The sequence below is a fragment of the Amblyraja radiata genome, chromosome 15 (assembly GCF_010909765.2).
Source record: "Amblyraja radiata isolate CabotCenter1 chromosome 15, sAmbRad1.1.pri, whole genome shotgun sequence".
NCBI lineage: Eukaryota > Metazoa > Chordata > Chondrichthyes > Rajiformes > Rajidae > Amblyraja > Amblyraja radiata.
Window position 1 is genome coordinate 3,491,149 of NC_045970.1, and position 72,089 is coordinate 3,563,237.

Below are 72,089 nucleotides of genomic sequence, written 5' to 3' on the forward strand. Positions count from 1 at the left end.
ACCAATGTCTATTTTTGGCAATTACAGCGAGGTTGTTGACATGAATAATGATCATAGGATCGCAGTGTTTATTCGACAACTACAGTAAAGAAAGTATGTTTAGACTAATTCCATCTAAGGCAAATCTTATTCCATATCTATATAACTAAATCTCTGATCTTGACCGCTTTTGGCCGACTGTGCTGCGATTTCCGAGAGAATGCCGCCACCTACGGCCATCATTTTTGGCCACCTCGCTCAGAGCCCAGATCTGCCTTCCTGGACCAGAGGATTTTTCCCATCGATGAAAAACTGAGACATATTAATGTTTTATAAAAAAATCACCATTCTCTCTGCTGCCCCTGCTGGAGGGAGGGGGTGGGACTATAAAACCAGGAAGTGGTGTACCTCACTCAGTCTCTGCAAGATGGAGGTCACATCTCTCTGAGCTCTGAATAACACTGAACACATGTCTACTCAACTGTGCGTGCCCTTAATGTGGTTTGAAAATGGAAATATGGTTGGGTTGAAGTAAAAAGGCACTGCCTGCAAATGGTTGTTTGGGGGGTTTGGGTTGAAGTAAAAAGGCACTCTCTCTCTCTCCCCTCCTCTCTCTCCCCCACCACTCCCCCCCCCCCTCTCTCCCCCCCCCTCTCCTCCCCCCCACTCCCCCCCTCTCCCCCCCTCTCTTCCCCTCATCTCCCCCCTCTTTCTCTCTCTCCCTCTTTTTCTCCCCCACCTCCCGTCCATCCCCTCCCTCCCTCCCCCAAAACCCCCTCCCCTCCACACCCACCTACCACCTTCCCTCCACCCTCCCCCCTCACTGCTCCCCACCTCACCCCCCTCCCCTCACCTATCCCCCCCTCTCAGCACCCCCTCTCTCTCCCCCTCACTCAGCACCCCCTCTCTCCCCCCTCCCTTCCCCTCCCCCTCTCCTCCCCTTCTGCTCCCCCTCTCCTCCCCCTCTCCCTTCCCCTCTCCTCCCCCTCTCCCCCCTCCCCCCTCTCCCCCCCTCTCCCCTCTCCCCCCACTCTCACCCCCCTCTCTCTTTATCCCCTCTTTTTCTCCCCCACTGCCCATCCACCCCCTCCATCCCCTCCCCCACCCTCCCTCCCCTAACCCCCCCCCCTCCACACACCCTACCCCCTTCCCTCCACCCTCCCTGCTCCCCACCTCGCCCCCTCCCCTCACCTCACCCCCCTCTCAGCACTCCCTCTCTTTCCCCCTCACTCAGCACCCCCCTCCCCCCCCCCCAAGGGGGGAGAGGGGGGGGGGGGGGCGAGGGGGGGGGGAGGGGGATGAGAGGGGGGGGAGGGATAGGGAAGGGAGGGGGGGAGAGAGGGACTGCTGAGTGAGGGGGAGAGAGAGGGGGTGCTGAGAGGGGGGATAGGTGAGAGGAGGGGGGAGAGGTGGGGAGCAGGGAGGGGGAGGGTGGAGGGAAGGTGGTAGGTTGGTGTGGAGTGGAGGGGGGTTTAGGGGAGGGAGGGAGGGAGGGGATGGAGGGGAGGTGGAGGAGAAAAAGAGGGGAGAGTGAGAGAGAGGGGGGAGATGAGGGGGAGAGAGGGGGGAAGGGGGGAGGGGAGGGGGGGGGGGAGAGAGAGAGAGGGGGAGAGAGAGATGGAAGGGGGAAGAGGTGGGGAGAGAGAGGAGGGGAGAGAGAGAGAGTTCCTTTTTACTTCAACCCAAACCCCCCAAACAACCATTTGCAGGCAGTGTCTTTTTACTTCAAACCAACCACATTTCCATTTTCAGACCACATTAAGGGCACTCGCAGTTGAGTAGACATGTGTTCAGTGTTATTCAGAGCTCAGAGAGATGTGACCTCCATCTTGCAGAGACTGAGTGAGGTACACCACTTCCTGGTTTTATAGTCCCACCCCCTCCTCCCCCACCTTCCCCCCCCCCTCACCCACCCTCCCTCTTCTCCTCCCCTCAACCCCCTTCTCCCTCTTGCCCCTCTCTCTCTGTCTCTGCCTCTCTCTCTGTCTCTGCCCCTTCTCTCTCTGCCCTCACTCTCTACCCCCGCCCCCCCTCTCTAGATGTGACTGCAAGTTGGGGGCTATGTGTCAGTAGATATGGTGGTTATGGGGTAAAATGGTGTATAATATCAAAGGGGGTAATTAGCGTGTGTGTGGGGGGGATAGCTAGTGTGTGTGACGCTGCATGCCGCCTCCCCCCTACCCCCCCCCCCACCCACAACCGCACGTTGGGGAAGAGACCCAAAGGGTCTGCACTTGGTCTGGTTCATAATAGAGTTATCAGATGCATCGTGGGAAAACTCTGGTTGTAGTAGGTGCACGGCTTCGCGCGGTAACGGCAGTATCTGAAGAAATAATTTTTACGCTTGAATCCGTGGCAAATTTTACCGAAAGCCGGGCACTCTCACGGATGGCAATGTGCGAGCCACCACAGTTAGCACATTGGAACCAAACCTGCCAGGGGCGTCAGTTGCTTGGCGTTGTATCCTGAAATATGTATCCGAAGCGTCCCCATCATTAGTAGCATGAGGTACCGAGCTCAAGACTTAGAGTGTGTATCCATGGTCTCGTAGATAGGCCATTCTTTGCCTCCTTTGTAAGTGTGCCTAATATAATCTGTAGTTCATTGACAAAATTAATTTTCTTTATAACCAGATGCCCATTGCCATGATACGGAGCATGGAGAATGTCGGGAGACGTGCCTTAGCGGAGAGGACACGGTCGCCGAATGCGCCAGTCGTAGAAAGTGTTGCAAACCAAAGGAAAATATCAGGCATAAAGTCTGTTGCTTTTAATTATATGGCTGACCTGGCCAGTGAAATTCCTCGTATGTTCTAATTTGGCGAATAAAATCTGATTCTGATTCTGATTCTGATTCTGATTCTAATTCTGATTCTGACATCAATAAATAAACGAGATGATTAGAAACATAGAAAATAGGTGCAGGAGGAGGCCATTCGGCTCTGTGAGCCAGCACTGCCATTCATTGTGGTCATGGCTGATCGTACCTTATCAATAACCTGTGCCTGCCTTCTCCCCATATCTCTTGATTCCACGCTCCTAGAGCTATATCTAACTCTCTCTTAAATCCATCCAGTGATTTGACCTCCACTGCCCTCTGTGGCAGGGAATTGCATAAATTTACAACTCTGGGTGAAAAAGTTTTTAATCACCTCAGTTTTAAATGGCATACCCTTTATTCTTTATTCATACCATTTACCCTTTACCCTTTATAAGACTGTGGCCCCTGGCTCTGGGCTTATCCAACATTGGGAACATTTTTCCTGCATCTAGCTTGTCCAGTCCTTTTATAATTTTATATGTTTCTATAAGAACCCCCTCATCCTTCTAAACTCCAGTGAATACAAGCCTAGTCTTTTCAATGTTTCCTCATATGACAGTCCCATCATCCCAGGGATCAATCTCGTGAACCTAAGCTGCACTGCCTCAATCACAAGGATGTCCTTCCTCAAATTAGGAGACCAAAACTGTACACAATACTCCGGATGTGGTTTTACCAGAGCCCTATACAACTGCAGAAGAACCTCATTACTCCTATATGGAAACTCTCTTGCTATGAAGGCCAACATTCCTTCACTGGCTTTCATCACTGCCTGCATTACCTGCACGCCATCTTTCAGTGACCGGTGTACAAGGGCACCCAGGTCTCGCTGTAACTCCTCCTTACCTAACCTAACCCCATTGAGATTATAATCTGCCCCCTTGTTTTTTCCAACAAAGTGGATAACCTCACATTTATCTATATTATACTGCATCTGCCACGCATCTGCCCACTCACTCAACCTGTCCAGGTCACCCTGCAACTTCCTAACATCCTCTTCACTGTTCACACTGCTACCCAGCTTTGTCATCCGCAAACTTGCTAGTGTTGCTCCTAATTCCCTCTTCCAAATCATTAATATATATGGTACACAGTTGCGGCCCCAACACCGAGCCTTGCGGCACTCCACTCGCCACTGCCTGTCATTCTAAAAAGGACCCGTTCACTCCTACTCTTTGCTTCCTGCTGCCAACCAATTTTCTATCCACGTCAACACCCTACCCCCAATATCATGTGCTCTAATTTTAGTCACCAGTCTCCCATGCGGGACCTTATCAAAGGCTTTCTGAAAGTCGACATCCACTGGCTCACCTTCATCCATTTTACTTGTCACATCCTCAAAAAATTCCAGAAGATTAGTGAAGCATGATTTTCCTTTCACAAATCCATGCTGACTTGGAATAATCATTTTACTGCTATGCAAATGCCCCATTATTACCTCTTTAAGGATTGACTCCAGCATCTTTCCCACCACCAAAGTCAGGCTAACTGGTCTGTAATTCCATGTTTTCTCTCTCGCTCCTTTCTTGAAAAGTGATATAACATTAGCTTCTGCTACTTCTTTATGCACTTTCCTATGAGGCAGCTTACAGAACATTTGTTCTTTTTAAAAAAAAATAATATTTTATTTTATTAGAAGTAAAGTACAATCATATGGCACCAAAGTGCCTAATATATATTTTCATAATACATTTTATGTACAGCTTCTTATTTTTTTTTTGATATAATAAAGAAAGATAAGAATAAGAAAAATAAATTAGATAGTAAAGGATAGAAAGACGTGAGATATATAGAGTGTGAAGAAAAAGAAAAAAAAAATGAGTGAAGAAAGTTGAGGAAAAGAAAATAGGAAAAAGAGAATAAGACATAAAGGAAAAAAAGTAAGGAGATCATTGTTTATAATCTTGACCATCCCTCGTCCAGTCCTGAAACAGTTAGTTTTTACAATTGTGTTGCACTATATGATTCCAAAAAGACGACAAATGGAGACCAACTCGTTATGAATTGGTCTGATTTATCCATTAGGAGGAATCGCATTTCCTCAAGATGTGCGGTGTCCAACATGCTTGCAATCCACATTTTAAGCGTTGGTATTGATGTATTTTTCAAAAATTTAAGTATTAATTTTTTTGCTATTATTAAACAATAATTAAAAAATAAAATTTGAGATGCGTTCAATTTATTTCCATCGTCCATTACTCCAAATATAATCATTTCAGTATTAGGTTCCATTCTTATCTTAAATAATTTTGTAAATATTTCAAAAATATCACTCCAAAATCTATAAAGTTTTATACAGGAAACAAAAGAGTGTTATAGTTGCATTTTGGGATAAACATTTATCACAAATGGGGGATATATTTGTATAAAATTTGTTCTATCTTGTTTTTGAATAATATAATCTATGTAAAATTTAAAATTGAATTAGATTATGTCTTACATTAATCGAACATTTGTGAATATATATCAAGTACTTTTCCCATGTAACCTTCGTAATTTTTATCATTAGTTCCCGTTCCCACTCTTCTCTAAGTACCTCTGTCGATGGTAGGTCTATATTTAAAATATGATTATATAAATATGATATAAATTTTTGTGAGTCAGCTTTAATATTCATTGCTTCTTCCAACAAATCAGGAGTAATATTTTGATATCCTTGTATATATTTTTTCATTAAATCGCAAATCTGAAGATTTAAATTTTAATTGTAATTGTTGGAATGATAGTAGGTTTCCCATTTCGTACATATCCCCGATCCTTCTAATTCCGAGACTTTCCCATTGGTTATATGTCTTATCAATAAGAGATGGTTTAAATAAAGGGTTATTCGCTATTGGCATTATCAATGATAAATTTCTCAATTTTAAAGATCATTTTATTTGTTTCCAAATTCCTATTGTACCATTGTGGGGGGATGATTTTTGTGTGTAAGTGATTCTTTTAGTTTGTGGCCAAGATGGCTGTCGGAAGGGAGAGTGTCCGCAAGCGCGCTTTAGCTGCCGCTGCTCTCTCTTCACATTGTGTTTTTGATTTTTTTTGTCTTTGGATCGAATTCTCTTTAATTTGTTTATTGGTGATGTCTTTATTATTTATTTTACTCCGATTATATGTTTTTTACTCTTGTTAAATTCTGTAAGGTGTCCTTGAGACTTTTGAAAGGCGCCCATAAATAAAATTTATTATTATTATTATTATTATTATTATTATTATATATAATTGGGTTCTTCTTATATATTGTGTTGTTCAGTTTTTTCGGGGAGAAGAGGATCATTCCTATATTACAAGGAAAACAATCCTCTTTCTCCATTTTTATCCATTCTGTCTGTTGGGTAGAACTATCCAGCCAATAAATGATATTCTTAATATGCACTGCCCAGCAATCTATTATTATATAAAACTCTCGTCCCATCCGTCCGACATCCGTCCGGCTGCCTTTCTGCCTTTCGATTTGTTCCTGCCGTGCGATGTCACAATGCCCGATGCTCGCAGACGTCCAATCGCAATGCCCGACGCTCGCAGTCGTCCAATCGGAATGGATCCATTTACATGTACAGCTTCTGGCCGCATTTCTTCCTTTGATTCCCTGCAATTCCGAAACCAGACGCAGATTCGCCGACGTCTTTTCCATTTCGGTAGAGATTTCACTTTTCTTTCTAAGTATCCACACCTCATTACATTTTGTCGAGTTTAAGTACACGTTTTTAATCAAATCCTTTCCCCCCTCCCCCCCCCAATATTTCAAAACTAAACTGGCTTCTCACCCATAGAATCAGCACCAGCCCCTGCTGATCGTTCCATCGTGTGATGTCACAATGCCCAATGCTCACAGATGTCCAATCGGAATGGATTCATTTACATATGCCTATGCAGGAGCCCCAGCCAATGGTGAACGTTCCATCGTGTGATGTCACAATGCCCAATGCTCAAAGACATCGTTGCCATAGAGAGGGAGTACAGAGAAGGTTCACCAGACTGATTCCTGGAATGTCAGGATTTTCATATGAAGAAAGACTGGATAGAGTCGGCTTGTACTCGCTAGATTTTAGAAGATTGAGGGGGTATCTTATAGAAACGTATAGCATTCTTAAGGGGTTGGACAGGCTAGATGCAGGAAGATTGTTCCAGATGTTGGGGAAGACCAGAACAAGGGGTCACAGTTTAAGGATAAGGGGGAAAGCAGAATCGCCGGCATCTTTTCCATTTCGGTAGAGATTTCACTATTCTTTCTAAATATCCGCTCCTCATTAAATTTCGTCGTGTTTAAGTGCACGTTTTTAATCAAATCCTTCACCCCCCCCCCCCCCCCCCATATTTCAAAAATAAACTGGCTTCTCACCCATAGAAGCAGCCCCAGCCCCAGCCCCTGGTGAACGTTCCATTGTGTGATGTCACAATGCCCGATGCTCACAGATGTCCAATCGGAATGGATTCATTTACATATGCCTTTGCAGTAGCCCCAGCCCCTGGTGAACGTTCCATCGTGTGATGTCACAATGCCCAATGTTCAAATACATTGTTGCCATAGAGGGAGTACAGAGAAGGTTCACCAGACTGATTCCTGGGTTGTCAGGACTTTCATATGACGAAAGACTGGATAGACTCGGCTTGTACATGCTAGGATTTGGAAGATTAAGGGGGTATCTTATAGAAACGTGCAAAATTCTTAAGGGGTTGGACAGGCTAGATGCAGGAAGATTGTTCCAGATGTTGGGGAAGTCCAGAACAAGGGGTCACAGTTTAAGGATAAGGGGTAAATCTTTTAGGACCGAGATGAGAAAAAAAATTTTCACACAGAGAGTGGTGAATCTCTGGAATTCACTGGCACAGAAGGTAGTTGAAGGCCTGTTCATTGGATGTATTTAAGAGGGAGTTAGATGTGGCCCTTGTGGATAAAGGGATCAGGGGGTATGGGGAGAAGGCAGGTACAGGATACTAAGTTGGATGCTCAGCCACGATCATATTGAATGGTGGTGCAGGCTCGAAGGGCCGAATGGCCTACTCCTGCACTTAATTTCAATGGTTCTATGTTTCCCTCTCCTCACCCCCTCCCTCTCCCACCCATCCCTCTCTCCCCCACCCCCCTTCCCTCTCTACGCCACCCCCTTCCCTCTCTCCACCCGCCCCCTTCCTCCTACCCCTCTGTCCCTCTTCCATCACTCCCCCTACCCCTCTCCGCCTCCCTCCCCACACTTCCACCTCTCCCCCTTCCCCCTCCACTCTCCCTCCCCACTCTTTCCCCTCTCTCTCCCACCCCTCTCCCCCTCCTCCCCTACCGCCCCATCCTCCCCCTCCCCCACATCTCTCTCCCCATCTCCCTCTCTCACCCCCTACCCCGCTCTCCTTTCCCTCCCAAATCTGTCCCGTTTCCTCCACCTCCTCTCCCCTCCCTCCCCTCTTCACACCCCCCCCTCCCCCCACCTGTGCATTTGGGGGGTGGTTAATGTGAGTTTGATGCCGCAGACCCCCCTCCCCCCCCCCGCAAACGCCGTTGGGGAAACAGACCCAACGGGTCTGCACTTGTTCTAGTTAATATATAAAACTCTCGTCCCATCCGTCCGACATCCGTCCGGCTGCCTTTCTGCCTTTCGACTCGTTCCCGCCGTGCGATGTCACAATGCCCAATGCTCGCAGATGTCCAATCGCAATGCCCGATGCTCGCAGATGTCCAATCGGAATGGATCCATTTACATGTACGGCTTCCGGCCGCATTTCTTCCTTTGATTCCCTGGAACTCCGAAACCAGACGCTGAATCGCCGACATCTTTTCCATTTCGGTAGAGATTTCACTTTTCTTTCTAAGTATCCACACCTCATTAAATTTCGTTGTGTTTAAGTACACATTTTTAATCAAATCCTTCCCCCCCCCCCCCCCAATATTTCAAAATTAAACTGGCTTCTCACCCACAGAAGCTTCACCATCCCCAGCCCCTGCTGAACGTTCCATCGTGTGATGTCACAATGCCCAATGTTCACATATGTCCAATCGGAATGGATTCATTTACATATGCCTATGCTGGAGCCCAAGCCAATGGTGAACGTTCCATCGTGTGATGTCACAATGCCCAATGCTCAAAGACATCGTTGCCATAGAGGGAGTACAGAGACGGTTCACCAGACTGATTCCTGGGATGTCGGGACTTTCATATGAAGAAAGACTGGATAAACTCGCCTTGTACTCGCTAGATTTTAGAAGATTAAGGGGGTATCTTATAGAAATGTATAAAATTCTTAAGGGGTTGGACGGGCTAGATGCAAAAAAAATTGTTCCGAATGTTGGGAAAGACCAGAACAAGGGGTCAAAGTTTAAGGATAAGGGGGAAAGCAGAATCGCCGACATCTTTTCCATTTCGGTAGAGATTTCACTATTCTTTCTAAGTATCCGCTCCTCATTACATTTCGTCATGTTTAAGTGCACGTTTTTAATCAAATCCTTCTCCCCCCCCCCCCCCCCAATATTTCAAAAATAAATTGGCTTCTCACCCATAGAAGCAGCCCCAGCCCCAGCCCCTGGTGAACGTTCCATCGTGTGATGTCACAATGCCCGATGCTCACAGATGTCCAATCGGAATGGATGCATTTACATATGCCTTTGCAGGAGCCCCAGCTCCTGATGAACGTTCCATCGTGTGATGTCACAATGCCCAATGCTCAAATACATTGTTGCCATAGAGGGAGTACAGAGATGGTTCACCAGACTGATTCCTGGGATGTCAGGACTTTCATATGACGAAAGACTGGATAGACTCGGCTTGTACATGCTAGAATTTAGAAGATTGAGGGGGTATCTTATAGAAACGTACAAAATTCTTAATGGGTTGGACAGGCTAGATGCAGGAAGATTGTTCCAGATGTTGGGGAAGTCCAGAACAAGGGGTCACAGTTTAAGGATAAGGGGTAAATCTTTTAGGACCGAGATGAGAAAAACATTTTTCACACAGAGAGTGGTGAATCTCTGGAATTCTCTGCCACAGAAGGTAGTTGAGGCCAGTTCATTGGCTATATTTAAGAGGGAGTTAGATGTGGCCCTTGTGGCTAAAGGGATCAGGGGGTATGGAGAGAAGGCAGGTACAGGATACTGAGTTGGATGATCAGCCACGATCATATTGAATGGTGGTGCAGGCTCGAAGGGCCGAATGGCCTACTCCTGCACTTAATTTCAATGGTTCTATGTTTCCCTCTCCTCACCCCTCTCCCCCACCCCCTTCCTTCTCTACACCACCCCCTTCCCTCTCTCCACCCGCCCCTTCCTCCTACCCCTCTGTCCCTCTTCCATCACTCCCCCTACCCCCCTCCACCTCCCTCCCCACTCTTCCACCTCTCCCCCTTCCCCCTCCACTCTCCCTCCCCCCTCTATCCCCTCTCTCCCTCACCCCTCTCCCCCTCCCTCCCACCTCCCCTACCTCCCCATCCTCCCCCTCCCCCACATATCTCTCCCCATCCCCCTCTCTCACCCCCTACCCCGCTCTTCTTTCCCTCCCAAATCTGTCCCGTTTCCTCCACCTCCTCTCCCCTCCCTCCCCTCTTCACATCCCCCCACCTGTGTGTTTGGGGGGTGGTTAATGTGAGTTTGATGCCGCAGCCCCCCCTCCCCCCCCCGCAAAACGCCGTTGGGGAAACAGACCCAACGGGTCTGCACTTGGTCTAGTAATACATAAAATTCGGGAGTGAGAGTCCCCCGACATCTTTTGGTTTACATAAGTGTTTTTTTTGAATTTTTATGTGATCTATAGTCCCAAATGAAATTTGTAATATTAGAGTCTTATTTAAACAAAAAGGATTTTGGTATATATACCGGTATAGACTGAAATAGGTATAGTAATTGTGGTAAGAAGATCTTTTTTATTGCATTTATTTTACCTAATAATGATAAAGGAAGTGTTTTCCAAAATTTTATCAGCATATTAAGTTTATTTAATAAAGGTATCAAATTAGCGTTGAATAATGCTTTATATTTTCTAGTAATCTGAATACCCAAGTATTTAATCATCAAATGCAATCATCAAAAAAGCACATCAGCACCTCTACTTCCTGAGAAGATTACGGAGAGTCGGATTGTCAAGGAAGACTCTCTCTAACTTCTACAGGTGCACAGTCGAGAGCATGCTGACCGGTTGCATCGTGGCTTGGTTCGGCAATTTGAGCGCCCTGGAAAGGAAAACACTACAAAAAGTAGTAAACACTGCCCAGTCCATCATCGGCTCTGACCTTCCTTCCATCGAGGGGATTTATCGCAGTCGCTGCCTCAAAAAGGCTGGCAGTATCATCAAAGACCCACACCATCCTGGCCACACACTCATCTCCCTGCTACCTTCAGGTAGAAGGTACAGGAGCCTGAAGACTGCAACAACCAGGTTCAGGAATAGTTACTTCCCCTCAGCCATCAGGCTATTAAACCTGGCTCGGACAAAACTCTGATTATTACCAACCACTTTCTGTTATTTGCACTATCAGTTTATTTATTCATGTGTGTATATATTTATATCATGGTATATGGACACATTTATCTGTTTTGTAGTAAATGCCTACTATTTTCTGTGTGCTTAAGCAAAGCAAGAATTTCATTGTCCTATACAGGGACACATGACAATAAACTCACTTGAACTTGAACTGAAGGACTGAAGGACTGCGCTGACCAGCTGGCTGGAGTCTGTACGAGGATTTTCAACCAGTCTCTGGCCCAGTCCACTGTTCCACCCTGTCTGAAGTCCGCAACCATAGTCCCCTTGCCCAAAAAAACCCACATTTCCAGCCTCAACGACTACCGGCCAGTCGCACTCACACCAGTGGTGATGAAGTGTTTTGAAAAACTGGTCCGGGGTCACATCACATCACTCCTGCCCCGAAGCTTTGACCCCCACCAGTTTGCGTACAGAGCGAATAGATCTACAGAGGACACTGTAGCCACAGCTCTCCATGCTGCACTGTCCCACCTGGAGCAGCGGGGGAGCTACGTGCGGATGCTCTTTGTGGACTACAGCTCTGCCTTTAATACCATCCTTCCCCACAAACTGGTGGACAAACTGGGGGACTTGGGATTTCCACACTCCACCTGCATGTGGATAAATAGCTTCCTGTCGGGTCGCAGCCAGAGAGTCAGAGTGGGCCATCACACATCCACGGCCCTCAGCCTCAGTACCGGCTCTCCACAGGGCTGCGTGCTGAGCCCCCTGCTCTACACCATCTACACACATGACTGCATCCCCGCCCACCACAGAAACACCATTGTCAAATTTGCGGATGACACTACGGTGGTGGGACTCATCTCCGGGGGGGACGAGTACGCCTACCGGGATGAGGTGGAGCAGCTGACAGTGTGGTGTGGAGAAAATAACCTGCTCCTTAACACCTTAAAGACCAAGGAGATAATAATAGACTTCAGGAAGAATAAAACGGACATGGTACCATTAATTATCAGAGGGGACTGTGTGGAGAGGGTGTCGGATTTCCGCTTCCTGGGAATCCATATTGAGGAGGACCTGACGTGGAGCGTGAACACCTCTGCGCTGCTGAAAAAGGTCCAGCAGAGACTGCACTTCCTGAGAGTGCTCAGGAAGAATAACATCACTCAGAGACTGCTGCTGTCCTTTTATCGGTGCTCCATTGAGAGCCTCCTAACATACTGTGTATGCGTATGGTACACCAGCTGCACAGCGGCTCAGAGGAAAGCGCTCCAGAGGGCCATTGACAACGCCCAGAGGATTGTCGGATGCCCTCTCCTTACCTTGGAGGACTTACACAGTTCCCGCTGCATCAAAAAATCCCAGAGTATTATAAAGGACATTTCCCACCCCAGACACTCCCTGTTTGAACTGTTACCGTCAGGCAGACGGTACAGATCTACAAGGACAAGGACAAACAGACTTAAAAACAGTTTTTACCCCACTGCTATAAAGGCACTAAATGTAGCCGCCAAGGAACGCAGGGGCGATACATACATACATGAAATCGACAGAAGGATGTAGGGCTGGGTGTTTATGCGTGCTATTTTTATGATATTTATTTTAGTTGTTTATCTTTTTAAATATTTTACTTTGTATGTATCGTTAGCTTTTAGAAATGTTTGAATGGTGCACTGACTGGCTGACATTTTACAATTTCGTTGTACATGGTTCATGTTACAATGACAATAAAGAAACTATTCTATTCTATTCTATTCTAACTTGAACTTTACATTTTTCTTTTGCGATTTTAAAGGGGAACTTCAGTAAGTGTGTAGGTTCTTGAGGTTTTAATGTCATGATTTCACTTTTATTCCAGTTTATTCTATATCCAGAAAAAGACCCGAATTCCTCTATTAAATTTAATAAATTTGGTATGCTCGTTTGTGACATTGTAATATATAAAATATATCGTCTGCATATAATGAAATTTTATTCTTTGTCCCTAGTATTATAGCCCAATATTCGGATGAATTCTTATACTTTCAGCCAGAGGTTCTATCATAAGGGCAAATAGCAGGGGTGATAACGCACATCCCTGCCTATTACCCCTTGATAATTGAAATTTTTGAGATACCATGGTGTTAGTTAAAATTCTTGCCATCGGTTTATCATACAATAATTTTACCCATGTAATAAAATTCTCTCCCATATTAAATTTTTGCAGTACTTTATATAAGTACTGCCACTCTACCTGATCAAATGCTTTCTCTGCATCCAAAGAAATAATTGATATATTTTCTTCCTCTACTTTATGTGAGTACATTATATTAAACAGGCGTCTCAAATTATTAAATGAGTATCTTTTGGGTATAAACCCCGTTTGATCAGTGTTTATCAATTCAGGGTTACACCTATCTGTTTGAGTTAATGCAGCAGTCGGATCAAATTTTACTTCGGAGTCACGTGAGTGACTACGTGAAGAAGACCCCGCTTGTGCGCATGTGCGTCATATCGTCATTTGCATGGTGAAGCACCGGACTGGCAGGCACATTCGCTGCCTGCCAGCGGTAAGTTTAAACAAAAAGGTAAGGTTAATTTTCTTATCTGTGTGTTGATTCCGTGCAGGAACCTCTTTTTACAGAGGTTTTTTCCCGTCGGTGTTTTTCACGAAGGCCGACGAGGGAACCAGCTACGGGCTGTGGGGAGGGGTAGCTGGAGAAGGTCGGGTTCGTGATATTTGTCACTGACATCACGGTCAGTGACTTCCAGACGCTGGGGAAATATCCCAGTTGGGTGGCACTGCAGCACAGCGTTAGAGTTGCTGCCTTGCAGTGCCAGAGACCCGGGTTCAATCCTAGCTACGGGTACTGTTTGAATAGAATTTTTAAGTTCTCAGAGGCCAACGTGGGTTTCCTCTGGATGCTCCGTTTCAGAATGGCTAGCCCTATTGCCGGGAGGGTTCCCCTCCGGTAATATATATAGATGCTGGGGTTCCCCACAGTGGTGGGGTAAAACCGATTAGGCGGTCAGCCCTAGTGCCAGGAGGGTTTCCCCTCCGGTAATATATATAGCTGCTGGGGTTCCCCACAGTGGTGGGGTAAAACCGATTAGACAGTCAGCCCTAGTGCCAGGAGGGTTTCCCCTCCGGTAATATATACAGATGCTGGGGTTCCCAGGGAAGGGAAATCCAGCAGCAATGCGGCTCCCAGACCACAGTGGTCCCCAGGATATGGGATAGAACTAACCAGAACAGTCAGCATTAGTGCTGGGTGGGCTCCCCTCCGGTAAGGTATAAAAATTTGGAGGTTGGCCAGGATTGAGGTCCTAATGGAGAGGATGCTCCATCTAGACACACTAGGGAGTTGTCTCAGCACGGGCCTATGGGAGAGCCCACGCCAGCAGCACCTAGAACATGGCTGCTTAATTTGGATGCATAGTCTATGGCAGCATCGGCCTATGGGAGAGCCCGTGCCAGTAGCGCCTTGGGACAGGGCTGCTTAATGTGGATGCCTTGTCTATGGCAGCGCCGGCCTATGGGAGAGCCCGCGCCAGCAGCGCCTTGTAACAGGACTGCTTAATGTTTCCCTCCAGGAGAAGGAGAGCATAACGGGTCAGTATATGTCTGACGCCGAGTCTATGGCAGCGCAGGCCTATGGGAGAACCTGCGCCAGTAGCGCCTTGCAACAGGGCTGCTTAATGCCTCTCTTTTTTGGAGGAGGGAGCATGCCGGGGCAGTAAAATCTGATGCCGAGCTTGAGGGTAGAACTGTGGAGCATACCCAAGGGATGAAGGGCATGTGTCAGAAGTACCATTCCTGGCAGCAAGGCTTGCCATCCCAACACAATGCAGTGAACACCGCTCAGGGGGACATTAGAGACAGCTGCTGAATCTGCTATTCAGGTAAGACCTATTCAACAGGGAAAACCTAGAGGGCAAAGCACAAGCTGTTGGACCAGTCAAGACCAACAACGAGCAAAGCTTCATCGTTTCGGCGACAACGCACCCCACGTCTTCATCGGCAGTAAGCGGTTCACTGAAGCTGGTGGCAGCATGAAAGCGGGCCAGAGGCTCCACGCACTCTGCCAATTCTACTCTACAACTGAGGACCACTTACAAGTTGGTAAGATTTACACTTGGTTGCACAATACACGAGTGATTAAGACATAATCATCTCCTTAGAGGCATCTAACCATGTAAAACTGGACAATACTAGCATTCCAAGCAGGTTGGAATTGGGCCAGAATTGTGTTTTGAGGCAGGCTCATTATTTTGGCCAGGATTGCCTTCGAAACAGGCTTGGTAAAATGGGCGGAGTTGTTTTTCAACGCAAGACAGGCTCGGAAATTGGGCCAGAGTTGTCATTTAAGGCAGGCACAAAATGATGACAGGAGTGGCCTGGTCATCATGAAAGATGGCTGATTAACAACTGATTTTAATAGGGTGTTCCCATTTACAGGGATCATCTGAGATATTTGGAGGAGGCAATTGATATGATGAGGCAATAGGATGATCCTAACAGTAGGATGATAATAAGCATTCAACGCGGACTACGCAGAGTTCAAAAGCACTGTTATACCTTGTCTGGATGGGATTTTACTTCGGAGTCACGTGAGTGACTACGTGACGAGCCCGCTCAGCACGCATGCGCGGCATTGCGTTCAGCAGTGCAACAGCGGGAGTCAGGCGCTCCCGCTGCAGTTTAAAAGACGGACCGTCAGGTAAGTTACTCTGAGGTCGGCTTTTCTTTTACAAGGAGAGCCTTCTGATTTGTTTTTCAGACATGAGTTCGATCAGAAAAGGCTCTCGAAGAAATCTGTCCCCCGCTCGACTCCGACGGAGGAGCGTTCCATCTGTGGGGGGCAGCAGGCGGTAGGACAGCTTACCCGGCGCTCCGCCATCCCCGACACCGGGCCGAGCCCAGTCCCGCTAGCGCCTGAGCAGCGGACTGGTTGTAAAGCAACCAGGAAGAGCATCCGGCCGGTGGTTTCCGACTCGTCAGACGGGGACGTCTCACCACCCGTTCGGGGGAGAGACAGCTGCCTGAGCCGCATGGAGCGGCTCCTGGAGCAGGTGCTCCAGCGAGACTCGCTGTGTGAGGGGCAGTCTCGCAGGGGGAGTTCAGGCACTCCATCCACAGTGCCTTGTGCACTGGCCATCGCTTCCTCCTCACCCGAGGGCAGCTTTGGCGACCAGGACTGGGCTGGTCAGGAAGAGGGGACGCTAGCTGAAGAAGTCGGGAGTATGCAAGGGGTGCAGGACCAGGAAGAGCTGATGGGTGTGGTGGACCGCTACATGGCAGCCCCACCTGCAGGAAGGCCATCAGTGCCTAAACTAGCGGCCATCATTAACCACCTCTCCAACAGGCCCCTACAGGAGCAGGTGGTTAATGAGGCCTTAGAATTGTACACAGCTCCAGAAAATTGTGAGCCTCTCAAAGTGCCGGCTATCAACAGCCAAATCTGGGGGCATGTCGGGACAAATATTCGGGACCAGGAACTGAAACTGCAGCGGATACTCAGGCTCCTGACCTCAGCCATCACATCATTTGCTCGTTCTGTGGACAATACGGAGATGACCACAAACCAACAGGACACTCTCGCGCTGTTGTGCAACACGCAGTTCGAGATAAGTAATCTCCGTAAAGAAATTATAAGACCTGCCCTAAATCCAAAATTCGCAGGGTTGTGAAAATCCCCAGCCACTGAGCCAGACACTCTGCTCTTTGACAAAGACCTCACGAAAAAAGTAAAAGATATGGAAGAGGCCTCTAAAACTTTCGGTCTCATGAGGGCAGGCCCCGGGACAAGCAAACCTAAAACAACAATACCCAAACGGCAGCACCCCATCGCGTCCACCAGTCGACGTCTACCCTATGGGACTGGTGAAAGCTCGGGGTCTGCATATCACCACCTGAAGTCTTTTTTAGACCAAGGCCCAGAGCGGACCCCATGGAAAATGCGCCACCCCCAAACATTACCGCCACGTCAGACAACGCGCAAGACTCACTGGTCTGGGAAGAGACAGAAGAAACACCCGTAACCATGGAGGTAGGTGGGTCTGGTTTCTATCAGCATATAGAAAGTAGGGGCGCAATACTAACAGGGGGGAGATTACACCTGTTTAAAGAAGCATGGGAGTCTATCACGAGTGACAAGTATATGCTCAATAGCATTAGTGGATACAAAATACAATTTATACTAGAAAAATTGCCACCAGTTCAACATTCACCCCAGAGGATATTTTCCCTCTCAGTTAAAGAGAAACGAGAGGGACAAGCTCAACTGGTGAGACCAATCACTAAAGGTATAATTGAAAAAACAAAACATGAACCCTTGGAATTTGTGTCAAATATATTCACTAAAACTAAAAAAGATGGTGGGTGTCGCATCATCATTGACTTAACTTCACTAAATATGTTTGTTAAGTATGTACATTTCAAAATGGAAACATTTGTTACTGCCAAACAATTGATTTCCAAAGGATACTTCATGGCAAGCATTGACCTCAAAGATGCTTACTATTCAGTACCAATTCACAAGGATCATCGCAGATACCTGAAATTTACCTGGATGGGGCAGCAATGGCAGTTTAAAGCATTACCCAATGGCTTAACATCAGCCCCAAGATTATTCACCAAGATACTAAAACCAGCCTTGGCAATATTAGGAAGACAAAAACATATTGTCATGGCATATCTTGATGATGTCTTAAATAGTAGGCAAGACCATGGAATTGGCTATATCAGCTGTGTCAGCTACCAAACAGTTGTTCGAAACCTTGGGATTTGTCTTACATCCAGATAAATCTAAGTTGAAGCCATCCACAACCATGGACTACTTGGGCTTCACAATTAACTCAGCCCACATGTCTGTAACTTTGCCAAAAGACAAAACAACTGAATTGGCACAATCATGCAACAATTTAATGGTCAACGAGCGACCAACTATTCGACAAGTAGCAAGAGTAATTGGGGAAATGGTAGCAGCATTTCCGGCTACACAATTAGGCCCTTTGCACTATCAAAACTTACAAAGAGCAAAGGTACAGGCACTAAAACGACATGCGGGTCATTATGATCGTATCATGAAATTACCCACTGAAGCAATATCAGAACTACAGTGGTGGGCAGGAAACGTTTGGCATAGTTTCAGCCTATCATCATCATTAACCCTACTTTAGTTATCCAAACAGATGCCAGTGCTCAAGGCTGGGGAGCGACTAACTCCATATCCAGCACAGGTGGTAGATGGACTAACCTAGAGTCATCATTACTACTTACACTGGGCATTAACTATCTAGAGATGTTGGGTGCCTTTTATGGTTTAAAAGCATATGCATCCAATATGCATCACTTGCATGTACGGTTACAAATAGACAATATTACGGTGGTGGCCTACATTAACCATATGGGCGGCATAAAATCGATATCATGCGACAAATTGGTCAACACAATTTGGCAATGGTGTGTCGAAAGACATATTTGGCTATCAGCAACTTACCTGCCAGGTAAGCTAAATACAGTGGCAGACACCAGGTCACGCAAATTTAATGACAACACTGAATGGATGTTAAACCCCAAAGTGTTTGCAAAGATTATTAAGCAATATGGCATGCCAGATATCGACTTATTTGCATCAAGGCTAAATCACCAGGTACCTATGTATGTCGCTTGGGAACCAGACCCTGAGGCAGCAGCGGTAGATGCGTTCGCGCTGGATTGGGGAAATTTCTTCTTCTATGCATTTCCTCCCTTCTGCCTCATCAGCCGGGTACTACGCAAAATACAAATGGACTCTGCTTCAGGTATTTTGATAGTACCCGACTGGCCTACACAGCCATGGTTCCCATTACTCCACGACATCCCTCCGAACATCCACAAGAAAACAATACTTGTCCAGCATCAAAAAGTGGGAGAAGTACTGCTTGGATACAGGGACCACCTACTCAACCGCTACAGTTGCCAACGTACTGGAATTCCTGGCGAACCTTCACCACGATGAAGGACTCAGCTACAGTGCCATCAACACAGCTAGAAGTGCCCTGTCTGTCTATTTAAAACAAGATCCAGGACAACAGGCCATGGGGTCCCACCCACTGGTGGTCAAACTAATGAAGGGTATTTACAACTCTAACCCCCCTAGACCAAGGTACACCCGTATATGGGATGTCAGTGTGGTCCTGACATACTTCAGGGGATGGCCACCAGCCAGATCCCTCAACCTGGAACAATCTACGCTCAAAACACTGATGTTGATGGCACTTGTATCTGCACAGAGGGTCCAGTCACTACACCTATTGCGACTGGACAACATGATCACAGCTCCAGACCAGATCTCTTTCATTATCCAGGGACTGATCAAACAGAGCAGACCAGGAACACCTAATCCAGTCGTGGAATTCCGGGCTTATCCGCCAGAACCACGGTTATGTGCCATGACCCACCTACTGTCCTACATAGACACAACCAAAAATATTCGAGGGAGTGAAAAAGCTTTATGGGTCAGTCATAAAAAACCTTATGGTTGGGTGACGAGCCAAACCATTTCGAGATGGCTCAAGCAGGTGCTAAAAGCTGCTGGGATAAACACTAACATGTACAAATGTCACTCCACCAGGGCAGCATCCACGTCGACGGCCAAAAGAATGGACGTGCCTATAGACCACATCCTGGCTACAGCAGGATGGTCGGGGGAAAGAACGTTCAGAACTTTTTATAATAAGCCGTTGGCAAAACCTGCTTTATTTGCAGAAAACATTTTACAGACTGCAAATATTTAATTTAAGCCCAGGGGAGCATTTTAATTTCTTTGTTGTTATTGTTAAAAAATACTGTTGTGTTTTTCTTTTTCTTTTAATTATTTTTATTAGAAGTACGGTAAATTACAATAACACACAACACATATATCTTAATACATTTTTTGTACCGCTTCATTTTTTTTTAAGCTTTAAGAAAAAGATAGAAGTAAGGAAAGTAAAGAAGGTGCGCAAGAGTCGTGAAGTGCAAGAGAGTGTTGGGAAAAGAAAGTCCCTTAGAAAAGAAGTTAGAGAAGGAAGTGAAGTAAGAAAGTAGACCCTAGAAAAGAAAGAAAAAGAAAGTAAGGACAATCGCTCTATTATAACATTAAACTCCGCAGAAAGACTACCAACCAAGTCTGTTTTTGTTGTTTTACCTCCCATTGCCAGGTCCTGATACCATTTATTTATTTATTTATTTTTAAAATTACTATTGCACCTCATGCTTGTAATAGGTCCATAAACGTAGACCACGTCTTTTGGAATTGGTTTGCTTTACCTGCTAAGAGGAATCTCATCTCTTCCAGATGTAATGTTTCAAACATATTTGATGTCCACATTTTTATTGTTGGTGTGGGCGCATTTTTCCAGAATTTAAGTATGAGCTTTTTTCCCATTATTAGCCCGTAATTGAGTAAATTCTTCTGATACACGTTTAATTCAGGGATACCTTCCGATATCCCAAAAATGATCCATTCTGGTTTTGGTACCAGTTTTATTTTAATTAATTTTGAAAAAATATCAAACATTCCATGCCAGAATTTTTGGATTTTTGTACAAAAAACAAAAGAATGCGCTATGGTAGCTTCTTGACACAGACATTTATCACAGATTGGTGAAACATTAGGAAAGATTTTATTTAATTTAGTTTTTGAATAATATAGTCTATGTAATGTTTTGAATTGGATAAGCGTATGTCGTACATTGATCGAGCATTTATGCACCTGTAGTAAATGATTATCCCAGCTCTCTTTTGAAATTTTTATAGCTAATTCTTGTTCCCAGTCTCTTCTAATTCCATCTGTTGTGGGTATTTCTATGTTTAAAATTATATTATATAAGTACGATATTAAATTAGCTGATTCCGCCTTTGCCTTCATTGCTTCATCCAGTAAGTCGGAAGGCATATTATGATAGTCTTTTGTGTATTTTTTCAGATAATCACAAATTTGAAGATATTTAAAATATTGGTTATTTTTCAAATTATATTTCAGTTGTAGTTGTTGAAATGATAGTAATTTTCCCAGTAATTTACAGATCTTCGAGCGTTTTGATTCCCATTCTTTCCCATTGTATAAATGATTTGTCTATGATTGATGGTTTAAACGATGGGTTATTGACTATTGGTATTGAGAGAGATAGGTTTCTTAATTTTAGATTCTGTTTTATTTGTTTCCATGTTCTAATTGTGCTATGTATAATTGGGTTTTTATTATAATTTTTATTATTCAGATTTATTGGTGAGAGGATAATCGCTCCTATATTACTCGGGGAGCAGTCCCCTTTTTCCATTACAATCCAGTCCGCCTGCTGGGCAGAATTGTCCAGCAGGTGAATCATATTTTTAATATTTACTGCCCAATTATAATACATAAAGTTAGGGAGCGCTAGACCCCCCCCACTCGTTCCGTTTATTAAGGTGTGTTCTTTGTATTCTATGGGGTTTATAATCCCATATGAAATTTGTAATGTCTGAGTCCAATTTTTTGAAAAACTTTTTTGGGAGATATATAGGTATTGATTGAAATAGGTATAGAATTTGTGGTAAGAAAATCATTTTTATAGCGTTTATTCTGCCTATTAAGGACATCGGAAGTGTTTTCCAGAATTTAATCAAATTATTTAATTTCTTAAGTAAGGGATTATAATTGGCTTTAAACATATCCTGGTAATTTCTAGTAATTTCAATTCCCAAATATTTGAATTTTTCTGTAGCTATTTTAAAGGGGAATTTCCTGAGGTGTGTTGAGTCTTTTGGTTTTATCGACATAATTTCACTTTTGTTCCAATTTATTCTATATCCTGAAAAGGATCCAAAGTCCTCAATTAAATTTAATATATTCGGTATACTAATTTGTGGTTTTGTGATGTACAGTAGTACATCATCGGCATATAGGGATATTTTGTTATTTGAATATTTTGTATTATAACCGTAAATATCCAGGTGTGTTCTTATTTTTTCAGCAAGGGGTTCAATTACCAAAGCAAATAACAGCGGAGATAATGAACAACCTTGTCTATTGCCCCTTGATAGTTCAAATTTCGAGGATAATATATTATTAGTTAGTATTCTAGCCGTAGGTTTGTTATATAATAGTTTTATCCATGCAATGAAGTTCTCTCCCAATTGGAATTTTTGCAATACTTTAATCATATAACCCCAGTCTACTTGATCAAACGCTTTTTCTGCGTCCAGTGAGATGATAGCTAACTCTTGGTCGTGAGATTTATGTGAGTGCATTATGTTAAGCAAACGTCTCAAGTTATTGAATGAATGTCTCTTAGGTATAAATCCTGTTTGATCCTCATTTATTAGTCTACTAACATACCTGCTTAGTCTACTGGCTAGTGTTTTCGCTATTATTTTTTGATCCGTATTTAACAAAGCGATAGCTCTATATGAACCTGGTTGTGTTTTTCTACAAACAGATTCATTGGTTGATTACGATAACACACTTCCTCCCTCAAGGACTCCGAAGTAAAATAGTAAGGTTAAACGAGAACTTACCAGTTTGAAGTTTGATCTGTATTTTATGAGGAGTTACGATGAGGTATTACGTGCACTCCGCTCCCACCCTCAATAATATGGGTCAAACTGATAACTGATGTCTCCTTTTCTTTACTATGTTTATTTCAATAACTGTGTCTATCTGTGATTCCACACCGCTGCTTTGAAGTATGCCGCGCATGCGTGCTGAGCAGGCTCTTCACGCAATCCCTCATCGTTGAAGAAGGCCCGTTCAGGCGCACGTGCGTCATTACGTCAGACGCATTGGTGCAGGCGACCGGTTGGGGAGCAGGAGCTCCCCAACCCAGTAAGTTTAAACTCAAGGTAAGCTTGTTTTCTTACCTGTTTTATTCCTTGCAGGAACCTCTTGTTCCAGAGGCTTTCTGCTGGAGGATTCACGAGGCCCGACAAGGGAACCAGCTATGGGCTGTGGGGAAACCCCGGTTCTTGCCGCCAAGAGCGGGTAGCTGGGTTGTCGGGTGTCGCAGAAGTCGTCGCTGACGGGGGTCAGTGGTTTCCAGGCGCTCCGGATGCCGGGAGGGTTTCCCTCCGATAGGCACAGAGACGCTGGGGTTCCCAGGGAGGGGACGTCCAGTAGGCCAGGTGCCGGGAGGGTTTTTCCCTCCGACAATAAAGATTTATGCGGGGCTTTCCCGGGGAAGGGGACCTCCAGTAGGCCGGGTGCCGGGAGGGCTTCCCCCTGATATGAATATTAATGCTGGGGTTTCTCGGGGAGGGGACTGCCAGTAGACCGGGTCGGGAGGGGTGTTCCCTCCAAGATAGATATTTAGGCTGGGATTCCCGTGGAGGGCACCTCCAGTAGACCGGGTGTCGGGGGGGGGGGGTTTCCCCCGATATAATATAGATGCCGGGTGTCGGGAGGGGGTTTCCCCGATATAATAGAGATGCCGGGTGTCAGGATGTTTTTCCCTGATATATACATAGCTACTGGGGTTCCTGGGTAGGGGAATTCTATAATTATGCGGTTTTCAGACCGCAGGGGTCCCCAGGTAAGGGGTTAAACGGACCGGAACGGTCAGCCCTGGTGCCGGTAGGGGTTTTCCCTCCGGTAATATATAAGAGTGCTGGGATTCCCGGGGGAGGGGAAATCCACCAGCTATGCGGTGCCCAGACCGCAGAGGTCCCCAAGATATGGGGTAAATCGACCCAAGTGGTCAGCCCTGGTGCCAGGAGGGTTCCCTTCCGGTAAAATTAATAATGTGGAAGTTGACCAGGATGGAGCCTCATTGAGAGGAGGCTCAAGATAGATACACCCTAACATCAGGAGATATGGCAGTGTTGGGCAGATGGGAGAGCCCTTGCCAGAAGCGCCTTGTAACAGGGCTGCATAATGGGGATGCCGAGTCTTTGGCAGTGCCGGCCTATTGCTCTAGGCTGGGTCAGCAGCGCCTTGTAATAGGGCTTCTTAAATGTATGGCAGCAACACCTGTAGAAGGGCTGCATGATGTCTCCCTCATAGAGGAGGTGACCGGGGCATTTTCTGACCGTGAAGGGTGGGCCTGTTGGAGAGGTCACACCAGCAGCGCATTGTAGTAGGGCTGCTTAATGTCTCCCTTATGGAAGAGGAGAACATGCCGGGTCAGTAAAATCTGATGCCGATGCTGAGGGTATAGTGTGGAGCATACCTCAAGGGATGAAGGGCACATGTCAGAGGTACGATTCCTGGAAGCAAGGTTGCCATCCCAACACAATGCAGTGAACACCGCTATCAGGGGACGTTAGTGCCACCCGCCGAATCTTCTATTCAGGTAAGACCTATTCCACAGGCAAAACATGAAGGACGAAGCATGAACTGTTGGACCAATTAGGCCAATGACGAGTAAGGATTCATAGTTTAGGGGAAAACGCACCCCATGGCTTCATCGGCAGGAAGCGGTTCACTGAAGCTGGTAGCAGCATTAAAGCTGACCAGAGTTACCCTACAACTAAGTGACCATGAACAAGTTGGTAAGATTTACAATTGGTTGTGCAATACACAAATGATTGAGACATTGTCATCTACTCAGAGGCATTTAACCAGGTAAACTGGACAATACTAGTATTCCAAGAAGGTTGGAATTTGGCCAGAAGAGTGTTGAGCCAGGTCCAGTATTTTAGCCAGGTTGCCTTCGAGACAGGCTCGGAGATATGGGGAATTGTCTTTCAAGGCAAGGTCAGAATTATGGCAAGAGTTGTCTTGGGACATGTGAGAATTATCGGAACCGGGCCAGAGTTCCCGTTCAGGGCAGACTCGAAATAATGGCAGGTGTGGCCTGTTCATTATGAAAGAAGGGTGATCAAACTGGTTTCCTAGGGTTTTCCATGTACAATGATCATCAGAGATATTTGAAGGCATCGCTATGATGAGGCAATTTAACAGTATGATAACAATAAATCATTCAAAGGATTACTCAGAGTTCAATAAACACTTGTGATGTATTGTCTGGATTATATTTTGACGCTGTATTTGGCTAAAATCCACTCAGTCTCAAGATACTTGAGAAATTGTTAGAATTAGATTAGATTAGAATTAGATTCCTTTATTGTCATTCAGACCTTTCGGTCTGAACGAAATTATGTTGCCTGCAGTCATACACAGAACCAATAAAAACAAAACATACAATAAACACAAATTAAACATCCACCACAGTGATTTCACCAAGCACATCCTCACTGTGATGGAGGCAAAGTCTTAGTCTCCGTCTCTTCCCTCCTTGTTCTCCCTCTGCGCTGAGGCGATCGATCCAGGCCAGAGTTGCCGCCCTCCAGTCCAGCAGACCTCCATGGTGAGATGTCGCCGCTGCCGAAAGCCGGAACGCCGTCTCCGCTCCGAGACGGCCCGCCACAGCATCAGCTCCGGGCATCCGCCCCAGCTCCGGGTCCCGCAGTCTCCGCTCCGGGCCGCCGCCCCAGCTCCGGGTCCAGCAGTCTCCGCTCCAGGCCCCCGCCCCAGCTCCGGGTCCCGCAGTCTACGCTCCGGGCCACCGCCCCAGCTCCAGGTCCCGCAGTCTCCGCTCCAGCTCCGGGTCCCGCAGTCTCCGCTCCGGGCCGTCGCCCCAGCTCCGGGTCCCACAGTCTCCGCTCCGGGCCGTCGCCCCAGCTCCGGGTCCCACAGTCTCCGCTCCGGGCCGCCGCCCCAGCTCCGGGTCCCGCAGTCTCCGCTCCGGGCCGCCGCCCCAGCTCCAGGTCCCGCAGTCTCCGCTCCAGCTCCGGGTCCCGCAGTCTCCGCTCCGGGCCGTCGCCCCAGCTCCGGGTCCCACAGTCTCCGCTCCGGGCCGCCGCCCCAGCCCCGGGTCCCGCAGTCTCCGCTCCGGGCCGCCGCCCCAGCTCCGGGTCCCGCCGTCTCCACTCCGGGCCGCCGCCCCAGCTCCGGGTCCCGCCGTCTCCGCTCCAGGCCGCCGCCCCAGCTCTGGGTCCCGCAGTGTCCGCTCTGGGCCGCCGCCCCTGCTCCGGGTCCCACAGTCCCCGCTACGGGCCGCCGCCCCAGCTCCGGGCAGCGGCCCCAGCTCCAGGCCGCTGCCCCAGCTCCGGGTCCCGCAGTCTCAGCTCCGAGCCCTGCTGCATCAGCTCAAGGCCGCCGCCGAAAGCCAGAACGCCACACCAGCAAGTCGGGCCACCGCTGCCTCAGCCGCGAAGACGGCCAGCCTCTCGTTGGTGAGTCTTGGCTGGCTCTGCCTCCGGAGCCTTGGGGTCAGTCGCAGGCTGGAGGCCGCCAGCTCCGCCATTAGGCCATAGCGCAGACGGAGGCAGAGAAGGGGGATAGGACACGAAAAAGTCGCATTCCCCCGAAGGAAGAGACAGAGAACACGCCTATTTTGTATGTATTCACAGTGCTGGAATGGTACCAAAAAGCGGTACTTTGCTGCTTCAGGAGATGGGAAGTGTTACATTTAAAAATGGTACAGATTCTGAGCTATTGCATTTCATTTAAATGGTCTTTGACAATATTGAGTTATAGGGGCATTAGCTGTGCCAAGGTGCTTTCCATCAGACTTACTGCAGCTACCAAGTTCCAAGTTGTTGGGTTCACCTCGGATATCGAGTTAAGTAAAGGATATCTGTTACACAAGTTTCCGAGGCCAAGTACAATGCACTATGGGAGATTGACATTGTGTTAACATTATTTCACCAGGGGGTTCTTAGCTACATTCTTAGCTTTGATCGGACCTCATTAGGTAGTTATCCTCCTGGCGCCGGTTAGCGCAACAGGTCACTCGCTACATTATTGTGACAGGAGAGAATGATTATATCTGCGAATATATGCATAATCTTTTATGCTATAATTAATTTAAGCAGAGCAGTAGGGGTGTCAGGTCTCAAGATAGTTCAAGACATACACAGGGACCTTTTGTTATGTGGGGACACACATATTAAACAATACGTCAAGGTCACCAAGAGCCTTTGAGACTCTGAGCTAACTACGATTGTTAGTTACAAAAGACGTTATAAGAACCTATCTGCTCAGATCTTGCCAAGTGTTAAAACTGAGTTGAGTTATGCAGGAGTACATACTGATCCGGGTCTCACTCCACCAGGGCTGCTATAACAGCAGCAGCAAGGGTTAATTACGTTCTGCTGGACCACATCCTAACGGCTGTAGCGTGGTCAAATGAACAAAAATTTCAAACATGTTATAATAACCCGTTGCCAGACCAGGGGTATTTCTCAATTTATTTTATGTTCTGTTATAGGTTCCATCCGGATGAGAGATGTGATTATTGTTATTACTTATTTAACAGCATCAGCATGTTTAAATCTATGTCATGACTCTATGCATTATGAATGTTTTCCCTCATTTGTCAATGAGGCAATTGTGGTTGTGCAGACTTGTTTTCTCATGGCATGAAATCACAGAGCTTTGAAATCTTCACGTAGTCACACGTGACTCCGAAGTAAAATAGTAAGAGTAAACAAGCTTACCAGTTTGAAGTTTGATCTTTATTTTATGAGGAGTTATGATGAGGGATTACGTGCCCTCCGCTCCCAGCCCTCATTAAGATCATCTGGTAGTTCTAGTCTTCTTTCATCTTACTATCATACTTCAGACACTATTATTATCTGTGATTTCACACCGCTGCTTTGAAGATTAACAGACGTGCGGCTGAACGGGCCTTCTTCACGTAATCCCTCATCGTAACTCCTCATAAAATGAAGATCAAACTTCAAACTGGTAAGTTCTCGTTTAATCTTACTATTTTAACGCTGTATTTTGCTAAAATCCATAGTGTCAGTCTCAAACTATGTTTAAGAAAATTGGCTCCTCTATACAGTTAAATTTAGTTGTTACCAAATAGACATTTTGGTCATTGGAATTTACCTTTAACCATTAATTGGCCTATGACGCTGCCCTGGGCACCAGATTGCAGTTAATAGAAACCTGTAACAGCCTTGTGGTTAGAATCAACCACTATTCCTCAAGACCTCTACCGACAGCGCTGTAAATTTTATTTTCAAGCTAACATACTTATAAGGAAGTTTTCTATGTGCTCTGACTCTGTGAAGTGTTCCTTGTTCAGAACCTATATCACACCGTTATATACTGCTCAATTGTGGTCTAACTATAAGAAAAAGAGTATGCAGAGGCTCAAGGTAGCATACAATGATGCAATGAGGTTGCTGCTTCGTGTCCCTAGGTGGCATAGTGCCAGTCAATTGTTTGTGTCCACTAGAGTGCCAACCTGTGAGGCACTGTTAAGACAGCTGATGTTTAGGCAAGGCAAGGCAACTTTATTTATATAGCACATTTCATACACGAGGCAGACTCAAAGTGCTTCACATAAAAACATGTCATACAATAAATGAAATAATAAAATGAAATAAAATAGAAGAACTAAAAGAAAAGAAAAGCAAAATTAAAAATGCATTATAAAAAGTGCAAAAGTTAAAAGTGCAATGTAGTTAAGATTTAGCTGAAAGCTAAAGTAAACATAAAAGTTTTCAGTCTTGTTTTAAAAGTGGTCAAAGTTGAGGCAAGTCTTAAATCTTCAGGAAGTTTATTCCAGCTATTTGTTGCATAGTAACTAAATCCTGCTTTCCCATGTTTTGTATTTACTCTGGGAATCACTAGCAGTTTAGTTTTATGTGTTGCCTGGACAAGTCAGAGAACCACATAATTGAAGCCATAGTCAGCCCTCTGAAAAGCTGCTATAGATTCACTTCTAGGCTAAGATGGCATTGGTGCAATAGCTTGTATATCTTATAGGCTAATATGCAATTTTAATGTATTTTTTGTATCTCCTTATACTGTATGATGTGTTATATGGACCTGTGTCTGAAATAAAGCTTTATTATTCATTAGACTAATTGGCAATATAATAGCTGTGATTCAGCTGTGCAATTGGGAGAATTGACATCATGCTAAGTGGCAAACTCTAAAGTGCCATGTAGGTCATTGTTAATACACCAATGCTATTACTAGCTGAAGCTACCAAAGTCACTATGATGGACAAACAGTATTCGGCATTGTTCCAGCAGTTGGTCAGTAAATATTCCAGTTATATTGTAAAATAATGCTAATGGCCCTAACGTGGGAATTTGCGAAGGTCATCTCGTTTGGAGGTGGAGGAGATTTGCATGATTTACCAATTCTTCAGTTATTGGTATCAACTATCTATAGACCCCACGTGCATTCTATGTGTTAAAGAGGGACTGAGCGTATATGCATAATCTGCATGCTCAACTTCAGGTTGATATGCTATGATGGTGGCATATGTTGGTCACATGGGTGCAATCAAATAAAAGTATCCTGTAATGGTGTATCATCATGTACAGATCATGACAACACAGAATGGGTGTTGGATCACACAGTAGTTATGAATTTCTGGTTCAATGGAACACCGTATATCAATATGTTGCTGTCATGCTTATTCACAGGTTGCAAAAATATGTGGCACAACAGTGGTGAAAGATACATTCTCGCTACAAGGAGGAGGAATGGTCTTTTATATCTTCCTCCATTCCTACAACATCAGCAGCAAGAGTTATTGACGTACCGCTGGATCACATTCAAACGGCTGCAGCATGGTCATACGAACGTTTTCCAAACATTTTACAATAACCCATTGCCAGACCAAGGGTATTCGTCAACTCTATTTTACATTGTATTTATAGTTCCACCCAGAGTAGAGGTGTTACTATTATTATTACTTCATTTAACAGCATCAGCATGTTTTAAATCTATGTCATGACTGTATGCATTATGAATGTTTTTTCCCTAATCTGTCAATGAAGCAGTTGTCGTTGTGTAGACTCGTTTCTCACGGTATGAAATCACAGAGCTTTGAAATCTTCACGTAGTCACTCACGTGACTCTGAAGTAAAATAGTAAGATTAAACAAGAACTTAACAGTTTGAAGTTTGATCTTTATTTTATCAGGAGTTACGTTGGTGAGTACGTGCCCTCCACTCCCAACCCTCTCTTACAAAGGTAATCTGGTAGTTCTATGTTTTTGATCTTACTACGATACTTCAGTCACTGTTATTCTGTGATTTCACCCCGCTGCTTTGAAGATTGACGCGCATATGCACGAGCGAGGTCTTCTTCACGTACTCACCAACGTAACTCCTCATAAAATTAAGATCAAACTTCAAACTGGTAAGTTCTCATTTAATCTTACTATTTTATGCATTAATGAACCTTGGGCTGCAAATACAAGAACTGACGTTTTTGGATATAGGAATTGAAATAAGTTATCAGGAAAAACGTACCTCGATGGCAGATAGCGTCTGAGGAGGGTCTTTCCATCTGAAAGGTTATCTAAGTTATTGTTTCATCTCCCCATATCCCGTGAATCCGCTAGCCCTAAAAACGTTATCTTACCCTCTTTTGAATGCATCCACTGAAACGGCCTCCACTGCTTCTGAGGCACACAATTCCACAAATTTACAACTCTCCGGGAGAAAATGTTTTTACTCATCTCAGTTATAAATAGTGTACCCCCTTTTTCGTATGCTTTGGCTACTAGTTCTGGCCTCCTCCAAAATCTGGAACATGTATCTAGCTTTTCCAATCCCTTAATTATCGTCCATGTTTCTATATGATACCCTATCATCCTTCTATATTCGAGACTATACAAGCCTTTTCGTTCCATTCATTCATCATATGACAGTCTCGCCATCCCTGGAATTAACCTCGTGAATCAACGTGGCACTCCCTCAATAGCAAGAATGTCCTTCCTCAAATTAGGAGACCATAACTACACACAACACTCCAAGGTGGTCCCACCAGGGTCCTGTACAATTGCACAATGACCTCTTCGCTCCATACTCAATTATTTTAGTTATGAAAGTTAAAGTTACAGTTTCCTTTATTGTCATTCAAACATTTAGTTTGAACCAAATTGCGTACCTTGCAGTCATGACAAAAAATAAAATAACAGAACACACAATCAACACAGTTTAACATCCACCACAGTGAGTCTACCAGGCACCTCCTCACTGTGCTGGAAGGCAAAAGTCTTAAAGTCCTTGTCACTTCCTTCCTTGTTCTCCCTCTGCATTGAGGCGATCCAGGCCTCGATGTTGCGCCCCCCGCCGGTGATGGAAAGTCCCGCAGCCGAATCCGAGCTCCGCGAATGGGCCAGTTCAAACTCTGCGGCCCGGGGCGGATGAAGCTGCTACACTCCATTCCAGCGGACGAAGCTGTTGTTGCGGGAGCTCCGGAGAATCGGTCACCAATCTGGGACCAGCGAGCTCCCTGTGAGCGTCCGATGTTGTCATCCACTGGCCCCGCGGCCGAAGACTCCGAGGCCCCGAAGTCGGAAGTTTTTTTCCCCAATTCCCTTGCTTTTAAAGTGCTTTCATCAAATGAATGTGTTTTGTTGGCTTGCTAAATGTTTTCCCCAATTGACTGGCTTTTTAAAGTGCTTTCAGCAATCGAATGTGTTTTGGTGGCTTGCTAAGTGTTTTTCGCCAATTCCCTTGCTTTATATTGTGCTTCCTGCAAACGAATGTGTTGTGATGGCTTCCTAAGTGTTTTTGCCCAATTGCCTTGCTTTTTCAGCAATCGAATTAGTTTTGGTGGCTTGCTAAGTGTTTTTCGCCAATTGGCTGGCTTTTTAGAGTGCTTTCGGAAAACAAATGAGTTTAAGGTGGCTTGCTATGTGTGTTTTCCCAATTGCCTTGCTTTTCAAAGTGTTTTCAGCAAACTAATGTGTTTTGGTGGCTTGCTAAGTGTTTTTCCACAAATGTCTTGCTTTTTAAATTGCTTTCAGCAAACGAATGTTTTGGTGGCTTGCTAAGTGTTTTTTTCACTATTTTCTTGCTTTTTAAATTGCTTTCAGCAAACGAATGTGTTTTGTTGGCTTGCTAAGTGTTTTTGCCCAATTGCCTTGCTTTTTAAAGTGTTTCGGCAAGCGAATGTGTTTTGGTGGCTTGCTAAGTGTTTTTGCCCAATTGCCTTGCTTTTTAAAGTGTTTCCAGCAAACAAATGTGTTTTGATGGCTTCTTAAGTGTTTCTGCCCAATTGACTTGCTTTTTCAGCAATCGAATGTGTTTTGGTGGCTTCCTAAGTGTTTTTCGCCAATTCCCTTGCTTTTAAAGTGCTTTCAGCAAACGAATGTGTTATGGTGGCTTGCTAAGTGTTTTTCCACAATTGTCTTGCTTTTTTAAAATGCTTTCAGCAAACGAATGTGTTTTGGTGGCTTGCTATGTGCTTTTCCCCAATTGCCTTGCTTTTTAAAGTGCTTTCAGCAAACAAATGTGTTTTGTTGTCTTCCTAACTGTTTCCCCCCCCCCAATTGGCTGCGTTTTAAAGTACTTTCAGCAAACGAATGTGTTTTGTTGGCTTGCTAAGTGTTTTTCCCCCAAATTGGCTTGCTTTATAAAGTGCTTACTTGCAACAGTTTTTGGAATAGATAAAGTGAATAAACATTTTATTAGATCAGGACTGTGTTTAATGACAAAATTGGCGCTCATTCTGTCATTTGCGCTTAGTTGCAAGATGGCACCTATTACATAATTTTCGGTTAGCGGCATGCTGGCACTGAGAGCGTCATTTCCGGTTTGTGACAAGAAGCGAGAGGATGACGTCAAGATGGTGCCGAGTGCAAGAGCCATTGAATAATTTAGGAGTTGACTGCTCTGTCTATGGTGAGTGTGTTTGTTGGATGTTATTTAAAGCACATTTTTGCTAGAGCAGCAGCCTCTACAGGAGGCTTTAAACATTCGTTTTACACACTGTATATTCAACACGTTCTGAAATCACTTTGGCATTTTAGTGCTTGTGTGTGTGGCTTCACTGTGTGTGTGTGTGTGTGTGTGTGTGTGTGTGTGTGTGTGTGTGTGTGTGTGTGTGTGTGTGTGTGAGTGTGTGTGTGTGTGTGTGTGTGTGTGTGTGTGTGTGTGTGTGTGTGTGTGTGTGTGTGTGATGAGTCTGTGTGTGCGTGTGTGAGGTGGAGGGTGTGTGTGATCAACAAATAACAAATATTATTATTTTTTATTTTTTTATTTATTAGAAGTACAAGACAGTGGTACCTTTTCCAGGTTCCCAAAATTATGTTAACATATTACATTCTCTGTACAACTTCCTTTTTTTTTAAAGAGAAAAGTAAGAAGAGAAAAAGAACAACAGGTAGTAAAGAGTGAAGGATAGACTAGTGTGCGTGAGTAAGAAGCAGAAAAATGAAATAGTGAAGAAAAAAAATATGTGAGGAAGGAAAGCAGGAGGGAGTTTATCCAATCGCCACAAGGAGATGATTTTTTTATATTCTAGGTCGTCTTTCACCCATACCTGAAACTTTTAATTTTTACGATACTGTTGCACCACATGACTCCAAGAAATCGATAAATGGAGACCTAACTCATTAAGAATTGGTCTTGTTTGTCTATTAGGACGAGTCTCATTTCTTCCAAATGTGCTGTGTCCAACATATTACTGATCCACATTTTAACTGTTGGTGTATTAGCATTTTTCCAAAATTTAAGTATAAGTTTTTTTGCTATTATTAACCCATAATTAAATAATGAGTTTTGGGGTTTATTTAATTTATTCCCGTCTCCCCTTACTCCAAATATAATCATTTCAGTATTCGGTTCCATTTTTATCTTAAATAGCTTTGTGAATATATCAAATATATCACACCAATATTTATGAAGTTTTGTACAAGAAACAAATTAGTGTGTAATATTGACATTTTGAGAAAGACATTTATCACAGATGGGAGAGATATTTGGATAAAATTTATTCAACCTAGTTTTTGAATAATATAATCTATGTAATATTTCAAATTGAATTAAATTGTGTCCAGCGTTAATCGAGCATTTATGTATATATATCAAATATATATGTTTCTTTTGAGATTTTTGTCATTAATTATTTTTCCCAGTCTTCTCTAATTGCCTCTGTTGATGGTAATTCTCTGTTTAAAATACTGTTATATAGGTATGATATTAATTTTTTGTGACTCCACCTTGATATTCATTGCTTCTTCCAGTGGATCTAAAATTATACTTTGAAATCTTGGTATATATTTCTTCATAAAATCACATACCTGTAAATATTTAAAATATTAGTAGTTATTCAATTTAAATGTTGATTTTAGTTGTTGAAATGATAATAAATTTCCCATCTCATACAGGTCACCTACCTTTTTAATTCCCACTCTTTCCCATTGTCTATATGTTTTATCCATACCCAATGGTTTAAATACTGGATTATTCACTATTGGTGTTAGCACTGATAGGTTTCTTAATTTTAAAGTTGATTTTATTAGTTTCCAAATTCGTATTATATTATGTATAATTGGATTCTTCTTATATAATATATTGTTCAGTTTTATTGGGGAGAAGAGGATCACTCCTAAATCGTAAGGAGAGCAATCCTCTTTCTCCATTCTTATCCAGTCCAACTGTTGAGCAGAAATATCCAACCAGTAAATTATATTCTTGATATGCACTGCCCAATAATAATATTAAAAATTAGGCAGTGCAAGTCCCCCTATCTCTTTGGGTTGGCACGTGGTTTCTTTTAATTCTGTGCGCTTTATAATCCCAAATACAATTGGTAATATTCGAGTCTAATTTAAAAAAAAAAAATGTTTTGGTACATTTATTGGTATAGATTGGCATAAATATATTATTTGTGGTAAAACTATCATTTTGATAGCATTTATTCTGCCAATTAATGATAGTGGGAGCGTTCTCCAAAATTTAATCAGAGCATTCAACTTATTTAATAATGGTATAAAATTAGGGTTAAATAATGATTTATATCTTCTAGTAACTTGAATACCCAAATACTTACATTTTTCCGTTGCAATTTTAAATGGAAAATTTTAATAGGTTATTCGCTTTCTGGGGTTTTAGTGACATAATTTCACTTTTATTCCAGTTTATTCTATAACCAGAAAAAGAGCCGAATTCCTCTATTACTTTTAATAAATTCGGGATACTCGTTTGTGAATTTGTAATATATAAAAGTATACCATCTGCATATAGTGAAATTTTATTATTAGAGTCCTTAGTATTATATCCCTGAATATTCGGACACATTTTTATCCTTTCAGCACGTGGCTCTATCATAAGGGCAAATAGCAGGGGTGATAAAACACAACCCTTCCTATTGCCCCTCCATAATTGAAATTTTGGAGATATCATATTATTAGTTAATATTCTTGCCATTGGTTTATCATATAGTAATTTTACCCATCTAATAAAATTATCTCCCACATTATATTTTTGGAGTACTTTGTATAAATACTGCCATTCTACCTGATCAAATGCTTTCTCTGCATCCAAAGATATAACTGATAAAACTTCCTTTTCCGTTTTGTATGAATATATTATATTAAAAAGGCGTCTCAGATAGTTAGAAGATTGTCTTTTAGGTATAAACCCCGTTTGGTCCGGATTTATCAATGTATTAATATATTTACTCAAACTTCTTGCTAAAGTCTTTGCTTAAATTTTCTGATCTGTATTTAGGAGTGATATGGCTCTATATGAGCCCGGTTCTTCTAAATCTTTATCTATTTTAGGTATTAGCATAATTGTAGATTCTGCTAGTGTTTCTGGTAATTTATTTTCGGTAAAGGCATACGCATATAATTTAAGTAACCGTGGGACCATTAACTGCTGAAAACCTTTATAAAATTCATTATTAAAACCATCTGGTCCTGGCGTTTTTCCATTTTTCAGTTCTTTTATTGTTTCACTTATTTCTTCACTTGTGATCTGAATTCCTAATTCCTCTTGTTCTAAGATATCCAATTTTTGGCAGATTACAATTATCTAAAAATCTATAATTTTATTGTCTTCTATTTTTGTTTTAGATGTATATAAGTTTTGATAAAATTGAGCAAACCTTTTATTAATATCCTTGGGTAATGTTAATAGTTCCCCATTCTCTGATTTGATTTTAGTCAATTGTCGCGCTGGAAGTTTATGTGGTTTATCGCCAAATTCAAACTGTGCCTGTTTTGTAATCTGAAATAATCTTATTACTCTTGCCGATAATATTCGATTAAGTTTAAATTTCAATAATGTGATCTTATTATGTTTATCTATAGTTGGGTCTTTTGCGTTATCTAATTCTAATAGTTTAATTTCCCTTTCTAATGTCCCTTGTTCTATCGTATTCTTTTTATTTTGGAAACTTTGATATGAAATTATAACTCCACGGATAATTGCCTTAAAAGTTTCCCATAATAAAGATGGTGAAATATCCGGTGTCTCATTTTATCTCAAAATTTTTTTTAATTTGTTGTTTTAAATACTCGTAACCTTGTGGGTTATTAACTATTTGTGTATTACATCTCCAGAAAGATTTTATACCTGGCATTCCCTCTACTTTTAAAGTAAAAGTCAATGGGGAGTGATCAGAAATAATACTATTGTAATATTTAGGACTAATCGTGTATGGAATTAATTTTGTGTCCACTAAAAAATAACCAATTCTTGAGTAAGTTTTATGTACCGCTGAGTAAAACGAATATTCCCTTCCCGTAGGGTTGACTATTCTCCATACGTCTGTTATATTAGTGTTTTTTATATATGTGTTTAAAAATTCACTAGTCTTGGATTTGACATTACTCTTCCTTTGTTTTATCGATTTATCTAAATATGCATCTATAACAATTAAAATCCCCCCTAATATTACATTTTGGTAACTTTACTCATCTATTATATCCGTGATTTTCTTAAAAAATTGGGGGTTATCAAAATTTGGAGCATAAATATTTATCAGAGTCAATGGTGTAGAAAAAATTTCTCCCGCTACTATAGTGTACCCTCCTTCTTTATCAGATATAATATTCTTTAATATAAATGGTATACCTTTCCGAATAATAATAGCCGTGCCTCTAGCTTTAGAAGTAAACTAGACCAAGTGCAGACCCGTTGGGTCTGTTTCCCCAATGCGCATTTGGGGGGGGGGGGGGGGGCGTCACACTAACCACCTGGGTCTATTGGTTTGTTCCTCCAAAGAACGGTTGCGGGGTGGGAATCTGGCTGGGGCTGGGGCTGGTGCAAAGGCATATGTAAATGGATCCATTCCGATTGGACATCTGTTAGCATTGTGCATTGTGACATCACACGATGGAACGTTCACCAGGGGCTGGGGCTGGTGCAAAGGCATATGTAAATGTCTCCATGCCGATTGGACATATGCGAGCATTGGGCATTGTGACACCACACGATGGAAACAAATCAAAAGGCAGACGGGCAGCCGGACGGACGGCGGCAGCCACAGAGTTTTAATATATAATAGATGATGAGTAATAAGTTTGACCTATCCAGTTTGCCTTCAGTCTCATCTGTGTTTGTAATTTCATGAGTTTCTTGTAGAAAAGCTATATCCACCTTTAAAGATTTTAATTGAGCCAGACTCTTGCCCCTTTTGATTGGATCATTCGCACCCCTAATATTCCAACTACAAAATGTGATTCCTCCATTCTTTTTTTCCCTATTGTCTTGCATTATTAATTAGTTTTGCTGATTTTCATTCATGTGGTGCAGTTAAATACCTTAGGGCTTTGGGTGTGGGGTAATCGGCCCGTGTTAACGTTATTTTACATCTCCTCCGTCTATTGAACCTCCATAGGAAGAAGAGAAAAGTGTGTTGAAAGGTAGTGAAGAAAACAAAGAAAATTATTGTTAAATGAACCACGTAACATTGAATACTAAAACAAAGGTGATTTTAAGGTATCAAAAAGGTGATACCTTAAATTCTCAATTACATCAATGATGGCCAACAATGTCTTGAATTCTGTCGTTGGAATTGTACATTCTGTCATAGACAACTGCATGCCGTTTCCACTTAATATAACCAAAAATCTTAACAATAAAACAAATTTATCCACTCAGGCCGAATAGACAACACAAATTTCATCAATAGAGAATTATCATCATCATTACTTTTCCACATAATCTCTTAAGTACCCAAGCTTTAAACCTTCTATAATGCTTACTCAGTCATGGAATCATAAAACAGAGGGACAGGCCTTGTCCCTGTACTCAGAAATGCTCGTCTCTTCCTTAATTACCAGCCTGTTCCAAGGGTTAAATTTCTTTATCTTAATAGCAACCGTCTTCTCGCCCAAACCTTTGGAACTATTCCAAATCTTGAATGCCTCCCTCTTTCCCACAAGCTTATAATGTTATAATATTCTTATACATATTTGTATTAGTTGTTAAGTATTAGAATACATCCTAGATTATATTTCCTTTCATTTCAGCTATATTAGTTATTTAACTATTAGTAATAACCATCTAATCCTCTATAGACCCCTTATCCCCCAACCTCAATAGATTAATGTGTTTGTTAGTCATGTTAGTATAATAGTAATATGATAGCCTAAACCTCGATTCGTAATAATAAATTCATATGATTAATTAATACTTTACATTTCCCCAATTGGCTGGCTTTTTCAAGGGCTTTCAGCAAACGAATGTGTTTTGTTGTCTTCCTAACTAAGATGCTGACCTCCGCCTGGCTATAGGATGCGCCCCCAACTAAAGCCGCCCACATCCCCCGCTGGAGGACACCCCCCCCCCTTTCTCATCAGCTCACGAGAGCCCCCGTCTGAAGTTGTCCCCTCTCTTGGCTGCACGACATTTGCCACCCCCCACCCCACCCTGACAGGCCCCGCCTCAAAACATGTTCTGCACAAATTCTTCAGTGTTCAATAACAAATGAAATTGTCTTTAGGCTGCTTTTTCGACATCATGTCAGGAAAAGTTAGAGGTCAAGGTGATGTGACTATTGCTGTAGCATCCTCTGGGATAGCTGCTACATTAATGCCTGGTGGAAGAACTGCACATTCTCGATTCAAGATATCCATCCAAGTGGCCGAAGATACATTCTGCAACATCGAGAAGAACTCTCAGTCGGTACATTTCATGCGGTAAGTGAAAGACATTATTTGGGATGAATGTCCAATCATTAAGCGAGTAAGCTTTGAAGCAGTGACCAGAACTCTTCAAGATGTCTGCAGCAACACTAAGCCTTTTGGCGGCATTCTTATTGTTTGTTGTGGCGATTTTTGACAACTACTTGCTGTGATGAAAAGGGAAAATGATGCTGGTTGAAAATGCCTGCATCAAGAAATCCTACTTGTGGAGACTTTTCACCAAGTTTCAATTGCACACAAACATGCAATTGACAGAGGGAGAAGGCGACTATACTCAATTTTTGTTGAAAGTTGGAGAAGACAAGATTTAAAAGAATGAAGACGATGAAATTGAAATCCCACAAGACATGCTTCTATCAGCAGAAACAATGGAGAATTGTATTGATTTCATCTATCCCACATTTGACAATCCTGCAGAATTATTCTCCAACAATTTTATCTTGGTTCCTCACAACGATACCATGAGAAGAATCAATTCTACATGCATCAAACGCTTCCCTGGAATCGTTAAGGAGTACTTTTCTTTCAATGCTGTCACTGACGGAACTCATGATACTCACTTCCCAACAGAATTCCTTGATTCACTCAAGCTCTCTGGATTACCACCACACAAATTGGAGTTGAAAAAAGGATCTCCAATCATATTAATGAGAAACTTGGAACCACCAAAGCTATGCAATGAAACGAGGATGATTGTGGAGGAGCTACACAATAATCTGACCATTGTAAGAATCAACATGGGAGCCTTCAAAGATGACATTGTTCTCATTCCTAGGATAGCACTCATTTTGAAAGAAGGTGAAGACATTCCCCTTCAGCGGACCCAATTCCCCATTCCAGAGCCAGCCCTAGGCCGATTGGACCGATTTTTCCAACTACTGTAGCACTTGTGTTAACAGCCAGTAGTGTTAACAGCCAGATGTGTGAACAGCCGGTAGTTTACAAGTATTTATCCATTGCGTCATCAATGCATCGATCCACATTCCTCAGTAAATGTGTAATTGTGTTTTAGAAGAAGTATTAATGACGCTGCGTTCCTTTGAATACAATTCACGCGGCGTCATTAATACTTCTTCAAAACATAATTACATTTTACTGAGAAATGTAGAATGATGCATTAATGACACATTGAGAATTTCTTAAAACTCACCATCATGATTGAGAACTTCTTCTTGGTGAGATTCTTGGTCTGCAGCAGGTTGGTCATTCAATTTACATCCAACCCACATTGTGTATCTCTGTCTTTCGCTCTCTCCCTCCCTCTCTCTCTCGCGCGCTCTCTCTCTCTCCCGTTCCCCACCTCTCTCTCTCTAGCTCTCTCGGCATTCCCGGAATCATTGACGTTTTGCGGTATTCAAAAATGCTGGAGAAACTTAGCGGGTGAGGCAGCATCTATGGAGCGAAGGAAATATGCAACGTTTCGGGTCGAAACCCTTCTTCAGACCCGGCTATTTCCTTCACTCCATAGATACTGCCTCAAGCCCTGTCCCACTGTGCGAGTTCACCCAAGAGCTTAAAATCTCTGTGTAGCATCTCTGTCCCACTTTGAAATAAAATACAGTTTTCAAATTTCCACTGAAATAAAATACAGTTTTCGATTTAAACATTTTGCAGCAGGATCGCGATTAGTCGATTCCCACGCATTTTCAATCATCGTTCGAATCAGTGTAAATTTCACAAAGTTACGCTTTTTGTGTGGTGGTAAGGGGAGGGGGGGGGGTTGCTAGGATAAAATACCATATATTTGCATTTATATAGCGATCCTGCCGTGAAGTTTTTGTCGAAAGTTGTATTTTATTTCCAAGTAGGAATTGGAAGATAGGGACAGAGATGCTACACAGAGATTTTGATAGGAAGGAAACGTTACAGCAGCTGAGTAAAAGTTTGGTCAAATGGTAGGTTCAATGAAGATCGGGCGAGGGGGATTGGGGGAAAAGTATCTATAGCTTGGGACTTGCCTAAATGAGTACTGAGATGGATTATCATTCCACACCAAATTTCTTACACAATAATACATTTTATGCAATTATCACAACATTTTGTTGGATATGGATCAACCTATGGTACATGCTCGTAAATTAGTAAAACAAATGTTCTTTAAGTACTGTTGTTTCTGGGATTGGATTTCTGATAACAAATAACCTACATTCTTTATTTTGTCATAATATGGCTGAAACAATGGCATATTTTGAGATATTTGAGATAGAAAGAAACTGAGTTTGGGCAAGATATTACCTTGCAACATTCTGTATGTCTGATAGATATTGCGAACTGGAACTCAGAAATTATGGGAGGATTACAAAAAACTACAATTCAAAGGTAATGAATATACAGAGTATTCTTATTTCCATCATGAACATACAATGGTGATATAGGACACCAGGTCCCACTACAGTAAACTCACGAGTGTTAAAAAGTATCAATTTTTTACATCCTGAGTATATTTTACATGTGGACATTTTTCAACATGTTGAAAAATCTTCATGAGTTACAACGTTTCCCGAGTACCTTCCGTTAGCGCTAAGAAATGGCATGTTGGCCTTTATATCAATAGGAATCAAATATACCAGCAAAGAGGTCCTTCTACAGTTGTACCGAGTTCTAGTGAGACCGCACCTGGAGTATTGTGTGCAGTTTTGGTCCCCTAATTTGAGGAAGGACATTCTTGCTATTGAGGGAGTGCAGCGTAGGTTTACAAGGTTAATTCCCGGGATGGCGGGGCTCTCATATGCTGAGAGAATGGAGCAGCTGGACTTGTACACTCTGGAGTTTAGAAGGATGAGAGGGAATCTCATTGAAACATATAAGATTGTTAAGGGCTTGGACACGCTAGAGGCAGGAAACATGGTCTCGATGTTGGGGAGTCCAGAACCAGGGGCCGCAGTTTAAGAATAAGGGGTAAGCCATTTCGAATGGAGACGTGGAAACACTTTTTCTCACAGAGAGTGGTAAGTCTGTGGAATTCTGTGCCTCAGAGGGCGGTGGAGGCAGGTTCTCTGGATGCTTTCAAGAGAGAGCTAGATAGGGCTCTTAAAAATAGCGGAGTCAGGGGATATGGGGAGAAGGCAGGAATGAGGTACTGATTGTGGATGATCAGCCATGATCACATTGAATGGCGGTGCTGGCTCGAAGGGCCAAATGACCTACTCCTGCACCTATTGTCTATTGAAACGTCCCGAGCTCTGACGTACCCGCTACGTTCATTCTACGTGTTTACCACGAGTTTTGATTTTTTTTAAACTCGGGAGAGCTCTTGTGTGAACTCGCAAAGTGGGACAGTGCTTCACACCCGCTGAGTTTCTCCAGCATTTCTGTCTACCTTCGATTTTCCAGCATCTACAGTTCATTCTTAGACATTTTCGGTGACGTCTGCGGTTCCCTTCTGTTGGGGGGGGGGGGGAGAGTCCTGGCCCGTGGCGGCTCCTGATAAATGATATGTTCCCTCCGCGGGTGCTGCCTTGCCCGCTGAGTTCCTCCAGCCCACTGTGTTTTTTGTTTGGCTCTGAAATTGAAGGTGGACCCCCCTGTGTCTACCTTCAACTCCCTGTCTGTGGTGGCTCAGTGGGATGGGAAGGGGCTCTGGGGAGAGGGTTGCGGTTCTGGTCGAGACCCTTCTTCAGACAATCACAAGTACTCTCACCGACGAGAGTTCACTTCAGTCTGAAGAAGGGTCTTCTCTCCAGAGTCGCTGGGCTGCCTGCCCTGCCCCCCCCCCCCCACCACCCCTTCCTTCCCAACCTCAGCCTCATGGACCTTAGCGTACCCCTAGCTCCTAAAACCCATTTCCATTGGCTATACCCAGAAGATGGATATAGCCAAGGCAAAGATGGCTGAAGCAGAAAAGGAGAAAGGTGCATTAGATAAGTATTTCAACAAAACTATCTCAGAAAATGCAGAAGAGCAAGTGGAGCCGGATCACAGTGAAGATGATGACACTGAAGGAAGCCAGTCTGAAGAAGTTATGCAAGATGATCAAAGTGGGAATTCATTTACGGTAAGTGAGATCGCCCATTTCGAAAGTGTTGAATTTTACAAACAAGGAAACTTGCCTGTTGACATGAGTTCTGTTGCCTCTGAGACACACTGATGGACACACTGATCTGTTTTGTAGTAAATGCCTACTATGTTCTGTGTGCTGAAGCAAAGCAATAATTTCATTGACCTATCAGGGACACATGACAATAAACTCATTTGTACTTGAGACAAGGGAGAACGGGAATTCAAAATTTGCCAGTTTTGCAGAATTAACAGATGATCCTGCAACATGGCCAGAAATGATGGATCAGAGTGTCAGGGACTATTTAGTGAAAAAAATTACATTTATACAATACAATACAAATACAATTACAGCAGAATTTTCCCCCAAGAATGACAGTGGATCACATTTTTCAAAATCTCACTGCAAAAGAAAACTGACAAATGGTGAAATTGTAGATCGTCCATGGCTAATATACTCTGCACCAATTGATAAAATCTTCTGTTACTACTGCAAGCTTTTTGATAATAACGCAGCAATTGCACTTGCAAGTTGTGGTTTTAATAACTGGCCAAACATTCATACAAAACTAGCTGAGCATGAGAACTCCAAAAAGCATTTGCAAGCTATGTTCAGTTGCTGTGAACTACAGCAAAGATTATCTACTGAAAAACTATTGATGAAGTGGTAGAAAAACTAATCGAACAAGAAGCAAAACGCTGGCATCAAGTTTTTGAGTGACTGGTAGCCACTGTACAATTCCTGACAGAAAGAAACTTGCCATTCAGGGATCTGAGGAACACTTAGGAACACCACATCATGGAAATTTCCTTGGTGTTATTGACTTGCGATGAAAATTTGATCCAGTAATGCAAGACCATCTGCGGGAAATCTAAAATAAGGAAATACATGATCATTATTTGGGAAAAGGAATCCAGAATGAGCTTATTAATAATGGGTCACGCTGTTCTACAGGAAATCATTTTGCGAATCAAGGCTGCTAAGAATTTTGCAATAATTCTTGACTGTACTCCTGACATCAGTCATCAGGAGCAAATGTCGATGGTAATTAGATATACAGCTGATGGTGTACAATCAAATGCTCCAGCAGGAATATATGAACATTTCATCAGGTTTTTAGTGGTGGAAAGTAGCACAGGTGAAAATGTGTACAACTACAACTCCTTCTACATGAAATTGAAACATTAGGGCTGGATGTTGATAATATCCGTGGACAAGGGTATGATAATGGTGCCAATATGATGGGACACACCTCAGGTGTGCAGGCACGACTTCTAAAGAAGAATTCAAGAACTTTCTTTACACCATGCGCATGTCACAACTACAACCTAGTTTTGGGAGACATGGCCAAGACATGTCCAGATGCAATGACTTTCTTTGGAACTCTGCAGTGTATTTACAACATTTTTGCACCATCTACTTAAAGATGGACTGTTTTTAGAAAACATGTGACAGGTCTGTCTATAAAACATCTCTCTGATACATGATGGGAATGTAGAATGGAAAGTGTCAAAGCCGTACGGTACCAAGCTGCTGAAGTTTGTAATGCACTAGAAGAGTTAGCAGAAAACACTGATGACGCTCAAGCAAAAAGCGATGCTGAATCATTAGTCAAATGAGAGATGACAAGTTTCTGGTCTCACTAGTTTTCTGGCGCTCCTTACTCTTTCAAGTAAATTTTGTGAGTAAGAAACTTCAGAGTGATAGCATGGATGTTGCTACAGGGCTTTCTTCATTTCAAAAGCTTTGTAACTGGTTAAAGACATACAGGCAAAAAGGTTTTGATGACGCCTTGATTGACGCTAGTGAACTTGCCAAAGACCTAGATGCTGAGCCCGTATTCAAGACTCGGAGTAGGTGCTTATGCATAAAAAGTAAATTATTTGATTATGAATCTGCAGATGAACCTTTGCCAGATCCAAAAACCGCCTTCAGAGTGCAATGTTTTAATCAAGTGGTAGATAAAGCACTGCAAACACTTGAGCCACGGTTTGAACAACTGAAAAAGTATCAACATTTATTTGGATTCTTGTGCAATTTTCACGACCTGACCAAGGACACCATAAGAAAATGTGCAGCAGATCTGTAAATGGCATTGACAGAGGTCAAGCTGGGACAGGAAAAAGGTCAAGTTAAAACCACAAAACTGGCTGATGTGGATGGATACATGCTTTGTGAGGAGATGGAGGCACTAAAGCCAATTCTGCCACCAGAGATCCAAAACCCCATGAAAATGCTTGAATTCCTTGCTTGCAACAACAGGGTTACCACATTTCCAAATTTATTTATTGCTCTTCGGATTTTCGTGACAATCCCAGTGACTGTGGCAACTGGAGAAAGGAGTTTTTCCAAGCTGAAACTGATCAAAACTTACTTGAGGTCATCAATTCAGCAAGAACGTTTGAACAGTTTGGCAATTATGTCCATTGAATCTGAAATTAGCAGGAGTTTAAACTTTGACAAAATTCTAAAAGACTTTGCAAAGAAAAAAAGCAAGAAAGATAACTCTCATAAAAGGCAATAATAATATGACCCATCACATGCAGTCAAGGTAGGCAAGGAAGGCATTGCCTACTGACTAAAATTATATAATGATAATTACTAAATATAAATAATAAAGGCACAGGAGAATTATGCCTACCTAAGAGATCGATTTCTTAGGTAGGCATAATTCTCTGTGCCTTTCATGTGCAGTACATGTAATACGGGAAAGTGTGTGCAGCTGACGTGCAGTCGGCGCTGCTTCAAGCCGTCAATGACAAGGGGAGCTGAAGGCAGCTGAAATTCTGTCTTTGCAGCATGGACTGTGTACTGTGCATGCGCAGCAGGCTACTGCACATGTGCGCCGCAAGTTTCTTGGCGGGTTTTTCAAACACTAAAATGCAGGTTTGTATCGCTTGTATCTGCTAGCTGATGAGGAAAAATCGATCGGACTTCCGTTCCTGGCTTTTTTTTTTAAATCGCTAGACAATTTAATAATTGGAATCAAATAAAATGCGACTTTGAACGCCCTCAACTCCTACAATGTGACCGATCGTAATAACAGGACAAAACAAAGGGTAAGTCGTGTATTTTACATATAATATTGCATCTTGGGATGGCTTTAATCTAATTTTACGTTGCAAAAATGTTATTTGGGCCCCATACGAACCGGCAGTGTCTTTCCTGCCGATATGGGGTTAAAACTTACTGCAGCGGCAACGTTCCAATCGATCGCATTCCAGAAACACCCACTCACAAGATGATTTAATAGTAAAATTAAACGAGAACTTACCAGTTTGAAGTTTGATCTTTATTTAATGAGGAGTTACGATGAGAGACTACGTGAAGAACCCCGTCCAGCCGCGCGTGCGTCAATCTTCAAAGCAGTGGTGTGAAATCACAGAAAATAGTGACTGAAGTATAATAGTAAGATGAGAGAAGACTAGAACTACCAGATGACCTTTATGAGGGTTGGGAGCGGAGGACACGTAACTCCTCATAAAATAAAGATCAAACTTCAAACTGGTAAGTTCTCGTTTAAACGTACTATTTTACTTTGGAGTCACGTGAGTGACAACGTGAAGATTTCAAAGCTCTGTGATTTCATGCCGTGAGAAACGCGTCTACACAACCACAACTGCTCCATTGACAAATGAGGGAAAACATTCATAATGCATACAGTCATGACATAGATTTAAACATGCTGATGCTGTTAAATGAAGTAACAATAATAGTCACATCTCTCATCCGGATGAAACCTATAACAGAACGTAAAATAAAGTTGACAAATACCCCTGGTCTCGCAACGGGTTATTATAAAATGTTTGGAAATTAGTTTGTTTGACCATGCTTCAGCCGTTAGGATGTGGTCCAGCAGAACGTAATTAACCCTTGCTGCTGCTGTTGTAGCAGCCCTGGTGGAGTGAGATCTGGAATCAGTATCTACTCCTGCATAACTCAACTCCGTTTTAACACCTGGAAATGGTCTGAACAGATACGTTCTTATAAAGTTTTTTGTAACTAACAATCATAGTTAGCTCAGAGCCTCAAAGGTCTTGGTGACCTTGACGCATTGTTGTATATGTGTGCCCTCACATAACAAAAGGTCCCTGGGTATGCCTTGACGTATTTTGGGACCTAACACCCCTATTGCTCTGCTTAAATAAATGATAACATAAAATACTATACATATTATTTGCAGATGTAATCATCCTGTCCTGTCGCAATTATGTAGCGAATGACCTGTTGCGTGAAACCAGCGCCAGGAGGATAACTACCTAATGAGATTCGGCCAATGCTAAGAATGTAGCTGGAACCCCCTGGTGAAATAGTGTTAACACAATGTCAACATCCCATACTGCATTGTACTTGTCCTGGGAAAACGTGTTAAAGATATCCTTTACTAACTCGATATCTGGGGTGAACCCAACAAAGTGGATCTCTTTTGCTGCAGCAAATCTGATGGAAAGCACGTTGGCACAGTTAATGACCCTATAATTCAATATTGTCAAAGACCACTTAAAAAAAACTGCAAGAGCTCATAAATCTGTACCATTTTAAATGCAACATGAGCATTAAACAAACGCTTCCCATCTCCTGAAGAAGCAAAGTACTGCTTTTTTGGTACTTTCCCAGCACTCTGAATACATACAAGAATAGGTGTGACAACCCAAGCCGTAGGAGGTCTATTGAGAACATAAATTGATTTTATCATGCAACGGCTGATTTCCCGAGCCACAGGCTGAACCAGCAAAGTTACGTTTAGAATAACCAGATAAGATTGCATTATTATTATTCCTGACAAATCTGGAATCAAACTGCGTAGGCCAATCACACAGCAGGAAACCTAAAGCGGCTCTTGATTAATTTATTTGAAGACCCGACTGATGAAGCAAAATGGAGGAAGACATAAAAGACCATTCCTGGTTGTAGCGAGAATGTATCTTTTGCCACTGTTAAGCCACATATTTTGTAACCTGGGAATTAGCATATAAACAACATATCTATATTCGGTGTTGCATTGAATCAGAATTTCATAAATACGGTGTGGTCCAACACCCATTCTGTGTTGTCATTGATCTGTACTTGATGATACTCCAGTGGCAAATGAGATTATGTACCTATTACAGGATTATTTTACTTGATTGTACCCACGTGACTATCATATGCCACCATCATAGTGTATCAACATGAAGTTGAGCATGCAGATATGCATAATCGCTCAATCACTCTTTAACCCATAAAATGCACGTAGGGTCTATAGATAGTTGATACCATTAGGTGAAGAGTTAATAACTCGTGCAAATCTCCTCCACCTCCAACTAGAGATAACATTCACAATTTCATTTTGCATCAATTGCATCATTTTGCAATATAATGAAATATTTATTGATCAAACTACTGGAGCAATGCTGAATACTGTTAGTCCATCATAGTGACTTTAGTAGCTTCAGCTGGTAATAGCAAAAGTATGTTATCAATGACCTTCATGGACTTTAGAGTTTGCCATTTAGCATGCTGTCAGTTCTCCCACTTGCACAGCTGCATCACATCTATTACATTGCCAATTAGTCTAACAAATAGAAAGCTGCTTTAAAACAACAAGGCTGTTCCAGGTGTCTATTGACTCCAATCGGTTGCCCAGGGTGGAGTCACAGGCCAACTTTCCATTTGATAACAACTTAATTTTAACTGGATAGAGGAGCCCAATTTCTCAAGTAGCTTGAGACTGAAACAGTGGATTTTAGTCAAATACAGTGTCAAAATATCACCCAGACAATACATAACAAGTGTTTTTGAACTCTGAGTGGTCCTCTTTGAATGATTTATTGTCATCATACTGTTAAATTGCCTCATCATAGCAATGCCTCCAAATATCTCCGATGATCACTGTAAATGGAAACACCCTATGAAATCAGTTTAATCAGCCATCTTTCATAATGAACAGGCCACGCCTGCCATCATTTTGTGTCTGCCCTGAATGGCAACTGTGGCCTGATTACCGGTAATTCAAACAGATCCCAAGACAACTCTTGCCACAATTCTGACCCTGCCTTGAAAGACAATCTGCCCATATTTTCCAGCCTGTCTCGAAGGCAAACCTGGCTAAAATACTGAGCCTGCCTCAACACAATTCTGACCCAATTCTAACCTGCTTGGAATACTAGTAATGTCCAGTTTTACCTGGTTAAATGCCTCTCAGCAGATGACAATGTCTTAATCATCTGTGTATTGTACATGCAAGTGTAAATCTTACCAACTTGGACGTGGTCCCTTAGTTGTAGAGTAACTCTGGTAGAGTGCGTGGACCCTCTGGCCAGCTTTCATGCTGCTACCAGCTTAAGTGAACTGCTTACTGCCGATGAAGCCGTAGGATGTGTTGTCACCGAAACTATGAAGCCTTGCTCGTCGTTGGCCTAATTGGTCCAACAGCTTATGCTTCGTCCTCCATGTTTTGCCTGTGGAATAGGTCTTACTTGAATAGAAGATTCAGCGGGTGGCTCTAATGTCCCCTGATAGCGGTGTTCACTGCATTGTGTTGGGATGGCAACCTTGCTGCCAGTAATGGTACCTCTGACACGTGCCCTTCATCCCTTGGGGTATGTTCCATGGCTATACCCTCAGTCTCGGCATCAGATTTACACTAACCCGGCATGCTCTCCTCCTCCTCCATGAAGGAGACATTAAGCAGCCCTGCTACAAGGCGCTGCTGGCGCGGCCTCTCCAACAGGCCAACGCTGGCATGGGCTCCGCGTCAGCCTAATACTGACCCGGCGGCTTCCATGCCTTGGGGTATGCTGTTCTGCAATACCTCCAACTTCAGGATCAGAACAAAACTGCCCCGGTAAGCTCACCTCCTCCATGAGGGAGACATTATGCAGCCCTTCTACAGGTGCTGCTGCCATACATTAAGCAGCCCTATTACAAGGTGCTGCTGGCACGGCCTCTCCCATAGGCCGGCACTGCCATAGACTCAGCATCCCCATTAAGCAGCCCTGTTACAAGGCGCTGCTGGCGCGGGCTCCCCCATATGCCCAGCACTGCCATAGACTCGGCATCCCCATTAAACAGCCCTGTCCAAGGCGCTGCTGGCGTGGGCTCTCCCATAGTCCTGCACTGACACAACTCCTGCTGTTGGAGTGTATCTAGATGGAGCCTCCTCTCCATTAGGAGCTCCATCCTGGCCAACTTCCAAATTTTCTAATTACCGGAAAGGAACCCTCCCGGCACCAGGGCTGACCATTTTGGTCAGTTTACCCCATATCTTGGGGACCACTGCGGTCTGGGCACCGCATTGCAGCTGGATTTCCCCTCCCCGGGAATCCCAGCGTCCATATGTATTACCGGAGGGAAAACCCTACCAGCACCAGGGCTGACCGTTCCGGTCCGTTTAACCCCTATCCTGGGGACCCCTGCGGTCTGAGAGCCGCATTATTGCTGGATTTCCCCTACCCGGGAACCCCAGCGTCTATATTCGTATCGGAGGGAAACCCACCCGGCACCCAGAGCGCCTGGAAATCACTGACCACCTTGACCGTGACTGAATACACAAAACCCGACATTCCCCAGCTATCCGCGGCGAGAACCGGGGTTTCCTCACACCCCATAGCTGATTCCCTCGTCGGCCCTCGCGAAGCATCCGGCAGGAAACCTCTGCAATAAGAGGTTCCTGCAAGAAAACAAAACAGGTAAGAAATACAAACTTACCTGAAGTTTAAACTTACCGTTGGAGGAGCTCTGCTGCTCCAACCGGCTGCCTGCACCAATGCATCTGAAGTAATGACGCACATGCGGCTGGACGGGGTTCTTCACATAGTCACTCACGTGACTCTGAAGTAAAATTGCTCATTTTTGTTGGACAATCATGTCATAAGAGCTAAATCGTCTATATTTTGTGTTATTGTCTAACCGTAGTCAATATTTTTATACTAAATATACACAACAGTTTTAGCCACATGTATTGTGCAAAAAATAATTTTGATTATCTTAACAAATGTTTCTAGATTAATTTATGGGAATTAAACATTACATTTCTTCTATCTGGCATATAAATTCATGACAGTGAGATTTTTAAATCATGTTATATTGTGAATTCTTGTGTGAATGGGATTAGTTTGTTATTTGGATACTAAGGATATTTTTAAAAATTATCTTTTTCTTCAGAAATTGAACCTACAGGACATTCTTAATGGGAAAGCAGTGGGCAGAAAGGCATGTCATGCGTGGTTTGAAGAGCAAAATCTTGTAGTTTACAATGCCAAAATTGAAAAGTTGAGGAAAAACAAGGTTTACAGAGTTGCTTATTGGTTAAAATCTGAGGAGTATGATGATGCTACTGGTTATGGTATGCCAATGTACCAGCTAGCAACTGATCTTCTCCATAAAGATTTGGTCTATTGCTAGAAATTGTAATTTATTTACCTATCTGTTATAGACTTACAGCATATAATACAATAATATTAAAGTTCTGATCTTGAGAATATCACATTTTTGAATTTTCAAGGCAGTCTGGGTGTTTATTACTATTTCCGTCACAACGGTCAATTTTGTTATTAGATACAATTAGGTAATTAACTAATTATATGCTTTAATTTCAGGTCATCCAAGTAAGATGTTTTATATTTGTTTCAGAATGCTTCAATCTATAATAACTTAAAATTTCATTCAGTTCTCTTAATTTTTAGGGAAGTTATGGGCTTTTGACTGTCCTTGATCACAGCTTTTTGTGTTAAGTCAATGGAAAAGCAATAGGGAACAAGATGCTAATTTCCAAGTATAAAAATGGCCATAATGTTTTTTTGATACTGAAGATATGAAAGTGAATTAGGTATCAAATTAAACTTCTTTTTATGCTTTATCTGATGGGATAAATTGCAGACTTGATTTTTTAAATGTCAAAATGTTGTAACATTGCTAGAAAATGTACCTGCATCTTGGAGGCCGAAGGTTAGGTTTTTAGCAAAGAAAGATAGACTTCGTTATCCCCCAGTACAGCAACATCAAGAATGATGTTACTGTACTGAAGGATAGCCAAGTCTATCCCTCATTGCAAGCAGCTGATGGGAAACTGCTGTAAAGTGGGAAGTGGCTGTAAAAGGACAGCGCTGCTGGGGGGGGTGGAGGGGGGGGGTGGGGTGGGAGGGGGAGTTCCTTTCAGAGTGTGTGGGTAGTCTGTCCATGGGTAAAATTGTGGGGAGCGCAGAAAGGTTGAGAAGGAGGGGTTCAGCCGGGGATCATCCAGCTCACGAGTGGGTCAGCGGGCGATGGATAGCAGGACACCGGGTGGTGGAGCTTACTCCATATGTCAGTGCGAGTAACCTCAATTGATCCCTTGTTCGCGCTGACACACGAGTAAGCTCCACTGCCAGCTGTGATGTTATCCATCACCCGCTGACCCACTCCGCTCTATGATCTTTGCACTTGAGCTGGTCCCCTCACTGTTCAGACGGAGAGCACTGCCAGTAGTGAGCGGGCCGGCAGAAGGAGCTGAGGTGGCAGTCGGTTCCGCTATCCGGTGATGGAGGCCGCTCGTAGCCACGCGAGCTGCTTCCCTCCCCGGCCACAATGTGGTGGCTCCGCGCCCGGAGCGCTGCAACAGCGGTGAGTGAGTGAGTGGGTTACTGGCATGAACCCGACCCTCTCCTTCTCAACGCTCCTTTCCTCCTCACAAATTTACTCCTGGCTAGTCTCCCCACACGCTGTGAAGGGAACTCTCCCCCGAATTGTCATGTTACTCACGACACAAGACTAATTTATAATTATTTATTTACAGGTTATTTCCGAATTTGGCCCCTCACCTCCTAAGGCCGGCCCTGCCCCATTCAATCAAGTTTTGCTACGATGATCCATAAAGCACAAGGACAAACAATGCATAAGGTGTTGATCTACTTGGACAAACCGGTATTTCAGCATGGACAACTATATGTGGCTCTTAGCCGAGGAAAGATGAAGGGAAATGTCAAAGTTTTCCTGAAGGATGGAACATCTACCAAGAATGTTGTCATTAAAAGCGTGCTTTGTTGAATGATGACTTCTGAGATAAATTCTCAGATTTTCTTTCTTAAAATTTTACCTCTGAATCTCTCTATAATAAAATTGTTTCATTTTATCAACAGGAAATAGTCATCAAGAGGCAGTGAGCAACAGAACACAACAAGAGACACAACAAGAAAGAACTTAATAACTATCTTTAACATTTAAATTGTTCTCATATTTTAAGAATCATTCACATTTTAAACTTTAATAAAGCCTTTTTGCACTTTTGATGCTTGTGTGTTCTTCATCACAATGGGAACCTAATGGGCAGAAATGGCTGCTCTGTGGGAGAGCCACTAAGAGTGAATGGGGGGAGGTTGTGGGGAGATGCACTGAATGTGTGGGTGGGAGGGGAATGGCAAGGAGCAGAGTAGGGGGGGGGTGAAGGGAGGAGGGGTGACTGAATGAACTGCCAGTGTACCAGGTGTGGGTGACTGCACTGCCAGCCCACGAGCTGTGAGTAAGTGAACTGCCAGCCCACCAGCCGTGAGTGACTGAACTGCCAGCCCAATAATCCATTGAGTCCAACCTCTCCCCCTGTGAGAGAGCTCACAGTTTTTCACCTGTTTTGCGAAGAAATTCTGGCAGTTTCTCAGCTGCCAGCCTGCCAGGTCCGAGTGACTGAGCTGCCTGGCCTCAGTGACTGAGCTGCAGCCCAAGAATCCATTTGGCCCCCAAACTCGATACTAGCCCTCTGGAAACCAGTACCTTTGGCCCACAACACCCATACTAGCGCAACAGAAAGCCCCCCCACCCACTGGCCAGAAATATTCGAATTAAAGGAGAAGTAGAATATTGCGTTGGGTGACCAGCCCTCCCGTATGATGCTGGGACCCAACGGGTACCACTTAGTCTGGTATATTGTAAATAGTTGCAGCACCAGCACTGAGCCTTGCCTGCCATTCTGATAGGGACCAGTTTATTCCTACTCTTTGTTTCTTGTCTGCCAACCAATTCTCGATCCACGCCAATGTCCTACCCCAATGCCATGTGCTCTAATTTTTAATAATTGACTACAGCGTCTTCCCCACCACCGATGACAGGCTAACTGTTCTATAATTCCCCTTTCTCTCTCTCAATCCTTTCTTGAATAAAATAACCCTCCAATCCACAGGAACTAATCCTGAATCTACAGAACATTAGAAATTAACCATGAATGCGTCCATGATTTCTAGAGCCATCCCCTTCTGAACACTGGGTTGCAGGACATAATTCCCTTGGGATTCATCAGCCTTCAGACCCATCAGTCTGCCCAACACCATTCATACAAACATAGAAACATAGAAAATTGGTGGAGGCCATTCGGCCCTTCGAGTCAGCACTGCCATTTATTGTGATCATGGCTGATCGTCCCCTATCAATAACCCATGCCTGCCTTCTCCCCATATCCCTTGACTCCACTAGCCCCTAGAACTCTATCTAACTCTCTCTTATATCCATCCAGTGACTTGGTCTCCACTACCCTCTGTGGCAGGGAATTCCATAAATTCACAACTCTCTGTGTGAAAAAGTTTTTTCTCACCTCAGTCTTAAATGACCTCCCCTTTATTCTAAGACTGTGGCCCCTGGTTCTGGACTCGCCCCACATTGGTAACATTTTTCATGCATCTAGCTTGTCCAGTCCTTTTATAAGTGTATATGTTTCTATAAGATCCCTCCTCATCCTTCTAAACTTCAGTGAATACAAACCTACTCTTTTCAATCTTTCCTCATATGACAGTCCCACCATCCCAGGGATCAATCTCGTAAACCTACGCTGCACTGCCTCAATCCCAAGAATGTCCTTCCTGAAATTAGGAGACCAAAACTGTACACAATACTCCAGATGTGGTCTCACCAGAACCCTACACAATTGCAGAAAAACCTCTTTACTCCTATAGGGCCAGATAGGCTGCATCCCAGAGTACATAAGGAAGTAGCCCCAGAAATAGTGGAAGAATTAGTGATAATTTTTCAGAACTCTTTAGATTCTGGAGCATTTCCTGAGGATTGGAGGGTAGCTAATGTAAGCCCACTTTTTAAAAAGGGACAGAGAGAGAAAACTGGGAAATACAGACCAGTTAGTCTAACATCGGTAGTGGGGAAAATGCTAGAGGCAGTTATGAAAGATAGGATAGCAGCACATTTGGAAAGTGGTGAAATCATTGGACAAAGTCAGCATGGATTTATGAAAGGTAAATCATGTCTGACGAATGTTATAGAATTTTTCGAGTATGTAACTAGTAGTGTGGATAAGGGAGAATCAGGGGATGTGTTATATCTGGACTTTCAGAAGGCTTTCGACAAGGTCCCACATAAGAGATTAGTATACAAACTTAAAGCACATGGTATTGGGGGTTTAGTATTGATGTGGATAGAGAACTGGCTGGCAATCATGAAGCAAAGAGTAGGAGTAAATGCGTCATTTTCAGTGCTGGAAACCCAGCTATTTACAATATATATTAATGATTTGGACGAGGGAATTGAATACGACATCTCCAAGAGTGCGGATGACACGAAGCTGGGCGGCAGTGTTAGCTGTAAGGAGGATGCTAGGATGCTGCAAGGTGACTTGAATAGGTTGGGTGAGTGGGCAAATGCATGGCAGATGCAGTATAATGTGGATAAATGTGAGGTTATCCACTTTGGTGGCAAGAACAGGAACGTAGACTATTATCTGAATGGTGACCGATTAAGAAAAGGGGAGATGCAACGAGACCTGGGTGTCATGATACACCAGTCATTGAAAGTAGGCATGCAGGTGCAGCAGGCAGTGAAGAAAGCGAATGGTATGTTAGCATTCATAGCAAAAGGATTTGAGTATAGGACCATGAAGGTTCTACTGCAGTTATACAGGGAATTGGTGAGACCACACCTGGAGTATTATGTACAGTTTTGGTCTCCGAATCTGAGGAAAGACGATCTTGCCATAGGAGGAGTACAGAGAATGTTCACCAGACTGATTCCTGGGATGGCAGGACTTTCATATGAAAAAAGACTGGATAGACTTGGCTTGTACTCGCTGGAATTTAGAAGATTCAGGGGGGATCTTATTGAAACTTACAACATTCTTAAGGGGTTGGACAGGCTAGATGCAGGAAGATTGTTCCCGATCTTGGGGAAGTCCAGAACAAGGGGTCAAAGTTTAAGGATAAGGGGATTAGGACCGAGATGAGAAAAACATTTTTCACACAGAGAGTGGTGAATCTGTGGAATTCTCTGCCACAGAAGGTAGTTGCGGCCAGTTCATTGGCTATATTTAAGAGGGAGTTAGATGTGGCCCTTGTGGCAAAAGGGATCAGGGGGTCTGGAGAAAAGGCAGGGACAGGATACTGAGTTGGATGATCAGCCATGATCATATTGAATGGCGTTGCAGGCTCGAAGGGCCGAATGGCCTACTCCTGCACCTATTTTCTAAGTTTCTATGTTTCTATACTGAAATCCTCTTGTTATGAAGACCAACATATCATTAGCTTTCTTCACTACCTGCTGTACCTGTAAGCCAACTTAAAGTGACCGGTGTACAAGGACGCCCAGGTCTCGATGTACCTCCCCCTTACCTAACCTAACCCCATTGAGATAATAATCTGCCCCCTTGTTTTTGCCGCAAAGTGGATAACCTCTCATTTATATATATATTAAACTGCATCTGCCACGCAACTGCCCACTCACTCCACCTGTCCAAGTCACCCTGCAACCTCCTAACATCCTCTTCACAGTTCTCACTGCCACCCAGCTTTGTGTTATTCGCAAACTTGCTGGTGTTGCTCTTAATTCCCTCTTCCAAATCGGTAATATATATGGTAAACAGTTGTGGCCCCAACACCGAGTCTTGCGGCACTCCACTCACCACTGCCTGCCATTCTGAAAAGGAACCGTTCACTCCTACTCTTTGCTTCCGGTCTGCCAACCAATTTTCTATCCATATCAACACTCTACCCCCAATACCATGTGCTCTAATTTTAGTCACCAATCTCCCGTGCGGGATCTTATCAAAGGCTTTCTGAAAGTCTAGATACACTACATCCACTGGCACCCCTTCATCCATTTTACTTGTCACATCCTCAAAAAATTCCAGAAGTCAGGCATGATTTCCCTTTCTTAATCCATGTTGACGGACTAATCATTTTACTGCTATCCAAATGCCCCATTATTACCTCTTTAATAATTGACTCCAGCATCTTTCCCACCACCAAAGTCAGACTAACTGGTCTGTAATTCCCCATTTTCTCTCTCGCTCCATTCTTGAAAAGTGGGATAACATTACCTATCCTCCAATCCACAGGAACTGATCCTGAATCTATTGAACATTGGAAAATAATCACAACTGCGTCCACTATTTCTAGAGCCACCTCCCTGAGGACCCTGGGATGCACACCATCAGGTCCAGGGGATTTATCATCCTTCACTCCCATTAGCCTACCCAATACTATTTCTCGGCTAATGAAAATTTATTTCAGTTCCTCTACCCCCTTATATCCTCTATCCTCCAGTACATCTGGGAGATTGTTTGTGTCTTCCTCAGTGAAGACAGATCCGAAGTACCTATTCAACTTTTCTGCCATTTCTTTGTTGTCCATAATAATTTCACCCGTGTCTGCTTTCAAGGGACCCACATTTGACTTTGCTACTCATTTTCCCTTAACATATCTAAAGAAGCTTTTACTGCCCTTCTTGATATTCCTGTCCAGCTTCCCGTCGCACTTCATCTTTTCAGCCCGTATTGCCCGTTTTGTTTCCTTCTGTTGTCCTATGAAAGTTTCCAAATCCTCTGCCTTTGCTGTATTATACATCTTTTCTTTTAGTTTTATTCTATACCTAACTTATCTTGTCAGCCACAGTTGCCTCCTACTTCCCTTAGAATCTTTCTTCCTTTTTGGAATGAAATGTTCCTGCGTCTTCCAGATTATGCCCAGAAATTCATGTTATTGCTGTTCCACCGTCATTCCTTTCCAGTCTACCTTGGCCAGCTCCCCTCCCATTCCTTCATAGTCCCCTTTGTTCAACTGCATCACTGACACTTCCGATTTAACCTTCTCCTTCTCAAATTGCAGATTAAAACGAATCATATTATGATCACTATCTCCAAATGGTCCCGTCTGAAGAAGGGTTTTGGCCCAAAACGTTGCCTATCTCCTTCACTCCATAGATGATGCTGCACCCGCTGAGTTTCTCCAGCATTTTTGTGTATCCTTCGATTTTCCAGCATCTGCAGTTCCTTCTTAAACAAAATCCTTTACCTCGAGTTCTCTTATTTGCAGACTAAAGCAAATTTCTTTCAGTTCCACCATCACCCTCTCTCTCCTAGTACTTCTGGGAGATTATTTGGGCCTTGCATAGTGAAGACAGAACCAAGGTACCTGTTCAACTCGTCTGCAATTTAATTGTTCCCCATAATTCACCTGTTTCTGTCTTCAAGGGCCTGACATTTGTCTTATCTAATCCTTTACTCTTCACATACCTAAAGAAGCTTATGCTATGCTCCTTTATATTCTTGGCTATCTTACCTTCGTACTTCATATTTTCTCCCCGTATTGCCTTTTTAGTTGCCTTATGTTGTTCATTAAAAGTTTCCAATTCCCCTGGCTTCCCGCTTATCTTTGCTTTTTCTACCTCTTCGCTTTTATTTATCTACTGTCCTTGACTTCCCTTGTCAGCAACGGTCGCCACTTACTTGCCATCGAATCATTCTTCCTCTTTGTAATGAATTGATCCAGCATTGGTAATCACTAATCAGGTTTGTTAGTGTTATGAGGTTGGCTTTAAATTAAACAGTGATGGAATCAACAACATGGAAGCGTCTGAGTGCAGATAATGGGAAAGAGAGTGTATGAAAAGTCATGCTCAAACAAAGAGGGCAGGGAGAGGGAACCAATGCAAGGGGACAGATGGACATAGCTCCAGTAAAGGCAGTGAGCAGCGTGCAGGAAGAGGCGTCACAGTTGAGGTCACTGACAGGAGAGGAGACCAATCTGTATGTCGCTGACTGTCAGAGAGAAGACAAATCTGCGCAAGCGGGGTTTTTAAATTAGTAACTTTAGTAACTTTTATAACCTTAGTAATCTTAGAAACTTTTATAATATACCATCGATTGGAAGAGAACGTGTTGCACTTGAGCAAGGGTGAGTAGGGTGGACAAACAACGTAGCGCTATCGTGTACCGTTAGAAATAGAACAACCACGCAAAGTGGAAGAACACAATATCAGAGTTTATATGTGGAGGGGTTGTGGGGACGGGGTTGTGAGGGCGGTGGGTGGTGTGAGCGGATTGGGGGTGCATGGGAGTTGGCGGATTGGTGTGGGAGAGGGGTGGTGTGTGGCAGGAGGCGTGGGGTGGGAGGGCAGAGGTGTGTGACGGGAGACTGTGGGTGGGGGTTTGTGGGAGGGAGGGGATGTATGGGGGTAGGGGGTATGTGGGGGTAGGGGTATGTGGGAGGAGAGGATTAGGCAAGCATGGATCTCTTCGTAAATCCATGCTGACTCGGACCGATCCTGTTACTGCTATTTCATGTTTTATGATTGACTCCAGCATCTTCCCCACCACCCATGTCAGGCTAACTAGTCTACAATTCCCTGTTTTCACTCTCCCCTCTTTCTTAAATAGTGGGATAACATTAGCTACCCTCCAATCCACAGGAATCGATGCTGAATCTATAGAACATTGGAAAATGATCACCAATGCTTCCACGATTTATAGAGCCACTTTCTTAAGTACCCTGGGATGCAGACCATCAGGCCCTGGGGATTTATCAGCCTACAGTCCCATCAGTCCACCCAACATCATTTCCTGCCTAATATGGATTTCCTTCAGTTCTTCTGTCACCTCAGATCCTCTGGCCACTAGTAAATTAGGAAGATTGTTTGTGTCCTTAGTGAAGACGGATCCAAAGTACCTGTTCAACTAATCTGCCATTTCCTTGTTTCCCATAATAAATTCACCCTTTTCAGTCTTCAAGGGTCCAACTTTGGTCTTAACTATTGTTTTCCCTCTTTGCATACCTTAATAAGCTTTTACTATGCATCTTTATATTCTTGGCTAGCTTACCTTCGTACCTCATATTTTCTCCCCGAATTGCTTTTTTTAGTTATCTTTTGTTACTCTTTAAATGTTAACAAATCCTCTGGATTCTCGCTCATCTTTGTTAATTAATAGTTCTCTTTTGTTTTTGTACTGTCCCTGACTTCCCTTGTCAGCCACGGTTGCCACTTACTCCCCTTTGAATCTTTCTTCCTCTTTGGAATGAAATGATCCTGCACCGTTTGTATTATTCCCAGAAATACCTGCCATTGTTGTTCCACTGTTATCCCTGCTTGGGTATCTTTCCAGTCAACGTTGGCCAGCTGCCCCCCCTCATGGCTACATTGTTCTCTTTGCTCAATTGTAATACTGACACCTCCAATTTACTCTTCTCCCTCTCAAATTGCATATTAAAACTTATCATATTATGGTCACTACCTCATAACCCTCCTTAACCTCGTTCCCTTATCAAGTTTGGGTTCATTACACAGCCTCCCTCTTAAATTTATAGCTTGCAACTAATGATACATATAAAACCACAACATTATAATATATTGATGTAAGCACTTATAAGGATAATTTTGCACCGGAGGATACACAGAAGGAAAAGCAAATTAATAACGTTGATCAGTGAACTGGTTAAAGTCCGCAGCCAATGTTCAAACATAGTCCTTGCACTTGTGGTTAGGTTCACATGTACATCCCGCACCTGTACGGTACAAACCCACATTCTCTTCCCTCTGGAGAATTCATTGTAGTCACCGGCATAGTTGGTGCTGGTTTGACTGGTGACTTCACAGCCAATGGCATCACAGGCTTCACTGTGATTTTGCCACTAACCCTGGCGGCGCGAGTGCCGGGAGCAAGACCAAATCGGGGTCAGCTGGCAGTTTACTTTCCTCGGAAGCGTCTCCATTAGGCCGCGAATCATAGTTGCCCAGGTGTTCCTGTAGATAATGTTGAGAAGGCATTGGTTAGTTTTCTGGAAGTGTGCCTCCGAGTGCGTCTGTAAACACCATCGTCCCCCTTAACTAGGTAAGATCGTGGTTCTAGACAGGTCTCATCCACAACACCCAGGCGATAGTGACTTTTCACCACAATGATCGTGACCTTGAATCAGGAGCTTGTCACGAACAGGGAAGTGCGGTCACATTGGGAGTGGCAGCTTGTACTGTTTATCTGGCCACCCATGGCAAATGACAGAAGAAAGCGATCTCAAAGTGTCATCCACAGCTGTCTGCGTTGCATTTCGTCCAGACAGGAGGAGTGAATGTAACTGACCATAATGACGACGTAAGCTTCTTCCTCCGCTGGGCATTTTGCACTTGCCTTTCGAGGTGCCCAGGACAAAGTGTCTGCCAGATGCATGTCCTTGCCACGCTTGTAAAGAATGATAACATCATACCTCTGAAGCTGCAACATCATCCATTGCAGACGTGCTGGAGCAGCCTGAATTGGATTGTTCAGAATGGTGACCAGGGGCTGGTGATCAGTCTCGACTGTGATAGTCTTTCTAAACACAAAATCATTGAATTCACTGCAGGCGAAAACCACTGCCAGTAGCTACTTTTCAATCTGTACGTAGCGTTGTTCTGTATCTGTAATTGTTCGCGATGCATACGCGACAGGCCGGCCGTCCTGCAGAAATACTGCACCTAAACCATACTGAGAGGCATCACAATTCAGCGGGACAGGCAGATTGACATTGAAATAGGCAGAGAGTTCGCTGAAGTTAGGGAAGAGCTTCCCGAGATAGTTCACCATATCCAAAAATCAGTAGGTACAGTCATTTCGCCGATCACCGCAGTTTTCGAGGGGTCTGCCTTGAGACCGCCATTGGTAAATACGTGGCCCACATAGTTCTCTTCGCTAATCCAGAATTTGCACGAGGGGATTTACCTTGAACTTGATCTCTCTTCCGCGATCCAGCACCATCTTCAAATTGGCATCATGCTCCTGCATGTCCTGCACAGCAACGCAAATGTCATCAACTATGATAGCGCAAGGGTAGCCGGCAAAAAGCTGTTCCATGGTGCGCTGGAATACGTCACTGGCAGAATTGATACCAAATAGCATGCACAGAAATTGGTATCACCCGAAAGGTGTGCTGAAGGTGGTTAGCATGGACGATTTGTAGTCCTGTGGAATCTGCCAAAACAAACTCTTGGCATCCAGAATTGAGAACACCGTTGCCTTATCCAAGTGTGCAACTACCTATTCTACCATGCTCATAGGATGATGGGTCGCTTGATAGCGGTGTTCAGATCCTTGAGGTTGATACATATCTGCAACTCTTCCTTGTTCTTCTTGGTGGCCGCCACCATGGTTGATACCCAGTCCGATGTAACAGGGGAGATGACCCCCGGAGCTTTCTTTCTATCGGGTTCTTTCTGTATACGGTTACGTGTGGCAACCGGAATGCCCTGCGCAGGACGCACAACAGGGAGGACATTTGGATCTGGAACAATAGTGTGTCCGAGAGGGAGCTTACAAAGCTCTTCGTTGAAAAGATCGTAGTAGCATGCAAGAATGGAGTGCAGTCTTGGATAGGTGCAAACTGCACAGCTTTGCCAAAGAAGACCAAACCTAGCTCGATAAAGATATCGATGTCAAGCAGAGGGACAACCACACACTAACGATAAAGAAATTCAGTTTATAGGAGCAGGCAACTAGGTGGCACCATCACTCCACGCTTCCGATGGGCGCACTCATAGGGCAGAGGTTCTTTTGATAATTTCCTGAAACGCAGACAGTGATAAGACATTGCTGCGAGCACAGGGCTTTCTGTCTCTCCCTTCGGGGGAATGCGACTTTTCTGTCGTATCCCCCTTCTCTTCCCCCGTCTGCGCTGAGGCCTAATGGCGGAGCTGGCGGCCTCCAACCTGCGACCGACCTCGAGGGTCCGGAGGTAGAGCCAGCCAGGACTCACCAACGTGAGGCTGGCCGTCTTCGAGCTGTGGCGACGTCCGGGTAGCGGCACGTCTCGGCGCTCCGGTGAGGGCGGACGGCGCGGGGCAGAGACACTCCCGTGCGGGCGGCACGGCTGCCGGCTGGAAGGCGCTCCCGTGGGGGCAGCCCGGTGCGGGGCTGAGACGCTGCTGTGTGGGTGGCCTGGCTACCGGCTGGAAGGCGCTCCAGTGAGGGCGGACCGGCTCCTGGCTGGAAGGTGCTCCCGTGGGGGCATCCCGGTGCGGGGATGAGACGTTGCCGTGTGGGCGGCCCGGTGCGGGGCGGAGACGGTGCTCCGGTGGCTGAGGCGGCGTTCTGGTGGCAGCGACCTGAATCCGGGGCTCGGCCGCGGGCCAGTGGATGATAACATCGGGAGCTCGCAGGTCACAGGCTGGTGCCTGTTTTCCGGAGCTCCCGTTGCAACAGCTGCGTCCGCTGGACTGGAGGGCGGCAGCTTCGACCACCCCCGGGCCGCGGTGCTTGAACCGCGGGACTGACTTACCATCGCCCGGTGGGGTATCACCTCGGCGCAGAGGGAGAAGAGGAGGGAAGAGACAGTAACTCTAAGACTTTTGCCTCCATCACAGTGAGGAGGTGTTTGGTGAACTCACTGTGGTGGATGTTAATTTGTGTTTAAAGGGCTTTCTCATTGTGCGACCTGAAGCAAGACCTAAGAAGATTTAACATCGTGGGAACCTTCTGCGATAGCAGTACGGCATTCGTGGACCACCGAGGACCTCCGTGGCGCTAACGGCAGGTAGTCGTGTGACTTGGTAAGGTCGGGAGAAAATTCAAACATTTTTGAATTTCTCCAAGAGTGTCTTGAGCAGCGTTGCAACATTGTATGGACGCAGATGCCAGTGCGATATCCGTGCGATATCCGTAATGACACTTGCGAATACCGTGGGAACTCCTGCGAACAGTAACACCCGGAAGCTTGACAGAAGGGACATAAGGTGAGTAAAAGAGGTGGTCTCAATATCGCCAATGGACCATGTGTCCATCGAGGACGTCCCACCTAATTTTCATTGTTTGAGAATCTTTTTCACAGTAAGACTTGCAGAGATGCCTCTCAGAAAATCGCAAAGAAAGGGGTCAAAGAAAGTCGGAAAGTTTTTAGCCATGCAGGTAAATGAGGAGGAAACTCAGCAAGAGAGACAGGTGGAGAGGCAAGAGGAGATGCCAGAGATACCACTGCCTGTGGGCTCCTTGGAGCAGGGAGAGGGTGATCAGGGTGTATTTGAGATTGCCTCCCCAGTAGCTGTTGCCTCCACAATATTCTCAGCAGACGAGAACATAAAGGTTAGATGGCAGAAGGTAAAGCCATATAACTTCAACAGGGAACAAGAGGGTGAACTGGTGGAGTGGTACCAATTCAATGAGATTCTCTATGACAAATCCAGAGAGGATTATAGAAATAGGGAGAGAAAGCGCAACCTGCTGGAGACGAAGGCTGCTGAGTATCCCCGGGTGCTCAGGTGAGTAACTATAACAATATATTAGTTTATGTACAGGAGAACAATTTAATGTTATCCATGATTTTAAAACATACAATGCTACAGATGTAAAAGTGCTGTTTTTGCAGTCACCTTTAATTTATCTTATAAGTCTGTCTGTTCCCTGCAGCTGCAATGTAAAAGTAGTGGCAGACAGCTTTTACACCCTCTTCGTTTGAAGTGGGAATCATGTCTCTTTTAGAGCCATAAAATAAATTATGCGAATTCTACGAACGGAGGATATTTATATAGCGTGTGAAAAAAAAGTGACATCATTTGTGCCACGTGATTAACTACACTACAGTCCACGATGTTCATTCACGATTAACGGGAAAGATCGGGAGACGGACAAGTCAGTCGCACAAATGACAGAATTGCCGAGTACCGTGGGAACTCTTTATCGTGGGAACACTTCATCGTGCGGAACTCGTGCTGGACCACGACCACTTCACTCGGGTGATATCTTGCTTCAGGTCGCACCGTGAGAACTCGCCATTATTGTGTGTTGTTATTATTACATGTATGGCTGCAGGCAACAGCATTTCGTTCAGACCGAAAGGTCTAAATGACAAATAAAGGATTCAATTCAATTTGGCAATTGCAGCCACGGTTGTTGACACGAATAGTGACCATAGGATCGCGGTGTTTATTCGACAGCTATAGTAAGGAATGTATGCTTAGACTAATTCCATCTACCCCAGGCAAATCTTATTCCGTATTCATAGGAGAGTTATCAGATGCTTTGTGAGGAAACTCTGGTTGTAGTAGATGCCTGGCTTGTTTAGTCTCAAACCTGTTTGCACGGGAATGGCAGCATCTAAAGAAACAGTTTGTACGCTTGCATCCATGATAAATTTTATCGAAATGGCGGTGTGCGAGCCACCACAGTTAGCACATTGGAACCAAACCTGCCAGGCGCATCCATTGCTTGGCGATGTATCCTGAAATATATATTCGCAGCGTCCCCCATCATAAGTAGCATGAGGTACCGAGCTCAAAGACTTAGAGTGTGTATCCGTGGTCTCGTAGATAGGCCATTGGCTGTGAGTATAAAAACAGCACGGGGCTTGCTTCTACAGAGGCCCGGGGAGCCGTTGGTGAGAGGAGGAGTTGCCTGGAGCTGTGAGTATAAAAACAGCACGGGGCTTGCTTCTACAGTGGCCCGGGGAGCCGTTGGTGAGAGGAGGAGTTGCCGGGAGCTGTGAGTATAAAAACAGCGCGGGGCTTGCTTCTACAGAGGCCCGGGGAGCCGTTGGTGTGAGGAGGGGTTACCCAAATCTGCAACGATCCATCTCACTTCCAGAGAAGAATTCTGGTGAAAGCCTCTGATTGGTGGAAGAGGACCAGAGGAAGCAGCTGATTGGCTTGTATCCCGGGTAAGGCTTTATTGTATTCGGATAAGGGGGAGAATGAGGGCCGGGGCAGTTTACTGTTCTGGATGTCAGATGTGGGAGGTCATGGAGTCTGAGTGCTCTCCAGACGTCCACATCTGCTCCAGGTGCGTCGAGATGGGGCTCCTAAGGGACCGTGTTAGGAACCTGGAGCAGCAACTTGATGACCTCTGTCTGCTCAGGGAGAGCGAGGAGGTCATAGAAAGGAGTTACATGGAGGTGGTCACTCCAAGACCACGGGAGACAGAAAACTGGGTCACAGTTAGGAAGGGCAATGGGCAGAGGCAGGGACGCGAGTACCCCGGTGGCTGTACACCTTGAAAATAAGTACTCATGTTTGAGTAAAGGTGGGGGAGACAGCCTACCTGGGGGCAGCGACAGCGGCCGGGCCTCTGGCACAAAGACCGGTCCTGTTGCTCAGAAGGGTAAGGAAAAGAAGAGGAGGGAAATTGTAATAGGGGACTCTATAGTCAGGGGGTCGGATAGGCGATTCTGTGGACGCAGACAGGAGACCCGGATGGTAGTTTGCCTCCCTGGTGCAAGGGTCAGGGATGTGTCTGAACGTGTCCAAGAAATCCTGAAATGGGAGGGAGAGGAGCCTGAGGTTGTGGTACATATAGGTACCAATGACATAGGTAAAAAAAGAGAAGAGGTCCTGAAAGAAGAATTTAGGGAGTTAGGTAGAGAGTTAAGGAGAAGGACTGCAAAGGTAACAATCTCAGGATTACTGCCTGTGCCACGCGACAGTGAGAGTAGGAATGGAGCGAGGTGGAGAATAAATGTGTGGAAGAGGTACTGGTGCAGTGGGTATGGATTCAAGTTTCTGGATCATTGGGACCTCTTTTGGGGAAGGTGCGACCTGTACAGAAAGGACGGGTTACACTTGAACTCGAGGGGGACCAATATCCTGGTGGGGAGATTTGCAAAGGCTACTGGGGAGACTTTAAACTAGTATGGTTGGGGGGAGGGACTCAAATTGGGAAAGCTAGCAGTCAGTGTGTGAAGCAGGGGGCAGAGAATGGTAGCACTCTGACCCAAAATGTAGGGGAGAGAGAAGAAAAAGACAATAAACAGAGAATAAGAGATGGTGGGTTTCTTAAATGTGTATATTTTAATGCTAGGAGCATTGTAAGAAAGGTGGATGAACTTAGAGCCTGGTTGACACCTGGAAGTATGATGTTGTGGCGATCAGTGAAACATGGTTGCAGGAGGGCTATGATTGGAAACTAAATATTCCAGGATTTCGTTGCTTCAGGTGTGATAGAATTGGAGGGGCAAGATGTGGAGGTGTTGCATTGCTTATCAGGGAAGATATTACAGCAGTGCTTTGGCAGGATAGATTAGAGGGCTCGTCTAGGGAGGCTATTTGGGTGGAACTGAGAAATGGGAAAGGGGTAGCAACACTTATAGGGGTGTATTATAGACCGCCAAATGGGGAGCGAGAATTGGAAGAGCAAATATGTAAGGAGATTGCAGATATTAGTAGTAAGCACAAGGTAGTGATTGTGGGAGATTTCAATTTTCCACACATAGACTGGGAAACACATTCTGTAAATGGGCTGGATGGGTTGGAGTTTGTCAAATGTGTGCAGGATAGTTTTTTGCAGCAATACATAGAAGTACCTACTAGAGAAGGGGCGGTGCTGGACCTCCTGTTAGGAAATGAGACGGGTCAGGTGGCAGAGGTATGCGTTGGGGAACAGTTCGGGACCAGTGATCACAATACCATTAGTTTCAATATAATTATGGAGAGGGTCAGAACTGGACCTAGGGTTGAGATTTTTGATTGGAGAAAGGCTAACTTTGAGGAGATGCGAAAGGATTTAAAAGGAGTAAATTGGGACAGTTTGTTTTATGGGAAAGATGTGGAAGAGAAATGGAGTACATTTAAAGGTGAAATTATAAGAGTACAGAATCTTTATGTCCCTGTTCGGTTGAAAAGAAATAGTAACAATTGGAAAGAGCCATGGTTTTCAAGGGAAATTGGACACTTGGTTTGGAAAAAGAGAGAGATCTACAATAATTATAGGCAGCATGGAGTAAATGAGGTGCTTGAGGAATATAAAGAATGTAAAAAGAATCTTAAGAAATAAATTAGAAAAGCTAAAAGAAGATATGAGGTTGCTTTGGCAAGTAAGGTGAAAGTAAATCCAAAGGGTTTCTACAGCTATATTAATAGCAAAAGGATAACGAGGGATAAAGTTGGTCCATTAGAGAGTCAGAGTGGACAGCTGTCTGCAGAGCCAAAAGAGATGGGGGAGCTTTTGAACAATTTATTTTCTTCGGTATTCACCAAGGAGAAGGATATTGAATTATGTGAGGTAAGGGAAACAAGTAGAGTAGCTATGGGAACTATGAGGATCAAAGAAGAGGAAGTACTGACACTTTTGAGAAATATAAAAGTGGATAAGTCTCCAGGTCCGGACAGGAAATTCCCTAGGACGTTGAGGGAAGTTAGTGTAGAGATTGCAGGGGCTATGACAGAAATATTTCAAATGTCATTAGAAACGGGAATAGTGCCGGAGGATTGGCGTACTGCGCATGTTGTTCCATTGTTTAAAAAGGGGTCTAAGAGTAAACCTAGCAATTATAGACCTGTTAGTTTGAAGTCAGTGGTGGGCAAATTAATGGAAAGGATACTTAGAGATCTATCTATATTACTAAAACTCTGTTCTTGACCGGTTTTGGCGAACTGTGCTGCGATTTCTGAGAGAACGCCGCCACCTATGGCCGTCATTTTTGGCCACCTCGCTCAGAGCCCGCCTCCGCCGTATGTGTGCCGAGGATTTTTCCAGTCGATGAAAAATGACAGAGATATTAATGATCTTACAAAATTCCCCATTCTCTCTGTTGCCCCTGCTGGCGGCAGGGGGGATGGACTATAAAACCAGGAAATGGTGTGCCCCAATTAGTCTGCAAGCTGGAGGAAGGCAGAGGGTCACGTTTCTCTGAGCTGTGAATAACACTGAACACATGTCACACAAATGTGAGTAAGTACCCTTAATGTGGTTTGAAAATGAAAATATGGTTAAAGTAAAAAAACATTGCCTGCAAATGGTTGTTTGGTGGGTTTGGGTTGAAATAAAAAGGCACTCTCCCCCCCCCCCCTCCCCTCCTCTCTCCTCTCCCCCCCCCCTCCACTCTCCCTCCCTCCTCTACCCCCCCCGCCCTCCTCTACCCCCCTCCCTCCTCTCCCCCCCTCCTCTCCCCCCCCTCTCCTCTCCCCCCCTCCTCTCCCCCCTCCTCTCCCCCCTCTCCTCTCCCCGTCCTCTCCCCCTCCTCTTCCCCCTCCTCTCCCCCCCCTCCTCTCCCCCCTCCTCTCCCCCCCCCTCCTCTCCCCCCTCTCCACTATCCCCCTCTCCTCTCTCCCCTCTCCTCTCCCCCCTCTCCTCTCTCCTCCCCTCTCCTCTCTCCCCCTCTCCTCTCTCCCCCTCTCCTCTCTCCCCCCCTCTCCTCTCTCTCACCCCCTCTCCTCTCCCCCCTCTCCTCTCCCCCTCTCCTCTCTCCCCCTCTCCTCTCCCCCCCTCATCCCCCCTCTCCTCTCTCCCCCCTCTCCTCTCTCCCCCCTCTCCTCTCTCCCCCCTCTCCTCTCTCCCCCCCTCTCCTCTCTCCCCCTCCTCTCTCCCCCTCCTCTCTCCCCCTCCTCTCCTCCCCTCTCCTATCTACCCCCTCTCCTCCACTCTCCCTCTCCTCTCCCCCTCTCCTCTCTCCCCCTCTCCTCTCTCCCCCCCTCTCCTCTCTCTCACCCCCTCTCCTCTCCCCCCTCTCCTCTCCCCCTCTCCTCTCCCCCCCCTCATCCCACCTCTCCTCTCTCCCCCCTCTCCTCTCACCCCCCTCTCGTCTCCCCCCCTCCTTTCTTCTCCCCCCTCCTCTCTCCCCCCTCCTCTCTCCCCCCTCCTCTCTCCCCCCTCCTCTCGCCCCCGTCCTCTACCCCCCACTCCTCTCTTCCCCCTCCTCTCCACCCCTCTCCTCTCTCTCCCCCTCTCCTCTCTCCCCCCTCTCCTCTCTCCCCCCCTCTCCTCTCCCCCCCTCTCCTCTCTCCCACTCTCCTCTCCCCCCTCTCTCCTCTCTCCCCTCTCCTCGCCCCCCTCTCCTCTCTCCCCTCTCCTCTCCTCCTCTCTCCCCCCCTCTCCCCCCCTCTCCTCTCCCCCCTCTCTCTTTCCCCCCTCTTTTACTCCCAATCCTCCCCTCCATCCCCTCCCGCACCATCCCTCCCCTAAATTCCCCTCCCCTCCCCACACCCCTACCCCCTTCCCTCCACCCTCCCTGCTCCTCACCTCTACCCCTCCCCTCTCCCCCTCACTCTCACCCTCTCTCTCTCCTCCCCTCCACCTCCACCTTTCCCCTCTCACCCACCCTCCCTCTTCTCCTCCTTGCCACCCCCTCTCCCTCTTGCCCCTCTCTCTGTGTCTCTGCCCCTTCTCTCTCTGCCCTCACTCTCTACCCCCCCTCCCCAGATGTGACTGCAAGTTGGGGGCTATGCGTCAGTAGATAGGGTGGTTATGGGGTCAAAGGAACAAATTAATAATATTCATATAATATCAAGGGGGGTAATTAGCGTGAGTGCGGGGGGGGATAGTTAGTGTGTGTGACGCTGCATGCCGCCTCCCCCCCCCCCCCCCACAACCGCACGTTGGGGGAACAGACCCAACGGGTCTGCACTTTGTCTAGTAATATATATAAGCATCTGGATAAACAGGGTCTGATTAGGAACAGTCAACATGGATTTGTGCCTGGAAGGTCATGTTTGACTAATCTTCATGAATTTTTTGAACAGGTTACTCGGGAAATTGATGAGGGTAAAGCAGTGGATGTTGTATATATGGACTTCAGTAAGGCCTTTGACAAAGTTCCTCATGGAAGGTTGGTTAAGAAGGTTCAATTGTTGGGTATTAATGGTGGAGTAGCAAGATGGATTCAACAGTGGCTGAATGGGAGATGCCAGAGAGTAATGGTGGATGGTTGTTTGTCAGGTTGGAGGCCAGTGACTAGTGGGGTGCCACAGGGATCTGTGTTGGGTCCACTGTTGTTTGTCATGTACATCAATGATCTGGATGATGGTGTGGTAAATTGGATTAGTAAGTATGCAGATGATACTAAGATAGGTGGGGTTGTGGATAATGAAGTAGATTTTCAAAGTCTACAGAGAGATTTATGCCAGTTGGAAGAGTGGGCTGAAAGATGGCAGATGGAGTTTAATGCTGATAAGTGTGAGGTGCTACATCTTGGCAGGACAAATCAAAATAGGACGTACATGGTAAATGGTAGGGAATTGAAGAATGCAGGTGAACAGAGGGATCTGGGAATAACTGTGCACAGTTCCCTGAAAGTGGAATCTCATGTAGATAGGGTGGTAAAGAAAGCTTTTGGTGTGCTGGCCTTTATTAATCAGAGCATTGAGTATAGAAGTTGGGATGTAATGTTTAAATTGTACAAGGCATTGGTGAGGCCAATTCTGGAGTATGGTGTACAATTTTGGTCGCCTAATTATAGGAAGGATGTCAACAAAATAGAGAGAGTACAGAGGAGATTTACTAGAATGTTGCCTGGGTTTCAGCAACTAAGTTACAGAGAAAGGTTGAACAAGTTAGGGCTTTATTCTTTGGAGCGCAGAAGGTTAAGGGGGGACTTGATAGAGGTCTTTAAAATGATGAGAGGGATAGACAGAGTTGACGTGGATAAGCTTTTCCCACTGAGAGTAGGGATGATTCAAACAAGGGGACATGACTTGAGAATTAAGGGACAGAAGTTTAGGGGTAACATGAGGGGGAACCTCTTTACTCAGAGAGTGGTGGCTGTGTGGAATGAGCTTCCAGTGAAGGTGGTGGAGGCAGGTTCGTTTTTATCATTTAAAAATAAATTGGATAGTTATATGGACGGGAAAGGAATGGAGGGTTATGGTCTGAACGCAGGTATATGGGACTAGGGGAGAAAACGTGTTCGGCATGGACTAGAAGGGTCGAGATGGCCTGTTTCCGTGCTGTAATTGTTATATGGTTATATGGTAATATGATCAATGCCATCATTCGTTTGGTTCTTATATTCCCAATAATTCTACTCATCGGCCTGTTATCAGGGATGTATTCATTTACCAAATCTCACAAGGATGTGTGTGGGGGAGGGATGTGTGTGTGAGGTAGGGGGGGTGCAGGGGGGGGTGTGGGGGAGGGGGGGGGGGTGAGGGAGGGGACTATG